This window comes from Haliaeetus leucocephalus, unplaced genomic scaffold, assembly GCF_000737465.1.
Source record: "Haliaeetus leucocephalus isolate CR32 unplaced genomic scaffold, Haliaeetus_leucocephalus-4.0 Scaffold273, whole genome shotgun sequence".
Lineage (NCBI taxonomy): Eukaryota > Metazoa > Chordata > Aves > Accipitriformes > Accipitridae > Haliaeetus > Haliaeetus leucocephalus.
In genome coordinates this window covers 5,125,344-5,186,540 of record NW_010972709.1, presented here as the reverse complement: position 1 = coordinate 5,186,540, position 61,197 = coordinate 5,125,344, and the positions used below count along the sequence as shown (strand labels likewise).

At 37.4% G+C, this 61,197-nt stretch overlaps 4 protein-coding genes across 4 annotated transcripts in view; 2 read left to right on the top strand and 2 right to left on the bottom strand.

The window, feature by feature from the left end:
• Positions 1 to 1,267: 1,267 nt before the first annotated feature.
• Positions 1,268 to 29,796, bottom strand: SYCP2 (synaptonemal complex protein 2). The gene is given in 44 exon segments (XM_010569774.1): positions 1,268 to 1,342; positions 1,710 to 1,766; positions 2,209 to 2,287; positions 2,630 to 2,688; positions 3,453 to 3,552; positions 3,634 to 3,728; positions 4,396 to 4,523; positions 4,848 to 5,006; positions 5,510 to 5,600; positions 6,396 to 6,561; positions 6,671 to 6,935; positions 7,376 to 7,559; positions 8,363 to 8,542; positions 10,189 to 10,253; positions 10,651 to 10,825; positions 12,278 to 12,335; positions 12,443 to 12,507; positions 13,124 to 13,154; positions 13,939 to 14,057; positions 14,571 to 14,754; positions 14,756 to 14,807; positions 14,810 to 14,863; positions 14,866 to 14,894; positions 14,980 to 15,120; positions 15,857 to 15,914; positions 16,015 to 16,087; positions 16,219 to 16,314; positions 17,091 to 17,209; positions 18,434 to 18,533; positions 19,640 to 19,795; positions 20,818 to 20,966; positions 21,510 to 21,570; positions 22,057 to 22,152; positions 22,372 to 22,417; positions 23,425 to 23,477; positions 23,556 to 23,698; positions 24,334 to 24,368; positions 24,918 to 25,006; positions 25,752 to 25,837; positions 26,797 to 26,821; positions 27,491 to 27,595; positions 28,571 to 28,699; positions 28,943 to 29,083; positions 29,773 to 29,796. Coding segments are annotated over 44 exon segments (4,395 nt in total).
• An 8,866-nt stretch (positions 29,797 to 38,662) lies between these two features.
• PPP1R3D (protein phosphatase 1, regulatory subunit 3D) lies at positions 38,663 to 40,176 on the bottom strand. Its single transcript, XM_010569567.1, has one exon. It carries the CDS (start codon positions 40,159 to 40,161, stop codon positions 39,238 to 39,240), a length of 924 nt encoding a protein of 307 aa, XP_010567869.1. The 5' UTR covers positions 40,162 to 40,176; the 3' UTR covers positions 38,663 to 39,237.
• A 1,758-nt stretch (positions 40,177 to 41,934) lies between these two features.
• On the top strand, positions 41,935 to 45,999 carry FAM217B (family with sequence similarity 217, member B). Its single transcript, XM_010569565.1, has 5 exons — positions 41,935 to 42,120; positions 42,624 to 42,832; positions 43,986 to 44,097; positions 44,188 to 44,273; positions 44,670 to 45,999. The coding sequence occupies exons 2-5, from the start codon at positions 42,738 to 42,740 to the stop codon at positions 45,859 to 45,861; spliced, it is 1,485 nt and encodes a 494-aa protein (XP_010567867.1). The 5' UTR covers positions 41,935 to 42,120; positions 42,624 to 42,737; the 3' UTR covers positions 45,862 to 45,999.
• Positions 46,000 to 51,994: 5,995 nt separating this feature from the next.
• The window catches only part of CDH26 (cadherin 26), a 9,733-nt gene continuing 530 nt past the window's right edge, over positions 51,995 to 61,197 (top strand). The window contains exons 1-11 of the mRNA XM_010569773.1: positions 51,995 to 52,196; positions 53,852 to 53,970; positions 54,446 to 54,607; positions 55,788 to 55,935; positions 56,602 to 56,768; positions 56,940 to 57,068; positions 58,703 to 58,888; positions 59,078 to 59,346; positions 59,963 to 60,105; positions 60,354 to 60,587; positions 61,125 to 61,197. The exon at positions 61,125 to 61,197 is cut by the window's right edge and continues 3 nt beyond it. Coding sequence (XP_010568075.1) covers positions 51,995 to 52,196; positions 53,852 to 53,970; positions 54,446 to 54,607; positions 55,788 to 55,935; positions 56,602 to 56,768; positions 56,940 to 57,068; positions 58,703 to 58,888; positions 59,078 to 59,346; positions 59,963 to 60,105; positions 60,354 to 60,587; positions 61,125 to 61,197 — 1,832 coding nt within the window. The remainder of the gene's footprint in view (positions 52,197 to 53,851; positions 53,971 to 54,445; positions 54,608 to 55,787; positions 55,936 to 56,601; positions 56,769 to 56,939; positions 57,069 to 58,702; positions 58,889 to 59,077; positions 59,347 to 59,962; positions 60,106 to 60,353; positions 60,588 to 61,124) is intronic.

The window sequence follows — 61,197 nt, the reverse complement described above, 5'->3', positions numbered from 1 at the left end:
CATAACATCAGCTACAGACAAGCATGTACCCTCTTCAGCCTTGCTCCAGAGCTGTAAAGTTGTGTTAGTGCAGTGCTGAGTGAGCTCAGGCTCCTGAGATGCTGGGAGTGTTAATCTGGAGTCAGTTCCATGGTAAAGAGGCAGCTCTGCATGTGGTAATGTAGACAAGCTCCAAGACATGCACATTCTAGGAGTTACTCTCCACAACTGCTACTTCTTGATCAGCTGTAAGTTTTTAATCCCCATTTTTTACGAGAACTTAAATGAAAGATATTATTTTTCTGAGCCTGAAAAGTTTACAGTATATACATGCAGGATTGCAAGTTACAAAAGATTAAAAGGTTGCTAAGGAACTAGAAAATGCAAGGTAGTTTTTTGTTCAATTTAAAAGCAAATTTAAGAGAAATACTAGCTTAGAAGTTGCACATCATAAATATTCAGAAGAAACCTTCTAGTTGATACATGGCAACAAAGGAGAAGTGTAAATTATAACTCACTGGTCATTTTCTTAGGCAATCTTCTGAAATCTAAGTATACGGAATAGATTGTATTAGTATGTAGAATGTATTTCTGAGCTGCAGATAGCAGACCCTCTTGCTATCTGTTGTCTTACACAAAATATTTGCGCAGCAGTAAGTTTTATTTGACTGACGTGCAAATACGTATTACCAATTTAAAGCAAAATAGTAATGACATCATCTTGTAAAAAAAAACAAACCCAGACAATACATATTTTTTCTTGAAATATTTAATACAACTATTTGCAACGTAGTTCAACCACAAGTGTTTATAGAGTTTTGTTTTCTCTTAGAAACTCCTATTGAAGTCTAACACCACAGACAAATAGGACTGAGATCAAAACAGGCGATTTGATCCCTAAATAATTTCTCGCTGTATTCTGGATAAGACAAAAGGGGTATTCTGTACCCACAGACCCAAAACATAGATTCAAAGTGAAATTCAAGGTGATTTCTCTGAAAGTCAGTTAAATAACCTATAAAAATTGTTAAAGACTTCTTAAAAAATAGCATGTGCTAAAAATCAAAAAATTTACATATTGCATTTTAGCAGATTCAGTAAAGTAATTCCAAATATCACCTATAAAAGGAGAAGTCTTATCCACAAAGATTTTAATATTATTAATGAAAATATGCTTTCATTACACTAGTTTTCTTGAGTGTAAAAAAAAAAAAAAGTCGTTGTCAAATTTTATGTTATAAAAGAGTGTTTATATTCACCTTGAATTTCAGGAAGGTATCTGAAAATATTACTTCAGAATTCTATCTTCTGATTGAAACAATGTCTGCAGTCCTCTGCGAACATTATACAGTTCCTCTTCTTGCTGTGCAAAAAGCATTACATTTATCACATACTTTAAATATAATTTTCTTTTTTTTTTTTTTTTTTTTTTAAGTTTTATAATTCTGGTGCATAGTGTATGCTGCTTTTAACATATCGAATATGATACTTTTCTTTTCCATGTCAATATTCAACATATTAAGACTCAGAACTAAAACAGTAAATCCGTATCTACCTGCTGCTTTTATCAACCAGATAAGGTTTAAAGTAAAACATGTCAGTGATAACTTGGATTCTGACTCATTTTTATTTTTGATAGGGGACTAGAAATTAGAATTTTTAGTAATTTAGTGTTCAAACAGCTATACTTACACAATAAATAGAAATGAGGACAAGATAACTTCATTTACCATTTCTTTAAGAAGTTTCTCTTGGAGACCTTTTAAGTCTTCTCTCATCAGGTGCATCTATAAAAAGATACGGAATGCATCTTCTCTGCTCACAATTGGTAACCCATTTTCAAGAAGACAATTACATCCCTAAATGGTTTATAACTGAGACACAGGTGCACATGCATCCACCTGCCTAAGGAAAGGGACACGTGTTTTAAATTTGTTCTTTCTTGGATGATTAACACTGGTAAACAAAGCCACAGAATACAGAACAAATCTTGCAGCAGTTTTCCCCATAATTGCACACACCTTCTAATGGGTGAAATCTAGGCCTATAACACTGAGTATTGTTACATTATAGGACATTTTATGACAATGAAAAACTATAAAAACACTTATGTGGCATTAATACAATGCTGAGGATAACTACTTTCTTTGGAAAAAAAGTCAATACTGATATCTGTTGGTAAAATTGAAAAATTATTAAAAACAAGAAAGAAACAGAAGTTCATCATACCTCTGAAGTAAAAATATGTTCTTCATAGTCAACAGTATGGTAGATGTTGTTTTCAAATGAAGTTTTAAGAATCTGAATTCTAAAGAAATAAAAGGCAGTTCAAATGGTTTTGCTACATATGAACTTTCCACACACATCATTAATATATCCTATTATTTGTACTCTATTTGTACTTAAAAGCATGGATAAATATTACCATCATTGTTACTACTGGAATAGTCCCTCAGGTATGTGGAGAAATTTAGATGGAGAATAATTACATTTTTCCTCTAATGTAACATTTTAATCTCATTTTCTCATCTCATTTACTATCTCTATTTTATGGAAGACAGAAATTGCATAGAGAATATTAGTTGGCCTAACTTATACCTCAAATGAACAGAACACAAATCTCACCCCGGGATTAATGAAGCCTACTAACCTCTGTTGCTCATTTTTCATGTATGTACTAAAAGTATGTGTATGTTTTTTCCAAAAGGTCTGGAAAGAAAAATATTAATAGGTGATAATCAGTAGGAAGTAATATTTTCTGAACTAAAACTGACTAATATCTAATATGAACAAAATAACCTACAATGACAGACTCAGCACAGAATGCGTAGGAGTTACACAGTCACCACAGAAACTTGAAAGAAAATGATAAGCTTAGCTGGCAGGATGAGGCACTTAAGGAATTCTGTTATCATGGAACCAGTTTCATCAAAAGCCTGCTCTGCATAACAGTTTCAAAACAATGAAAAAGAATACCCATAGCATTTTAACCAGACTTTCCATATAATTTAAGCCATACCTTCAGTGTAAAAGAAAAATGGTGAATATAGTCTTGTGTTTACATGAATATTTGTTTATTGATTTTTACATTACAGCAAGTAGAAGACCCATAATGTCAACTGGCTCATCGTAGAACACACAGCAAATAAGGTTAAATACCTACATGCTGTTCTTGAAATACAGGCCAGCTGAAAAAAAGGCGCATGAAGTGGGGTAAACAGCCCATTAAAAGCAGTAATAGTAGTTTATTCTAGGAAGAAAAACATACGGCAGTGAGCTAGAAATTCTAAGAGCATAGCATTAGCCAATCCTAACACCTCAAATTCATTATTTGAAATTTGACCCAACTTTAAGCAAAATGATAAAGGCTTTTAAAATCAGAATTAATGATCTAAAGTTAAAGATTATATGAATAATCTATGGGTTCCATAAGAATTCACTTTTCTCCATGGTCAAGCAATTAAAATACAAACCGAGAATTCTTTTTCCACGTTTTTCAGGGACTGAGAATCTTTTTCAAAATTCTCAAGTTCCTCAAGAAGAGCAAAATGAAATTTGTCCAGCTGCCTGATCCTACCAAAACAAAATGAGTTACTTTTAGAAGGTATTAATTGCATTTTAAGGGTGTTTTAAAAGAAATCTTTCATTACAGACCTGCATTCATGAAGCTGGTAAGTCATTGTTGTCAAATGCTCATGGGCAGCTCTTAATGATTGCTTAGTAAAATGATCCATTTTCCGTGAGCGGCTCTATAAGGTTGTTTTAACATTAAACTCGGATTACTTTCACTTTAGGGAAAAAAAACACCCTGTACTATGTTTAGTACTGTAATTGCTTAGTATCACAGATCATACTGAGCAAACCCCCTTTTTTTTTTTAATTATCTCTCTATCCTTTAACAATAAGCTTTCTGCTAATGTAATGTAAATAAACATGGGTTTATGTTTTTGATAAAATTCTACCTAACTTAATTAGAAGTATATTATTTGAAAAATATATTTCCTCAAAACAGAGAAAGTACACATGTAATGAATGATGTGTGCTTACAGCTGTCTTAGATGAACAAATGCATTATTCAGGCTCAAGTTTTCCTTTTTGCAAATAAATTTCACTCATGGGTTTGATAATTTGAAAAAATCAAAATGCTGTACACTCTTTAGATACATAAGCTTGTTTTGAAAAAACTGACAGGATAAAAAATAAAACAGACCTGGGAAAGAAAATCATTGGAGAGTTAAGTACATAAAGGAATTGAAAAAGGCATAAAAGGAAACTTGAATTCCGTCATTTCTTGAAGTTCTATGCACATAGCTATTTTCATGTCCTTTTAAGCAAATTCTGTGGTGTAAGACAAGCTATCATTCTTATGCACATGTACCCACACAGACAACTAATATTGTATATGAAATGTCTTGCCTCAATTTTCTTAGTAAATTCTTTTTGGAGATTCTGACATATACTGATAGTTGAACAACCAGGATCCCAGATTTCCCCATCGAAACCAGACAGATCATTTACAGATACAGTAGATACGCTTTCAGACACTGAAGAGACGTAGAAAAAGATAATGTCACAATTCAGTATGAAAAAATATCCCATTTGGAGTTGGAACAGGGCCTAGAACAGCTTTTGTTATATATAGATTAATTTCACCTATTAGATGGCTGAGACCAGGTTCTATTTTCATATAAATTACCTGACTTTTTAAATGGATATAGTCTCTAAAGATTTAGCATTTCTTTTTATTTCTTTTTTTAAACATGTAAAATGCTTTTTAGTCTATATTATATTTTCTTGTTAAAACTTTAATTCGTTATGTTATTTCAAACTTTCACACAGCTATAGTCAACTTTCACTCTATAACTAACCTCTGTAAGTAACAGCATCATCTGTTTTAAATAATTTTCTAGGCTGTAACTTTGTTCTGTTTCCTTTTTTTCCCTCCTCTTTGCTTGTTTCTACTTCATCAGAATTGCTTTCTGTATCACTGTGGTACCTTCGTTTGAGAAATGTCTGTGTATTTGGCCCTTTAATTAACATGAAAGCAATGGTTAATTTTAGGATTATTTAGAATAATGACATGGGAGGATAAAGAAGAGTATGAGAACTTGATGTAAATGAACAACAGGATTTCAACAGAACACAGAACTCTGACCCATGCAAGACTCAGTCATTAAAGAGATTCATCGTAAGCCCTCTTTTCCCCGATAATACTGTCATCCCCACTTTTTTCCAGTGTCAGTGGGAATGCTGCTCTTTCTTAAGAGTGGAACTAACTCTTTACAGTAACTGCATTTTGAAGCCCATTTTTTGTTGTTTTTCTGTTATTGGTTTTTGTTTGTTTGTTTTAGGGGGTAATTAGAACAGCAGAGAAAAATGAGAAAAACAGTAAAAATGGAATAATACTGAAAATATATAAAAGAAAACAAGATTTAAAAACTTGGGCCATATTTTTATGCCAAATAAACATTTTTCTTAACCTTTACAGAGACACAATGAAAGTCTTTTGCTTTACATTAAATGTTTATACCTGACTCATGTGTGGGGCCATTAGGTTCCTCACTCCAAGACTGTACTTTACTTCCACTGGAAACAGACGTTGGAGATGGTGGTACACAATCCTAAAAGAAAAGTCACTGATTTATTAGCTTCCAAATTAAAGCACTTTTAGAAGTCTTCATCTGAAATCCACAATTATGTTGCTTTTCATTTAACTAGGGACGTGAACACAACTACAGTTAGGGAAAAAAAAAATAATTAAAAAAAATCACTGCATGAATTACTACTAGGTCTTACTAAATGAAAGAATAAACAAATTCTTCAAATTAATAATTATTGATAGCAATAAGTCAAATGACCAATAAGGTCTAACTGTTTCTTGCAATAGGACACAAACAAAATTTTTTCTTAAAGGAGTCACTAGTGCTTTTTTCCACTAGAAAAAGTACTTACGAGAAGTGGTTTGAAGGTATACAGCACTTTTTATTTATTTGCCAATGTTACAATAGTTGTTATATTGAGTAGTACATTAATGCTAAAACTATAAGAGCACTTTTTCACCTCAAGAATTTTTCCATGCAGATGTTGCAATTCTTTAATTTGTAAACAATCATTTATTTTTTACTGAAAGTCAGGAAGAAAATATTTACTCCCTGTTATTTTTTAAGGTATTAATTATAACTGATCTGGGATACAGTTCTTTCATTGTACCCATATGATAAACAATTTACTAATTTCTCTCAAATATTTAAAAATTAACTAGTAGGATTTTCCAAGCAGGTCACAAGTACACATTATATCTACTGTTTAACATTAAGAAAGATGCATTTCCCTTAAACCTCACCATCTGTAAAGTAGATAAAATAGATCCAAAGCTGCAGCTCTCTTCTGAAGAGCAAAAGGATTTAGGAACATACCTCTTCGTTACTTTTGGTGATAGATTTAGTGATATCTTGTAGTTTCCCATTAATAGAAATTGTGTCTGAAAAGTAATGTCTGAAACTTGAATCTTCATTATTATCACGTGTTTCAGATACAGATCCCTTTGCATGTTTTCCACTGACAGTTTTGTATGTCTTTAAGCTGAGCTACACATTAACAAAAAAAATCATTATTGAAAGGAGATGTACAAAAGCATAAAACAGTTGGCAGCTGAATGGAACGATTTCAGTTAAAATAACTGTAGAGTAACTTTAATATTCTTACCAAAGATGCTTCAGTTAAAACTGGTGAGAAACTTTTACTTCCAAATGTTAACTTTTTAACAGTCATCTCAGGGGACTGATTTAGACATATACTTTCAATATTCTTTTTTTGTGGAGAGAAATTATTGGGAGAGATTCCTTTCTCAAAGTTTAACATTTCCCTTTTTTCTGGTGTTGACTCCTGAAGCCCAGGTGACCTTTCACTGTAAGTATGCTCTTGAGTAACATCTCCTTCTGATATTCTTTCAGCACCTAGAAAACAGTTACTTAACTGTCAGCATGAGGAATGAAAGTTAAAAAAGGTAAGTTAAAGCCCCATATTGATGAAGTCTTCCAACTCTAGGTATTTGCAAGTCTCAGATGTATGGAATTTTACTTTAAGTGTTGGCATATGACTTGCCACACTTGCACTTTTTGCACTCTCCACACTATTTTAGCGGTTACCAGATTCATTCTAACACTTATGTATTTCACTTCTGTATCATGCTGATGTCAAATAACTGCACCAGCCTATAAAACTGTTAGCAATGTATTAATACACTTCCTTAAATTATGTGGTACACACTGAATTAGGGGATATCTCTTATTTTAAAAGCATAAAATAAATGTAAAACTGTACTACTGTGATAATCCTCATTTAACCTCTGACTTTTGATACAGTATTGCTATAAGTTAAAAGTCAAAATACCTACATCTCATTGTCTCAAGAGATGCAGGACTCTCGGATGAAGATATTTCAACTTCCTGTTCTGCAGAATTCTTTGATTCAATAAATGCTTTAAGTGCACAGTTAGCTACTCTCTGTGGCTCCATAGATAAAATATTCTGGAGTTCCTTTTGCTGATTATCATCCTTGTTTTCCCCATTCATACGTTTCTATTAAAATACAAAGTTTATATAAACATAATTTGTAAATATAGAGAAGTGTATATATATATACAGGTAAAGAGCATATTATCTATATGTACCGTTGAACAAGCAGAAGATCCAAAAAGGAACACCATTGGAAGTACTTAAATTCATAAGGATATCAGGTGTTCTATTATCAATAAGCATTGAATTTAATTCAGCACCCAAACGTCTGTTCTTATGAACTTAACTATTGGAGGCAATTACCGATGCTTCAGGATTTAATCAATGAAGTTTACAGACCTATCCATATACATTGAAATGTTATGCTGAAAGAATGAAAACATTTTAGCACCCAATGTGATTGCTTAATTTACTAAAAATCCTATTTGGATATTCAGCAAATGTATTGACATACCCTCTATCAAGTCACCATTTTGTAGTGTACACAAAATAGGCATAGCATTCTCAAAATCACATTACCTAAAAGAACAAAATTTGGCTCACTAAAACCTCCCATCTAACAGACATTTTCAAAATATCATTAAGTTTTTAAAATAAAGGACACAGTAGTTCTTTGCAGCAGAATAATTTTCATAAATAGAAACTGAAATACTATTATGACCGAGAAGATTATTTGGGACTGATTTTCTTAGCAGCTAAATACTCATATTAAAAAAGGGCACTACTATAAATAATAAATAAAATTAATTTCAACTTGCTTATGTTGGGCACTTAAAATTCAGGAGTATTAAGTACAAAGCAGACAAGAGTTTATTTTGAAAAATATGGCAGAAGTGGATTTTTAAGAATAAAATGCAACTGTATACCTGTATTTTTGATTTCTCCTCCTTAGAGTTGCATGCTGAAGATTTCCTTTCACTCTCCGACTCTGAACTGGAAGGCTCTCTGTAATTTTTTGCTAATGCTGCCCTTCGAGGTAGTTTTTGCCTGGTGGTTTGTTCTATCATTTCATCAGTTCTTGAACTCTGTTTTTTACATTTGTTTATCTTTGGAAGAATAAAAACATCTTCAGTATATATCAGACTGATTAATAAATAAATACATTAAATGGCAAGCAACTTGGTTTAATTACTTGAAATCCATTATTTCAAAACAACTAAAAGAGTTTAACTTTACCAAAGCTCAGAGAGTCCAACCATCAGTCTACTAAGCATTTTGGGAAGATAATTTTCACTGTAGATAGGGCACAGTGCAATCAGGAATGTAAGAGTCAAAAAAGTAAAGAGGCAAAATAAATACCATTTTTGAACTACAGCAAAGGTGAAGTGGGTTTCCAAAGCTTGCTCTCTGAAATATGTGCACATTTAAATTAGACTGTAAGTGGTCTGAAATGGAACAAAACCAGAAGCCTGCATAGTGAGCAGGAACCAGCATCCTTGATCATCACCTCTGAACTGGTTACCTTAACCACTAGACTAGAATCTACCTTCCTTTCTATTTGTCCTCCTTCTGCATCATAACTACTGCCACTTTCTCTACACAGCAGTCAACGTTCAGAAATAGAGCAAAGCATGTTCTCACTGAAAGTACCCCAGGGACCTGACATTAGAAGGGATGTAACATTCAAGTGCAATGACCCTCAGACTAGGAGAGATTAGCATTCTTGTCTCCTACTGTCTTGAAAAGTGATCTATGCAAAATGCATGCTTTCCTAGCTTTGTCATCTCCAGGGTCAAGTCTATTAGTGACTTCTTGGGCTTCAGATGCTCTCCATCTAAGTCTATGCAGTAGTGGAACCCTACCTCCTCAAAGCAGGCACTTTGAACTTGCTTGGGTAGATCTAGGGAATTTCACTACTAAAAAAGGACACATTTTAGTAAGTAGACAGATTCAAAATTGGGCAATTGAAGCCCTCTTCAGTTTGGATTTACATGGGCTAGATATCACCATCAATACCTACATGTGGTGATCATATTTTCATATGCATGATTTACATTGAATGCACGCATGTAGCTTTAAGCTACTAACATTAAATAGATTTGAATAATTATGGTACAGTCTAAGAGACCAAAGAGTAGTCTGGAGGGGACAGGGGAAGGTTTGGGGATTTTTTGGCAGTTTGTTTTTTAAACTGTGGCTTACAAACATCTACAAGCATCTGCCATTAACATGTTCATAATCACTTATTATGTATTATACTCCCAACGTTAATACATTTACAATATTTTGCAATTATTATTCTTTCTGAACATCTATAACATTTTTTGTTTTGCAGTTTCACTATGTTATATATATTCATTTAAAGAAATTATAACCTCAAAGGTATTAAAATTAAATTAAGCACATTAGACACATGAAAACTTGTTGAAAAGCTAATGGCATATTCAATGGAGTAGATGGCTATTAAGTAGTAAATAGACATAATCAATTATTTTAAGTAATAAAACTAACAAAAGCATCAATGTATAATAATCACTCTAACTCATAGCTAGTATTATGACTGAAATACTAGCTAAATACTACGTAAAAAGAATATAGTACCTGAAAAGAACAAACCATATTTAACAAATGTTCTTGAAATAAGCATGGAGAAATGGCACGTATTTATAAAAAAATATTTAAAAATAGTTTCTGTAGTGAGTTAAGATATTTTGAATATGTATTACAAGTCTAGTTGCAAATTTACATTTACCTTTTTCTTATTTGCATTTTTGCCTTTAGGTTTATCCACTTGGCAAGCAGGTTCAGAGAATTTATCTGCTGTTATAATACACAAAGTTATAAAAATCAGCAAAATATTCAAATGTTTTACGTTTAGAGTTTTAGCTGTAAAATCATACAATCACTTTTATGCCCGCCAACTTACTGCTTCAGTAAACTGCTTTCAGCACATCATTTTAAAAAGCCAAAGGTTTTTTGGTTGACAACAACCTCTGTCTGTCCCATCCTCCAATACTTTTACACATTAAAATACAGACTTTTTGGAAATTAACCTTTATAAATGATTAGAACTAATCTGAAAATTCCTTATGCTTGGAAATAAGACAACAAAAACATATTGTATCTCCAACACAGAACATTACATGCTGTGCAGTTAATATCTATGGACAAACTTATTGTAGCATTCTTAAGGAATATGAAAAATGTTTCTTACTTTTGTTTGTGCTTATTGGTTTCCCTATTTTTTTATTTTTACTGTAATCAATTAACAGGGCTTTAGATTTTCTATTCGATTCCTGTAGCCAACTAATGTCTGTCTTGCTGTCATCACCTCTGTATTCTGTGTCTGTGTCACTAAAGAGATGCTTCTTGTTCTGATTGTTTCTAGTCTACAAAAACCAAAAAATTCCTTAAGTTACTGATTTACTTTTAATACCCTTCAGTTACATAATTGGTATTTAAAGGTAGGAAGACAAGATACACTGATCCACAAAAATCTGAGCCTTACTTTTTTTCTTCCTTTCACTTCAGTGCTAGTTTTACTGTCAACTGTGTTCCTTAATTAGAAAAGAAAAAAACACCTTTAAATGATACATTTAAAAATACCTGTTCTAAATCTTCCTACTGTTCATGCGATATGTGGATTAAGGATTCGAACAAATGTACCTACTTTTGTTTTCACATCCATTTTTGATATACCCGTTTACCTTAAACTCTAGTGGATGTGCTTATTTGCTAACAATCAATAAGAACACAGAGTAACAATATGTCCCTTTGCAGGCTGATCATTAACAAAGAACTATCCCCCTCTATTGAGGAATTTATATCCCCATAGCATTCCATGAAGAGAACTAAAGCTGTTTTCTTCATGAAACACATTCTTTCCTTTTCTGTAAGCTTCCCAAAGGAAAATAATCAAACAGCCTAGGAGACCACTGCAGCTATGTTTATTGCTTGAAAAAACAACACAGTCAAGATATTATTGTCGTGCATACATTCCCTGGATTTTCATAATGGAATGCTGGAGAATGCAGACAGTACTATTCTTGATAATCAGCAGACTAGGACACAATGTAACATCCCTACCCTTTTTTGTTTGGATCTGTATGAACACTCAGTTCAGTAACATGCAGTTCTTGGATCTAAAAATGTAAATAAATAAGAAACAAATGAAGGTTTTAATTTGTTATACAATTTGAACAAAGTTAAACAGGCCACCAGACAGTAACAGCTAAAGGCTCTTCTGCTCAGTTTTTATACTCAGCAATTAACTTACAATGATTAATTTCTATCTTAGAAATTATTTAAGAACAGAGCTGATAGTTAAAACCAACTGGAACCGACTGAAGCTTTCAGTATCTCAAACTAATACATTACTTTCCATCCACATACTTGACTACCTTCACTAATTCAGCAGGCTCCTCTGAGCCATAAGAAGCAAAACTCTCTTTTGTTGTCTTTTGCTCTTATCTTAGCCAGATCTTCTTTTTACTCAAACAGCTGGGCAAAGATGTCTTTACAATGGGGACTGGAAGGATGGCAATAACACTTTCAGGATAATAGGATAATTTAACAATAATGATACTCCTAACAAACTGGTTTATTCTTAATTCAGGAAAACATCGTAATAGCTTTAAGTGGCCAGAACCTTAGGATAGTGTGTATCATTATACATTTGAAAGTGATGGAGGTATTTACATGGCAAACTTTTTTTCCCCACTTAGTTCAGTGATGTCATTTGAATTTTTAGATGTTAACTATACTTTCAGGAGACATAATTTAACTTGACTGAGCTCCTTTATATTCTATTCATAACATATCAATTTCAGTTATATTCTTACTCCAAGCTTTATTGTAGGCTCATCAAACCCACTGATGTTAAAGTTGTAGACATCATCCCTGTCAAACAGAGAAAGAGATCAATTTTGTGACTGAATTAATGAACATTTCACAGAGTTAGGTATGGGCAATTAGAAATTTTGTTTGAAAGTGTTTTAACTACTTACATAATATGACCAGCAGATGTATTAAGAAAAGTAGTGGTTTTCAGGTTTCTATCCTGAACTTCTTCCTACACATAAATAAAAAGTTAACTCATATGTCAAATTTGGACTATGCATTTATACATAATGTCATCACAAAAAGCAAGTTCTTCATCATGAACATATGAAAAAACCTAGCAGCTGCTCAGACTTCCACTTGATTAGCAACAGTACAATATGGCAAAAGGGGACAAGAGCTAGCAGAAACCAAATCTTTTAGAATTTATCCTTAAAGGATATCAACAAAACCTCAGAATTTTTTTTCCCCCAAACATTAAGACTAATTCCTGTGTCCTGGCTATATCCCATTTAAGGATTCTATAATCTCATTTACTATAATATTTTTATTCTAAATATTTAGCATTGCCACATTCAAAAGGAACAGATTCAATTATATAATATGTAAACAGAAATTAATTTGGGTTTCACTGGCAGATAGTTGCCTGTAAAAATATTATTCCACATAAGTAAATATATAAAAAGTGTTTTAAGTATATATAGTCAATGCATAATTAATATTAATGTCTACAGATATTTAACATTCAGCGATATTTCTGAACTTTGGCTTTACATCTACTCGCTACCACCATATATGTATATATATCTGTTCTGAAAAAATTTCCAATAAAAGCAATAATATGTTACCTTAGAGACACAGGATTTATTTAAATGCGGCCTAAAACATAAGGATACATTTTGTTAAATGCTAATTAGAATATATGCATTAGAATACTGCTTATATAAATAAAGGCCTTCTCAAACACAACAAATTTATTCAGGCATTTAAATACAAAACCAAGTGGATTAAAAGAGATCAGGCCCTTTCATTTTTGCACTCTAGAAAAATTCATTCCACATGACACAGCTAGGTATACTGCAGGTTCTGCATGTTTTCCAAATCCCTCTCCAAAAGGTTTAGAAGGTGATGTAGCCTAACTATTCCAGTCCTTTGTCACCCAGTTACAATCAAACATGGAGAGCATGTAATTACATGTAAAGTGTATCTCCAAGCATCAGTTCCAGAAAGGTGAGACTAATTTTCTTATTTAAGAATTTGTTAAATTTAAACTGTCTAACAGTCAACTCTTTCAGGAAGAGAGAACTAGGAACTTTAGATGATCAGAAAATTGATAACTGAATCCAAGTTTGACCCCCAAACTATGACGATAGGATGGTGCAGTGCCCATGAACTGTCCCAGTTAATTTCTCTCCACAAAACATGTTGTGAGTGAATGAGTGAAAGACCACTGAATGGAGTTTCTAACAGCCTTTGTAGTTATTTCAACTACTAGAACCATTCAACTACTAGTCTCCTACTCCTCAGTACAATAGGGTTTATCAGAAGTGAACAAATGATTCAGATTAAAGCAGTGTATGAAATAATTGTAGACAGAGTAGATCACAGACAAAGCCACATGCACAAAAAGAATAAGCACAAAAGTAAATTGTTCACATCATACCTGTTAAAACCCAAGGAGTCTCTTGCTTTGCCTTTTTCATCAGTCTTTACTTTGTATCTGTCACTGATTTTACTAATTAGGGATTTTGTTGCATCTGTCATTTCTTTAGGCTTTGTTTTCTATAAAAATAGAGTTTAAGACTCAACTTTGAACCTGTTCAACAGAAAGACAAAGCTGCAAACAGAACTACAGGTTCCCAACAATCACCTAAACTTCATTAGATGTCTTCTAGATGTACTAAATCACATTCCTTTGAAAACCATTTTCCCTTGCATTGCTCAAACAGTGAGCAATAAAACATCAGTTTAGCAGATATTTTAAGTGTTGTGGTTTTGTGTACTATAACATTCAAAAGTGAATGAAGAAGTGCATGGAAAGCACAAGTTGGTGCTTATTTAGGGACTTTTTTAAAAAGATGACTTTTAAAAAGAAATACAGAGTAAACTAATCTTAAACAGGTCACACAGAGTAAACAGTGAAGCTGACATTAGTTAATTCACTTGGGTCTTAATGAAAAGTCAATTAAAAATAAGTTTGTGCCTAAATGAAAGTAAAACACAAATTTTGAGACACTGAAAATTTGTCAGTTCTCTTAATTGCAAGTCAAAGAAATGAAGGTAAGAAACTCTCACCATCTTTGGTTGTTTTGGATTTGCAGTCTCTTTTCTAAAGAGAACATCAGGTTCCTCTTTTGTAAAATCAGAATGCAAAGATGTTTTTGACGCTTTAGCTGAAATAAATGTTTTAAATGATGTTTCAGTAGTAGTTTAAATATTTTTCCCTTCTGTACTTAACAGTTTCTGTTCCAAATCATTAACACTCTGACTGTCCACTAAGTATTTTGCAGTTCTCTTCCCTCATGGTATCAATTTAATTTTCTTCTCTTTTCTAATTTGTTTATCTGGAGATATACTTCAAAAAATTCAGTAAATGCTTTTTGTTTCACAGCTCTTTCACTAACAACAGAAACTAATACAGGAAAAAAAAGCACAACTGTAGGTTAAAAATTCATCTTAAACTTTTTTAACACTAACAGTTAACAAAGTGTGAACATAACCTGGATAGGACGTTGGATTTAGCTTTTGTTTGTCACCAGTTGTTATATTCTTCTCAGGAACAGAACATGCTCTTTTTTTCCATGTTTTGGTTTTATCAAAAGAACTCTCCAAAAGACCAGACAGCCTAACAAAAATAATACCATCTCATTACCAGTGAATTGCAGAAAGTGAGCCTTAATTATAATAAACATGCACCACAAAATAGGAAAATAATAATATCTTGTAGGTATCAATGCCTTTTACATTGGTACCTAAGCCTGCTACCATTGTTCAATTAACCAACACATTATAAAATGGCAAAGCTTCAGAAACAACATTTTTAAGTCAACTTCGAAAAGGCAACAATATCCTATGGCCACCATTAAACCTTGAACCTAGATAACTCTGTGGTGTGTCAAATCTACTTTTTATGGCACAGTTCACTTATGTAAACCCATATGTCATCTGTATTTTACCTTCTGATGTCATCTGAAAGAATTACTCTCCCTGTTACTACTAAAGCTAACTTAAACTCCTACTCTGAACTTGTTCATGAGTACTATTTTCATAAACAGATTCACCAATTTGAAGTCTTTAAGACAACAGAATACTATTGTTCATGAAGTAGTCTTAGCAAATACATATAAGACTGCTGGTTTGGTGCCATGAATTTCAGAATAAAAGAATAAGACGACATAATAAAAGTGACCTGACTTACATAGCCAACAGTTCTTAATGCAACTCTCGGGGAAGACAAGACAATTAAATTCTGGCATTTTCCAAAACTATGCAACAGAATTTCAATTCTGGCAATACTTGAAAATACTCCCTTCAAAGTGAGTGACAACAACAGTGACTTGGTATCCTTTCCCAATACTTACAAAGGTTTGTGGCTTCTCCCTACTGGCTGAGAATCAGGAACAATATCTAATGCTTCATCTAAATGAGAGATTAATTTGGTATCAATTACTATTACAAAAGAAATGGATAAAATTAAAATAATTTTAAAAGGACTATCAACACTTGTAAAATTACTTGCCTAACATTTGCTTTTGTGTGCCTTCATTTTCTGCCTCTTGTATCCTTTCTAAAACTTCTTCAGCATACATTCGCTATAGTGGGATAACATCCAAAAGGAAATACTAGTGTAAGACTATAAACAGTATAACCTCATAACCTTGTACTTTCCCTAATAAAATATGAAATTATTTTTTCATTTCATGGAAGTGCTGATTCCAGTTACCTTTTCAGGTAGTTTTATCTCATTTCTAATATCTGACTTCCTCATCTTCTGTTCTGTTTCACAAAATTCATTGTCCAGTGTACATCTTTGCCTACTCTAAAAAGCACAGTAAGTAACACTGACAATTGGGGGGGGGGAGAAAGCAAAAGAAGTAAAATTCTCCCAGAAAGTAATACTTGAAATATTCTTAACTACACATTCTATATGTTAAAGCCTTTTTCTAAAGCATGGCTACATAAAAAAATGCTTCAGAATCCCATAGTCCAGGATTTGACCTGAATCTGACCCAGAAAGACACCTAGAACCAGAAATAAAATAAAAATGTTACTTTGAAGTCTTTGTTCAGCTGGAACAGAAGCAAAAATACATATACTCAAACTGCAGTTCAGTGACACCTATGTAGTTTTGTTTGATTTTAGTGAATGCCTAATCAAAAATGCACTAAAACCAATGCAATAAATGCTATAACCTGAAGACATTAACATTTCATAATTACAGCTGAACTTATTATATGTTTTTAAGAGTATTTCAACACTGCGTAATTAATTTGAGACTCTGTATATACACCGTTCTCATATTACACACAAAGGAAGAATTGTGGTTCTAGTAAAAGCAAGTTAACTCTGGGGTCAGAATTGATGAGTGAATACAAATTTTAGCTAATTTGTGAGAATTCAGTCTGACTTCAGACATAATAAACCTGAAACGCAGAGGACAAGAAAACATTATGCAATAAAGTAACACACACTATTTTCTAGAAGTGAGGTGCTGACTACAAAATTCTAGCTCTTTAAAATATGAATTAGGAACAAATTAGAATATAAATTAATGTTATTCTAAGTAAAAGACTTAGCTACAGATGACATGCATACTCCAGTAGGTTCTTGATAGAAATTCTTTTTTCTGGTCTCATTTATTGCATTATTGTTAGACCTTTCAGCAGAGCTCATCATTTCCAAAGGTAATTTAAATCGTCCTTTACAAGGAGTGGCTGAAAACAAACCAGAGACATGTTAGAATTCTACCATTTCTTCTGTTATAATTACTACGCTGTCTGTGACATCAATATGAAGAGTTCTGCCCATGATGACATCTATTCCATAAACTTTAAAAAAAGTTGGCTAGTATTTATATAAACTCATCATGCACCTTTTATAATTCCATTGATTTCAGTTATGTTACATGGAGGTTAATGAGCCCATAGACACTGGATGTCTGGAGGCAAGCAATGCTTTTTACAGCCTGGCTCTGGTAGAAAATTAGTCACCTATTTAAAGATTTTACTGTAATATATTTTTGCTGGAATAGACTGTGTGCTTGAGTTCCAAATAAAAAAGTTACAGAAGTTCTCTGTCTTCTTCCATCCTAATCTGAAAATGCCATCTTTTCTAGCCTCTGTTACTCTTAATTTGTATGTGATACATGGATATATATAACTAAGGATACTGATGCACTTGAGACAGTTAAAGCAAGAAAATTAAGTTTGTTAGTCATGCTGTTCTGCCACTAGTTGCACCTCCAGCCTCTACTGGTCTTTGTCTTACAAATCTCTCCCTTGTAAAACATATTAAATATCTGTTACAGTAAGACTATTAGTAGGAAAGTGATGACTCCTCTTCCTGATAAAGTCTCTTCCTTATCCTTTCCTCTGTAAGAAGCACTTCTGACGTAAGGATCAGTAGCACTGGACCTGTGACTCAACCTTGCACCGGATCCCACCTTGCTCACTAGCCATATAATCAACTGCCCCTTGAAGAAACACATGCAGTTTCTAGAGAAGAGTAAAATGCAAGTGACGTGTACACATTGGAGAATGCTATTTTCCACCACAACTGCTATAAAAGCACTAACTGCTGAGACTTCTTTAAACCAAGAGCATATGAGGAGAGAGATGAAAAAACACCCATGTTTTAGGTCTTCTAATTGATAGCTGACTTGTCAGCTTGCTCCAGCACAAACAGCTGACTGACAGCAGCAGTAAAAACGATAGGTGGCTTTCAGCTGCTCGGAATGCATGTGCAGCTACTATCCTGCATCATGTCTATGGACCAGTAGCAAGTGGCCTAGCTTAAAAATTTCAAGTTTAAAGCACTTGCTAGGGAGATTCCATAAGGTCTACTTTTCATTTCCAGTTCTGCAAAGGATCACAGTTCATGCTTGTATTTCAAAGACAATTTATAGCATATTTTTACCCTGAAAGTACTTGTAAACTTACATGTGCTAACAAATACCAGTGGACTCCTTGTGGAAAATCTTGTAGTTCCAGGAATAAGCACAGATGCTTCAGATACTTTCCTTTTACAAGATGTAGGTATCTTGAGGAATGGAAAAAACTTGACCGTAATACACAGATTTAAGGATGGCAACACAAGATTTTAGAAAAAAAAACAAACAAAAAACCAAACTAAACATCTATTTCCATGAGTCTTTTGACACTTTCTATTATTGGAATATCAGTTGCTGTTGCTGCACACATCAAAGTAATGTGATTTTTATGCAGTTCCCTTTTTAGAGAAAGTTCACCAAAATACTTGATTTATATAATACTTAAAACCTAATGTTTTTAAACTGAGATCAGCGATTGTTGTTTTCTAAATTAATTCAATAAAGTATGGACAAATCCTGTCCCTTGTTAACAATCAAAGTAACCAAGATGATTCGCAGGAGTTCCTGCAAAGCTATCACATAAGCTGTAAACCAGCAGAACCTCAGGAACAGGTTTACTAGACCACCCCTAGCAACACATGCACTGCACGTCTATTGCGCAGTTAAGACACGGTAACACTGCTTCATCTTTTCCACCATCCCTAGCATAACTGTAGTTAGTCCTAGCATAACCATAACGTTTATAACTTTAGAGTGATTGTGGGGCAAAAGAAACACCAGGCTCAATCTCAGTTTAAACCAGAGAATCAGCTATGCATAGGAGCAGTCCCATGAAATTGATTTGATTAACCACGATATAGGATTCGTCTTGACAACCATGTGCTTTTTTGTAATCATCAGCCTTTGTGAATGCCAAGCCTATAGGACTTGTCTCTAATTACAGCTATTACTGATCATTAGTAAGTCTCCAGAGGCTATATGAGATTTTCATACATTGTAAGAGATCTCAGCATGGCATGTCTTGAAAACACTTCTTTTTACAGAGAATTCTCAGAGTATAATGGTCTAAAGAAGGTTAACAATTGTTTTTTATTTTTCTCACATTGTTATAGTTTCAAAATACATAATAATGAGAAATTTTTTTGCAAAGGGATTTATATAGCTTAGGGTCAAGTTGTAAGAAAAACAATCAAACCCTATATTAATTATATTCCAACTGTAAAATAATAGGGTTTTTATATTACAAAATATGATAAATATTTAAATTGACTTGTATTATTTATGTACTCTTTTCTGTTTTGATAATCCTACTTACCTTGGAGGAACCACTTCTACATTTTTCTTGATGGTTATTTTTATTCAGAGTCCTCAAAGTTCCAGGAAGTTGCTGGGTTTTGCAGGTACTGAGTTTCTCCTCTTCTTCAGATTTTTCTTCCAAACATGGTGATAACTGACTTTCTGGTACCAGAACCTATATAACATTTTGGATTTTTTAAACTTTTATACAATATTTGTATTTTATTATGTTTTATATTTATAAAACACGCAGAGAGCAACTTCTTTACCCTAAGTAACACATTCCTCAATGTAGATTTTGATAAAGTTCAGAGCTTATATACTTTATAGTTTGAAAAGCATCCAACCTAACTATTATTTTCGCTAACAAGGATGGGTTACTAAATCACAATTCACATAAAAGAACTTCCCCCATGTATATTTGTCTGAAGTATTCTATGATTTGGATATTAATATTATTATCTCCCCAAATATACAATACATACTTACCAGAAATCACTTAACTAGTTTTACAGTTATCTTTACTTATTGGCATTTTAAAAGTCCTTGTTTTTATGGTGAATGATCATAAAATAGCTAATAATCAGACTAAATATAAAAAAAACAAGAAAACAACCAGCACAGCATACTGAAGTAAAATACCTGTGATCCACTTTCATCAAAGACGACATGTACAGTCGTTTTGGCAACTGATGCGGACTGCTTCTTACTAAAGCCCTACAAAGTGAGTAACCATCCATGTAAAATATACACTTTGCTCACTTTTTTAAACAAGAAACAAAGAAAATACTTAATTCAGAGATCACAAGTGTCTGAAATCAGGTTATAGGGGAAAGCAGATTCTACAAGCTCATTCCAGTTCCATTCCTCACAAGTTTCTCAGTCAGTCAGTGTTCAGGGTGAACAAGTTTGTTACAAGCAGTAAGGAATAAGCTATGGCTTGCTAAAATTTTTTTACTAAATGAGTAAATTTGTAAGAGTGGTAAGCGTACTGCAAAATGGGCTAGCTAATGAATAATTTCTGAAAGACTTCCGAAGCTTAACATACTATGGGAGAAATGCTGTTCTGTAGTGGTGATGTTAATTAGAAACTCTTGGTATAAATAGATACCAATAATCACAGCTATGACAACATTTATATGGCAATGAGACATTTGAATCAATTAAAAACTATTTGAAAAGGTGTTTAAATCTTACCTTACATTTACTAAATCCATAAATCTTTCTGGTTACATCTTTGATTTCCAAGATAGAATCAAAATATAAAAAAAATTTCTCTCCTTCTTGATTACCCACATTCATTGGGCTTTTTAGATCTATTGTTAGTAATTTCTTTGAATCTTTTTCTGGACAAAAACAACATTTGAAAAGTAGCTTCACTACAATTTAACATCTCGTATAATGTTTGTAAATACATGAAACTTGTATTCTTTAGTTCAGCTATTAAGATGTATATTTTTTTTAAATTCACTCTAACCTACAATAAATTTTATTAGTGAAACAATTCAAGATTCAATCTTTTAGAAGTACTTATTCTGTATATTATCCTGTAGAATTTTCTTTAAAGGTTATTTACTATAGCTGCAGAGAAATTATAGATACTTACAAGACTACTCCAACTAGTTTAAAAGAAACATTATTAAACATCATTGTCTTATGCCTTATTTTGCATTGAAATAACTATAAGACATTATTTTAACAAAATCACACCCGCATGCCTAAAATGCAAATGTGACTGCAATGCAATTTTATCCCTGATAAAAACAGTACCTATAATATTTTAAGTGGGAATTTTGCTTTGCTGAGAATTGAGTCAGTACTTTAGGATTAATCCATTTGAAAATCCAAGTTACTGTGTAACAAAAGGTCACATTTTTGAGTGCCAGTACCTTCAAGGCTGTACAGGTCTACCTCTTCTTCTGGTATAATGACAGTTTCCCACTGATGATCCTTATATGAAAAATACATATTTTTAAAGCTAGAAACCATTATATTACAATTAAATGAAGTGCAGTTATCAGAAAGTTATTCAGTGAGGACAAATCTTCCACTTTTTAAATCCTCTGTTACAAGGAATGACAATGAACATATGCTTCATTGGCAACAGTGAACAATGTTTCAGAAGAGCTTTGGTAGAGACATTAATCTAAACAGTCGAGCCTTATCTACAAAAATTATAACTGCAATTTTGTACATGGCTTCTTATTCACGTGTGCATATGTTAAACTGTTCACAAACAGTATTAGAAAGTCATTACTTTGAAATTATTTGATCTAAATATGTACACCAAATCTAGATTTTTTTTTCCCCCTTCACACTACAGTTGCACACATGACTTCCACATGTTGATGTGGGGAAACAAATTTGATACACATTTTTTTCAAGTGTATCTACTGCCTCAGAACAATCTAGTATGACAGACAAAAATTAGCTTACTGCATCATCTGCTGCCACATAGAAAGATATACTTCTGCTACCAACATTGAAATCTACCCAAAATGCTTCAAGATTTTCATCCAATGGTATCTGTAGCTAAAAGAAAAAAATTAAGATAAAAGAGTAAGAGCTGAGAGCAATGATTTATACCAGCTAACAGGCTTTATGTTACAGTGTGACAAACTTTAAATACATGCACATCTGTACACTCCTGAAAAAAAAAAAAATCACTTGATCCTTTTTCTTAGAAGGCAAAGAAATTATTCAGTTGCACAAATGAATATCTGCGGATATATGATTAAGTCTGTAACTTACCTCATATTTATCAAGAGCTGCTGATAAACACGGATATGTAAAAACCCTGTAAGAAAACAGTATTTTGTCAAGTATCCTAAAATGCTGTAAATAAATTTTGCATATCTGAACACAGCAACTGGATTGTGTTTTCAGCACAAAACTTGTGTGCTTTAGAGACTAAGAGATCACAGCAATCAAAAGAGCAGTCACTTGCCTGCACTTCTTTCCCAAAGGAGATAACATGAAATTTTATATATCCTCACAATTAAAGCAGTGATCTCAGACCTCTTGTCACTACGTTCACACTTCTAGCTTATCTGCTGGTATTTTAAGAATGGTATTCAAACTGAATATACACCTGATATAAAGACATACCAGACAATCTCTTTGCTGTCATGACATATAAAAGTAACATGCAGAGTATGTAATCATATAGATAAGAAAAATCTCCAATTTTCTCTTCCTTTTCATGTCCTATTTCTCTAGCAGATATACTCATTGATCATTATCTCAATGTAAATATCCTAAATCAATAAAGGAATATATACCAACAGATTACTAGCTATTGTTAGATTACATGTTTATTGAATTAACAAGCATCTCAGGATTTTGCAACAGAGCTAAATAGAATACGAAAACTAGCTCCTTATAAACATTTATTAAAGGAAGTGTAGCATACGCTTTACATTATTTAAGAATCTTTTCAAATGAATGTTCTTTATTTAGCAAAGTTTCTTCCAGCTGTTATCTAATAATCTGAAACATACGTTATATTTGTCTTTTTTCCAAATATGGGAATTACATAAAATTAACATCTTGATAGAGAAGGCAGTATCAGTGACAATGTGCCAAAAGATGGTATTATTAAATAGTAAAGAAATTGAGTATTTAAAAAATATCTTAACTCTGCATGGTTCCCTGACTTTATACCACAGCAAAATTAGTCTTATTTGTTTGTATTATCTTTGTTTCCTAAAACCAGGGGGTTTTTTTGATACAAAGGTTACTCCCAATGAATGGCCATAAAATCCAAAAAAGACAATATATTAGCTTTAAAAAATTCAGTTTTACCTTCTTTTGTCTCCAAGCATGCCATTCACTTGGTTAAGAAATTTTCTGCAATCCTATTAAAACACAGAAATTTCTTAAAGAATTGTAAAATGAAAGTTTACGTCCCTGGAAATATTTTTCATATGACTTACTGTTTCAAACTCAGAATCTTTAATTCCTTTAAATGCATTGGACACAAACTCCATGGAAAACCACTGGCATGCCAGTTGTCCTCTTTGTTTCTCTGATATCATTCTGCATAAAGCTTCTGTAATGGCTACTTGCAGGTCATAATCTACAGAACAATATATTTTACAGGAGTAGTAGTTTTAAAGATACTACTAATATGAAAAAAACATTATTACACAGGAAATTGGTATAAGCAGTGCTGAACATTTCATATTACGTATCACATTATATCCAAATATGTAACCCATAAAGGACATACAGATAAAGAACTAAGGGAGTAAGGATGACTAAACAACTTACGTTTCAAAATGAAATTTCAACCAAACTTTCAAGGAATGTCAGAGCAACACTAGGTATATAAGCAAGAGATAAGAATTTTTCAGCTTTCACCTGTCTGAACTGGGAAATTGTTGGATGCCAAACTGATCCCTGAGAGAAGTTACAGTACTACTATATATGGCTAGCAATTCACTACCCTCAAAGACACTTCATTATGAGCTTTTGCTATTTTAAAACTTATATTCTAGAGAAGGACTGAAAACTTCAAGGAGTTAGCCATGCACTGCATACATCAGAAACATTCCAATTTGCAGATTGTTTTCACGCAGCATTTGTATTTTTTCAGAGGACTGTAATCGCAACATTGTACAGCTTCTAAATGTCTTCTCTGGATTTTTAACTGGTCTGCATGTAATTTTTAAGAAGCTCAATACTAAATTGTTTATTAAGTCCCATGCTCACCTCCAGCATCCAAAATTCTCCTCCCCATGTCACTCCTGCCAAACAAAGTAATGTTTCATCAAAATATGACAGGAACACAAAGCATAGAAGAAAAGTTTCTTTAATTACAAGCTTTCAATGTATGAGACAAAACCCTGATTCAGCTAAACTTAGACTTCAAAGGGTTATGTCTGTTATGCTAAGGATATACATCTGAAAGTACTACTGGGGAAGTGAATCACCTGATATATATAATTTTAATTATATTTATTTTTTGAAAAGCTGTAAAAAAATTTCCCAACATGAACAGCTTATCCTTCAGGTGAATGATTCACTGTGCTTTACACACGTTCTTATAAATACCAGTTTAATTATTTTAAGACAACTGGGATAAGAAGAAGCCTAACCCATAATCGGGAAAGAGGTAAATTTAGGCTTGTTATGGAGAATAACCCATGAGAATACCTGCCACTGGCAACACAATAGAGAATGCAAAAGTGAGTTAAAGAGGGACCAATCTGCGTTATAAACAGTCTTAGTAAAAACCGCCTTCCCAGCTATGCAAATGATGTAACGATATAAAAATTATACTGAAGATTATTTACATGACAAGCAACATTTCCTTTGTAGAAAATATCTTTTTCCTGGCACCTCGAGGTATGTTGTCAAGCATTAAATTAAGTTTTCTTACTACCTAAGAAGAATGGAAAAAAGGGAATAAGATTAAATATAAAATAAGTTAAGGTTTAAGTTCTTATTTTGGGCCCTTGTAATGTATTTTGTACCACTGAAGAAAATAACATGCTTAAACAATTGCAAAACAAGAAAAGACAATGAGTTCTATCTTAACTTTAAAGGCATTTACCGTAATATAACTACCTCAATTTAAATGAATTACATTAGCTTTAATGTGAACATCAGTTGTTAAAGGGTTGTGTTTCTTATTTGCAGGTTTAGATATAGAAAAAAAACTTTCAAAGCTAGAGTTCTGTCTGCAGTTGATTGCTGAGCTAAAATGTACCTTAAATTTGCATTAAAAAGCCTTTCCTTCGGGGATGTAGCCTTTACAGAAGACTTTTTGGTAACTTTACCTTTCTTTAGAGAGGAAAAAAAAAAACCTGACAGCTTGAGGCTACTAAAATAAATAGGAGAAATTTGGAGTATACTAGAAGGTATACAAATTTCCTGCAAGTACCTAAAGAATTTACAACAAACAAACTTAATCCTATTTATAGCAGTTGTAATAGAGCATATTATTTCCTATGCTTTTATACAGCTATCTCAGCAGAAGCTTAATACCACTATTTTGTATCATTCTTCTGATACTACAGCACTACGGTATTATCTTTTTCTTTTTTTTTTTTTTTTAGCATCTATACAGTTAAACTACTATCTCCACAAAGTCTGTTAAATTGTTGCTTAGAAAGAAGAATGTTTACCTCCTGCTGAACATAAATACTAATTCTTACATCGGCGATGAGGGTACATGTTCTCAGAACAAAATTTTCTAGTATTCGCATTTTACCTAATGAACAGGAAAACACTAAATTAAAGAGTTATCAAGAGCGTATTAGGGTGCCCCCTCACCAGCATTTGAAAAAAGATTAATTTTCATTTAGAAATAAAATATAGTATGCCTTCCTTTCCATACAGGATTACTGATATTTAAAAATAAGCATCTTAAGCTTCATGGTTAAATGCAAGACAGAATAGCTACTTCAATTTATAGTAAATATGATTCTTTATGATGTTTCTATTCCTGTGCATCACTGCATAAGTCCCTTGGGCTTGAGATCATTATTTTAAAAATCTAATCAGATCAATTCTATAACTTAGCTCTCTGAGATATAATTCAGACCCTGGAATTTATCTTCCCAGGGACAAGGAAATGAATCTTTCATTTTGACTGTGACAGCATAATGGTCTGTAGTGACTTTCTACCTAGTGCTATACTGAAAGGTAAGAGCAGCATGATATTCATGATAACAAGGTCAATAAAGAAGGACTCTTGTGCTATGCTAAGCTATGACAGTAGCTTAGAAACAATGTTCTTTTTAGGAAAAACTCAGTTCAGTTGCCATCTCTGAGGAGACTAGACTATCCTGCTTTTTTATTCCTGACATCAGCAAGTTACAAGGAAATCTGTCAGTAGGGAAACCTCAAATTAAACAATCAAAGTTACAGTTGACATTCAAGCTTTTTTCACATGAATGAGAAATGTAGTCCTTTGTGCGCAGAACAGCCCTCTTGAGGATAAGCTCTTTTCTGTTACGGTTTATTAGCTGAAGCATATAGATCTGGTGGTATATTTACATTAGATCAAGAAACTTTGTACCACCCTCATTATATGTGTTCTTCTCAGAACTACTTTGCCTCAAGGTAGCTCCACAAGTAGTAAGAGTTATTTTAACACAGATAACTTCAAAATGTCTCTTTCAGAGCACTTTAACTATCATATCTAGTGTACACTTTTTTTAAGCTCACCTTCAGGTCTGCTATCACATATAGCCTACAATAAAAAACAAAACACATAATTTTGATACTGTAAATATTACAGCATAAAAATCAGGTAACATGTACCTAAAGCAAGTAATCGAAAAGCATTTAAGATTTTAAAATTATTTCATCCTTAATGAAGAATGTAAGAGAGTACTTCTAATACCAAGTGTGGTTTCCCAAAATTATATTTCAGTTAAATTTATCGAAATTATTTCCCCAATGACAAAAGAAAACTCACAGATCTTATAAACCTGGGGTCCCGGGATTAGCATACCAATAATTTATGTATTCAAAATTAGCGCAAGATGAAATTTTTTTGTTCATTGAACACTTACGTTGTTGTTTTTTAAATTTTATTTCATGACACTAATCATGAACAGAAAACAAGTATGAATACAGGCAAACTATTTATCCAGAAAGACTCATAATCTGTTTCAGAAATCATTCTAACATTAACTTCAGAAGGATATTAAATAGAAACACATTTGAAAGTGAAAAGCTCTTCTTTTATGTTACAAATTGTCTTTATTGATAACCAGTATTGAGAACGCTAATTTTGGTGCATAGCGTAGACAGGAGTTACTGAGCTTGAGTTTTCTAAACACATTTTTATTGCTAAACTAGTAATAATTATATTGACAAATACACACAATGTATTTTATTATCAATATATTTTTACCAGCAACACGTTGAAGAAATCTTCAGCCAGACTTGTAAGCATTTCATTCTTTTCATTTCCTCTGAGGATCAAAATTCCTTTTATCTTTTCAAACCAATTAACCATGTAAAGGGAAAATAAAAGTAAATCTATTTTAATAGCATGAAAAAGGACAATAGTTTGTATTATAGTTCAGTAAAATTATACAAACTATATAAAAATTAAAACAGCAACAACATTACCAGTCTGCTAAGCATACTTTAGCCCCAGACTAAAACTTTTCACTCACACTAAACAAATGTAGGTGATTTCAAACTAGTGTAAGTAATTTCTGTAGCTGACTTTCCAACACAAAAACTAGAGATCTACTTTTACATCTCCCATCACAGACAAAAGAGCTGAAAATGGATAATGGCTGAATGAAAAAGTGTGTTAGTAGGTGTGAATATAAGCATGAAGTTACCACCACCTTTTTTTTTTTTTAATTAAAGCAGTTGAGAAGGCAATTGAGTAACACTCATCTGACATTGCCATTAATTTTCTTCAGTGAAATCTCTGGTGAAAGCAATAAGGAAGTGGTGTCTATTTTTCAGTATGTTTATTATGTTGAGTTACAAATTATTAATGCATTTAACATGCAGGTTGCAATAACACAAAATAATAGCACTATAGTGTTGAAATAGCACTATAATCTGTTGAAAGAATGGGTATGTTGCAAGTATTAACACAAAAATTATTAAATTGCACCAGGAACCTCCAATTCCCAACTCAAAAGCAGTATAGCAAGCTCATATAAAAGGTATCATCTTGTTGTAATTGCCGTAAGCATATCTAATTAATTATATTTTGCATAATTTGCAAAACCTTCACTGTGATGGAGCAGTATCACTTTATAAGGAGCTACTTGTCAAAGAACATTTAAATCTGAATAATGTTTGTTGCAAAGTTATGGGAAATTTTTAATTCAAAAACAATCAGGGACCAAATTGAATACTAAGCTGTTCAGCACTGAAGCATTACTTATGCATGCTTTATTAATTTTTATATATATATATATTATTTTTTTTTAGAAGTTCACATATGCTTTATGGTTTTACTTATCCTTCCAATAAGACCGTATTTTATCATTGCTGGGAGCCCATCTTCTCCTGCTATGCTGATTTTTTTCCCACATTTCTGAATAGAATTTAGTAAAGTGGAAATGCTTTTGACTTCTTGTTTGTCAAGTTCCTGAAATTGAAATTATAACATAAACTTTAGTGTACAGTTCTAGAAGAACCTGTATTTAATTAACCAGATGCCTTTTTGTTCTCAAAACCCACTTTAATTGCAGCTTGAAGTAGAGATGTCATTCTTAAATTTTATTTCAGTTTTTCAAATCAACTGCTGGTATAAACCAAGCCAAATGAAAAAAGTATTTTTCAGACTATTACAATGACAGTAAGGATGATTCTGATGTTACAATTACATTACCCGACACAGAAGCTTGTCTAATTTGTTGACAAACTGTTGGCTGCATTTGTGAGAGATGTTTTCACAGTCTTCTGCTGCCAGAAATTGTTCTAATAATTGGAAATCTTTTTTTCTTGTAGCTTCATCAATTAACTTTTCAAACTGTCAACAATCAAAGAAAACAGAGTAACTGTATTACTGTATGCTTAACACCGATACTGATTTAACAAGATTTAACTTAGGTTTTACGCAATCATCTGTTGCACTCTAAGCAAATATTCTGAATCACAAAATCATTAAATGTAAAACCTAAAGTACAGAACACCGTATCTAATACATTAATCATGCAAATACTTAACTCACTGAGCTTTTAATTATTTGCCTGTTTTCCTTAACTGATTTTTCTTTCCTCATACTAGAAACAAATGCTTACATAAGTGCTCATTGTGTTAATACCCCTTCCTTAGTACATTTAATATTTCGCATTTCTAAGTTATAGATTAGTGACATTACAAGATATTAATGTATTCGAGGACTACTGCGCCTTCCTCAACTATTTTGCCACTCTATTCTAAATCAATTATAACCAGATTTCAACATTTTGATCTTAAGTATCATCCCAACTGATTCACCTATGTCAAATGCATACGATTTATTTTAATCAATAACAATTTCCAATTCCTCTTGCTTTCTACCCAGCTACTTCGCACTAACCTACGTCAAAGGAAAATTTCTTCCTACCACATTCTTTGCCACGCTGCAAATTTTACTTGTAATTAAACACCAGAAGGAGTGCTTTAAGCTAGTAATTAAAACAATCAATACTTATATTCTGGTCTATAAGCACATACCTGCATCTCATTCCTGGCTGCCATTTTTGCAATTCATCTACTCAGCTGCATAAGCAGGGAACAATCCTCTCTTGACCAAAACACAATTCACTGACATAGACTTCAAAAAGATTTTGCAAACACATCAGTAATCAGTCAAAATACATTACAAATTCCAAAATTTGTCTAGTATAAATACTATTTAAGAAATTAAACTAAATGAGGACATAAGGAAACATCCTTACATGGATAAACAATTGCTTAAAATAAGAGTGAAAGGAATAATCAACTAGTCCTGCAGCAGTCTCTCATTATTTCTCAACGAGAAAAGAGCATGAAGGCGGCCAATTATACTGTCAACACCAGGTTATTCAGAATAGATAAGTGAACTGCAGAACTCCAGAAGGGCCTCATTAAAAAATGGTAGCTTAAATCATTTAAGAAAAATGTGATAAATGCATGCAGGGAAAAAGCCTTCTTAATTATACAGTGATGGGCTCCAAGATGACCATTGCCACCAAAACCCAAGATCTCAAAATTATAGTTTTCTCAAAACATTAATACTCAAGAGCAGACAAAGTATTTTCTTTGTTTTGAGAGTTTACATGTAAAAAAACAACCACCTTTTCATGCTTTGCATGAATTAATCTACATCGACCAATCTACCATCTGCAGTTTTGGTCTCCCAATGCCAGAAATTACATAGAATTAGACAAAGGAAAGCAAAGGGAAATAATGATTAAAAATAGTGAACGACTTCTGTAGAATGAGCAACTGGGAACACACACTAGTCATTTCTGTACTCCTAAGTAATACAGAAATAACAAATACAGAGGGTTTTTTAAATTATTTTTTTCCAATACAAGAACGCAACAGCCTACGTTGAAGCCTTTGCTATCACCTCACAGATCTCTCGTCTCCTGCCTAGTCAGACAAGCCAGAGAAGAAAATATAAACCCCCTTCCAGGTGCCTCCTTCTCGACGAGGGTGCGAGACCTCCGCCCTCGAAACACACGCAGTCGCTGGCATCTCCCCCAAGAGATCTGTTACTGAGAGGAAAACTCCCCGAAGTGCCCCCTGCCACCTCAGCAGCGGGGCAGACACCACCGGGAGAGCAGCTGGCCGCGGGGCGGCAGAGAAGCCCCCCACAGCCTGGCGACCCTCACCTCACCGCCCGAGCAGGAAAAAAAAAAGCGCCATTTCCCGCCGGCCAATCACTCCCAGCGGCGGTAGTCTCCATCCAATCACCGCCCGGGAGGGCGGCACGCGGACCAATCGCCGTCGGAGGCGCGGCGCAGAAGGAGGGGTTTTTCCTTACCGTGAGGCAGCCTCTCCCAGAGGTTACAGTTCAATCCGCCGCGGAGGAGGCGGGGAGCGGGGCGGAGCGGGCGGTGCCTCCGGCAGCCTCAGGCCGCCCCGCGCTGCCTCAGGCCGCCCCGCGCTGCCTCAGGCCCGGCGGGCGCCCGCCGCCTGCCCGGTTGCTGGCGCCGGTCGGGAGCGGGGGTGCGGACTGGGGCCGCAGCCGCCCCAGCGGCTATAAAAAAACCCCGGTGGGGCGCCTGCCCTTCTCACCCGAGCGAGGCTGGCGGCCTGCTGGCCCGGCGCCCCTGGCTCCCGCCCCGGCTGGCCCGTCGTGAGGGAGGGCACGAAGCGTTTGCCGAGTGATGCCGGCAGCGGGAGCCGGTGACGGCCCCGGGGCGACGAGACAGCGGGAGGAAAGGGAAGGCCCTTCCTGCGGGGGGAAGGAGAGGTCTGCGGGGTGGTTTCGCTGGTGGGCGATGCAGTCCCCTTCTCAAAGCAGCGCAGCTGCCTACGCAAGACCCTCTCTGTTCTTTTATGTTTACAGATTGTCTTTATTGATAACCAGTACTGAGAGCGCTAATTTCGGTGCACAGCGTAGACAGAAGTTACTGAGTGTGAGTTTGCTAAACCAGTGTAATTCATTCATACGCTAAATCGGAAACATTTTCACTCCCATCAAGTGCCCGAGTAGGTGGGATGGATACAGAGGCTCAGGGACAGACCTGTTGTTGAGGATAAAGGGCTTCTGCTGACATTTGCGCTCTTTGTTATACAGAGGGAACTGGGTAACACGTTTAAATGAAACCCAACAGTTCCAGAGTGGGACTTTACCTGTACTGGTGCGATAGTGGATCTATCACCTGTGTCACAGGTGACCTATCACAAATACAACAAAACTTAGCATGAATCTTACATGATCCAGTGGAGTATCAGGAAGCATCTCCCTTCATACCTAGAATAAGCACCAACAGTGGAGTGTCTAGGAGAAGAATCGCCTTTCACAGCAGATAAACCTGCAGCAATTGTAAATAAAATAACATCACCGTCTCTCTAAAATAAGAAAGAAAACAAATCAATGCTATAAAAGGCAAAAAAACCTATACAGAAAGCATTTCAAATACCACCAGATGTCACTGTAATTCAAGAAAATGAAAAGTGGTATGAGAATTGGAGTATCTCCACTGAGGAGCTGATCCCATAGGAGTGAGTAGTGCTGAGCATTTTGCAAGGAGGCATGGTCGGCTAAAGGGATTAGCTGCAGCATTAGCTGCTGACATACTTGCTGTTGGGAGACTTTATTAGAAAGCAGTGGGTGATCTGAAGTAGATTTGTAGAAGTACAGCTTTACTGAGAAACCTACTAGGAACAAAACTTTGCATGAGGAACTTCAAGCATCAGAATTTTTCTATAAAAATGGAACTCTGAATTCTACTTTCATCATATGAAGCAGAAGTAATAAAAGCCAATTTGCATTCGATGCTTTCCCTTACCAGTCACATTAGTATACACACAGGCTTAGACTATCCACAGACTTTCAAGTTTTGTAAAGAAAACAGCCTTACTCATTCCATAGGAAAAGAAAAGCAAGTCATAAAGTACAGAAGTGAGTGGATCATACCCTTTTCCTCCTGCACTAGGTACACTGATGTGACTGAGAGACTACTGTATGTTCATTTCTCATTCTCTAATGTCTATTTTGTTTGGTTTAGCAGGAAGGAGGTCAACAGAAAGCAGAATTTTCATGGTTATGCATTAAACAGATGGGAACAAAGAGTGAAATTATTTGGGCCACAGATACAACAACTACACTTAAAAAATTCAGAGAAAATGGAAGCAAAACTGTCTTTAGGGTAGGGTAGCACTATGTACAGTGACCACTCTTCACTACAGCAGCAGAAATATCTACCTTCATTACAGGTACTGGAAAACATTGTACTGGTCAATATAATCAATCTTTGGCACAGCTGCTGTTGTATGTAGAACTGAGAAGGGTCAGAAGCATTGATGCCAACAGTTTTAATATCAAGCGTCAGCTGAAATAGTTGCAGATCTGAGATCATAAGGAGAAAGCCAAATCAGGAAAGAAGTCAGTACTAACATTAGACTCATGTTGACAAATGACTAATCACTTAGACTTGCCGTTCTGTGTCTTTACCAGGCAATGCTGTAAAGTACATGTAACATTTTATTGAGCACTGATGATACACTAAATTAAGTACTGTAGTTACAACTGACTGTTAGCATATTACTATTACTACAAGCTGGAATTTATTTTTTTTTCTTTGTAAGATAAATACAAAGAAACTATGAATTTGAAACTAAATGGAAAAATAAGACCTATGTTAAAAAATAACACTAACTACCTGTAAAATAAACCTGATGGTTGGATGTTCATAGAAAAAGCCAGTCCTTCTCTTAAATCATAGAATGGTTTGCGTTGGAAGGGACCTTGAAGATCATCTGGTTCCAACCCCCCTGCCCTGGGCAGGGACACCTTCCACTAGACCAGGTTGCTCAAAGCCCCATCCAGCCTGGCCTTGAACAATTCCAGGGATGGGGCAGCCACAGCCTCTCTGGGCAACCTCTTCCAATGTCTCACCACCCTCACAGTGAAGCACTTCTTCCTTACATCTAATCTAAATCTACCCTCTTTCAGTTTAAAGCCATTACCCCTTGCCCTATCACTACATGCTCTTGTAAAAAGTCCCCCTCCGGCTTTCCTGCAGGCCCCCTTTAGGTACTGGCAGGCTGCTAGAAGGGCTCCCCGGAGCCTTCTCTTCTGCAGGCTGAACAACCCCAACTCTCTCAGCCTGCCTTCACAGCAGAGGTGCTCCAGCCCTCTGATCATCCTGGTGTGCCTCCTCTGGACTCGCTCCAACAGGTCCATGTCCTTCTCGTGGTGGGGGCCCCAGAGCTGAACGTGGTACTCCAACGAGAGTGGAGGAGAGGGGGAGAATCACCTCCCTTGACCTGGGGAGGAAGCAAAGGATAGTGGTCTTTGGTTTTAACAAATCACCTGAAAATAATGTGAATTTGTTTTTGCCTCAGGGGTGGTGGTGAGGATGTGCGTAAGAGTATATAATATGATTCTTTTGATGCAGCCCAGGATACGGTTGGCTTTCTGGGCTGCAAACACACATTGCTGGGTCATGAGCTTCTCATCAACCAACACCCCCAAGTCCTTCTCCTCAGGGCTGCTCTCAATCCACTCATTGCCCAGCCTGTATTTGTATTAAATATTCTTACATGCATCCCAACCCCCACACCCGAGGCTAAAACAAATTCACATTGTTTTCAAGTGAGTTATTAAAATCAAATACCACTATCTTTATCCTTTGCGGTCTCCTGGCTAGCTTACACTGTGGTTGCCGTATTTATTTCGGGGTGATGCTTAATACTCTATTTTAGTGGGTAAACTTATGACAATTAAGGTGGTACTGCTAGTTCTGATTCAGATCAGTAGTATAGGAAAATGGAAAAACAAGAGTTGTAAAGACAGGATATTATAAGACCATGCTTTCTAAAAGCACCCTCCTTTATGCAGCTACATGCATATAACACATAATCTGTATGCTTTGTAATAAAAAGTGACACTGACATTCTTAAACAACTTAGCATAATATAGACATTTTCCTGTACTTAAACTGTGATTTGCAACAGTCATCTTTCCCCCAAGCAACTTTGACAATGCAGTGTTGGAAGTTTTTAACACTGATTAAAAAGTAACTGGTAATATATGTCTTCATTAATGTCTCCATTTTGCTTTAGAAGAAACCTGGCAACAGATTATTCATATCTTGAAGTGTATCAAGTAAATGCTTGACACTGATGGAGATGCATTTCATATAAAGGATAAATCAGTTACTGCAGAGAGGGACACTCTCTTAACATACCACATGTAGATATATTTTCAAGAAACCTGAGTGAAAAGAACGCGGTTTGAGAGGAAAGACTGCAGCAATGAAAACTGAAACAACAAAAGGAAGAAAGAATAACACAACTGTGACACTCAGAAATTAATGTGTTAAGTACAGTCTAGCACACCTTTGGAAAGTGCTATTAGAAGAAAACCCCTCTCTCTTCTTTTCCATGAAACCATATTAGAATGAACTGGCAGTGTGCCTTTTTTCAACATTAGATCTTAATCCTGCAGGTGCTGGATGCACAGAACTCTGAGGTGAAATAACAGCAAATTCCACATAAGAAGTGGCAGCCTGGTCATTTTTGCAGCTATATAGACTAATCACTGTATTTTTATCAAGTGCTGTTCATTTTTTAGCAACTCCATCCCACTTTACTTTCGTGAGTATGTTGCTCTGTAAGTGACAACTCAGCATTAAGTTGCCTCATGAGTTTTCTTAACTGTTAACAGGAGTACCATTGACAAAAACATTAAAATGTGAAAAGCTTTTATTACAATCTTTTGTATTACAATAGCCATAGTTTTATTATTGTTTTTAAAATTAATTAAGCACTTTGCAATTGTACAACTCTCCACTAAAACAAAACGACCTTTTGTCTAGCACATGTGCTTTATTGATACACTGTGTAATGTACTTTATTCTGGACAAGATGTTTAATCAGGAAAGACAACCCCTTTTCATTTACATGGATTCCATGTTTCTTTAAAAAACACACCTGAAAGAACCTTGAAACTGTGGACTACTAGATATTAAGTTATTGTATGACTATAATACAGGTTTTTAAAAGTGCATGATATGGCAATAACCCTTGTGAAGAATTCACTTTTACCAAATCCTCATTATAAGGGAAGTGCTCAGTTTGAACACAGTGCAAGCAGTCAAGTTTTCCTGAGAATTTATAAAGGTGGTCATAAGTTTACCTTCACGACAGGTGCGTATTACCGCTACTTAATGGCTTAATCCCTTTTTTATCAACTAGAATCCTTTTGATGTTCAGTACTGAATGTGACAGGAAAACATAAGTGCAAATTTCATCTTTCATGTGACAGGTGCCAGTACTCGTGTGAATGTTTAACAGCTTAACCCAGAGATCACTCTCAGTTCCATTATAAGGTTGGCCTGCTCAACTCTCCATCAGCACAGACAGCTAACTGGTTTAGTAACAGCTACTGTTAATTCTTCTCCAGCAGTGCAAGACAAGCAGAGAGAAAAGGCAAACTTGGAATAATACTTTAGTGTTCAAGATTTTGCACAGGTAAATACCCTGAGAGGTTGCAGAAGGAAGACAATACAAGCCAAACTCATATTGCCGAGACATTAATTTCTCACCTGTCTCCAACACTGTGGTATACATGACATTAACCTTTAAATTGACAGCCTCAGCTTTACATAATCTGTCCCTGCCTGCAGTAACACTCATATTTGACATTTGCTAGAACATGAAAGAGTCTCTCCCAGGAGATGGCAACAGCATCTTTCTGCCAGTAAGCCAAGTATTGCATTGGGCTCCAGCAACATCCATTGTAAACTGGTGTCAAATACCAGTCTCACAAGAGATGGAATTTTTATGGTGTGCTGAGAGGCAATTCAGTGGTTTTGCTGATGGAAGAAATACAGTAATTTGGGAGGGGGAAAGAGTGAGGGGAAACAATACTTTAAAATAGTGCCTTTTATTCAGCACAGTGCTTCTGTGTGTGTGTGTTCGTTTTCTTCTTACTTTGCTGACAAGTACATAAAACTTTGCTTCTATGGACTTTTAACAATACTGGATAAACTTTAATGGAATTCCTTAAGTGAGAAAGTTTCACCAAAGTAAGGATATGCAATTTCAATTCATACCAAGAAAGATTCTTCTGCAGTCACTGAAGGTGTGTTTCAGCTCATCTAACTTGACATCTACAGACTCTGGCAGAATTTGGCACAATCTGCACTAATGCTGAGAATTTCAGTATGGCAGAACTAGTCCTGCAGTGTTCTCTCTGCACTCAGCAGAGATGATACAGTTTGTCACACCACAGGTAGTCTGCTAACGATAGCGAAAACATCTCCATTGACTATGAAGAGTATAGGTTGAGTAGTTCAGATATATTATGTCCTATAATGTCATTTAGTCATATGAAGCCCACCATAGGAGGCAAAAAACCTTGCAGTTAGGTAGCACCCCTTCTCACAGAGCTCTCATTTTTTGTGCCACCTGAGGACAACTAGACTTCCAGTTCCCTGCACTAATTTTTCTAGGAGACAAGAGTTGCTGCTGGATTGGTCATGGTCACTCCTCTAACCCAGATACAGACAATAACGCAGGTGGATTGAAAGCAGGCAGCACTCTTTCCTCTCCGTAGTTGGCAATCACACCTCAGCCTCACCTACTCCTTCAAAACAATTTCAACTTATTCAGCTTCACAGTGCTCCAGTACAAAGTTAAAGCAGACAACACAGTCAATTCTCAATGGTTTCTAATAGGATTGAGTTTTCTCAGTACTCTGCAAGAGTTGCTCAGCAGCTCATAGAATCCTCATTCATGACTTCAGTCCCTTTGAAAGCCAAAGACTAATGGAACCAGGCAGCTTCTTCACTTGAAATCCTAGCTTTGCTAATTGGGTATCACAACTAAGAAGTAACATTAAGTTTCCAGACACATGAATTTTCTTGGGGTTTCTGCACTTCCAGAATTACTCAGTAGACTTTTTGGACTAATATATACTTGGCTGTGGGTTGCTTACAACAGTGATTTTAAAAACTTGTGATTTTCATGAATAAGCAGCAATCCAAAATAAGATGCCCGAATAAGTGGCCTGATTTTCATACTACAGTCCTAAAAAAGCAGCTCTTCTAATACCTCCAGCCAGCCAGTCAGTTTTGAAAATTCATGCTACACATATAAAGCTAAACTTTCCATGCAGTTATGAATATGTATGAAAAAAATCATGGACAATCTTTTACTTACTAGATTTCAGCCTGTTGCCAATCTTAAATCACGCGAAAACTACAGAATGAAAGTAAGTAGAGCAAGAAACATGGGAAGACCGCATCTTAACGGTGTTACTGTGCTCTCCCTGCTGCAGAAGGGATTCTGTTTATGGGTCTATGCAAGTATCAGTTTACGAGTAAAATCAACATTTCGCTTTGAAGTTCCCGCTTTGTGCTGCAAAGGAGTTCAACTTGTTTATAATGAGAAGTAGTTGATTAAAGAATTCAAAAGTACTACTGCAGTAGTACTGGGATGCTGGGGAACAGAGAGCCAGGATTCAGGGTTCTGGCATGCTATTCTAAGGCTCTGTAACCAGCCCCATGTATTGTCTGTATTTTATTCCTTTTTTATATATCTTATATCTGTTTCTTGATTTATAAATTTACCAGTAATAGTGATAAGATCATTAGCATTCATACAGTGCTTTGAGATCTTCAACTGCAATTGCAACCCAAGTGCAAAATTGCTCTAGTTTCCCTTAGTAAAAACAGGTGCACAAAGAAAGGACAATTCCTGCACCACCACCTAATGAAAAAACCTTGTGCCTCACCTGAAAAAGATGAGAACTTACACACACTTTGGTAACAATCATTCCTGCTGCTTACTGCAAACACTGGAGATAAAAAAAAAAAAATTAAAAAAAAAAGGTGCCTTTTCTTAAGGGAAACAGAGGGGCTGATGGCACGTTTTCACGTATGTTCTGCTCATAATAACATTTAATTTCCAGCCCAAATATTAATGGAAATATTTAACATGGTTACAGTCTTAATAATATATATATATAAGTACTCCCCACAGTGTCTGCCATCCAAATTATGCATAAACGGAATAGTGCCCAGACTTGGTGAGATAATATAAACAAAATTAGAAACAAAACCAGTAAAGCCACACTGTCCATTTAGAAAACAAACAGTATAAAATGCTAAAATAGATCAGTTAGAAATATTCTATGTAACCTAGAATATTACTAGCAACGTGAAATGCCTTGTTTTGCTTGCTGGTAGTCTGACAGCATGCCCTGGAACCATTCTGCAATGACTCCTAAGCTACAAGAAATGATCACACAGGCTTTCAACGGATGTAACTCAATACACATTTTGGCCCTTTTTACTTTCTGAGAGGTGTAGAACAGTTTGTACGGGTCATTGGCTACTTCCCTGCCCTGGAGCACTTTGCCAGGTTTGGCAGGTTTCAAAAAGGAGACTGTTACCATAGGAGCAGAGAGCCGGGCCAAGGAAAAGAGTGCCACCGAGACTACTGACAAGCTGCTCTTGCATCCACTTCCTTTTTTCAGATGAAGTGGATCCAGCTCTCCTCACATTCTCTAGGCATCTTAAGGGGGTGAGACCGGCAGGTGAGACTGTAGTTTTTGCCTCTGTTGTTATCCCAGTACTCCTGGCCATTGACTTGGTACCTTGCTGCAAACTGGACTACAGAGGACAGCTGAAGGAGGAAAGGAGGCACAGGGAGAAAGAAAGTGAAAACATCGACCTGATCCTGCCCGTTTTTCTCAGGGATGCTACTGTGCCAATGAGCACACACTTCGTGCAGGCTCTTCCACTGGTTGAAGGTGTATCGCACAGATACGTGCTTCTCAAAAGCAACATTGCGAACCTGGATGGTGCCATTGAGCCCCAGATCTGAGCTGGTCACTCGTTCAAGACACACCTGCTGCTCCTGAAGTCGGGATGAGAAATCCATACAGTCTGCAGGCTGCTGGAAGTCAGGGACCAAGCACTGCATAGTAAACTCCAAGTCTGAGCTGCTGTACCACAGGTCTGAGTTTATGGAGAGCCTGGAAAGGACATGCAAGGGGATCGATGGATCCTCCCCAGTCTGGAAGACTTTCACTTCAGTGAGCTCCAAGCCCAAAGCATCAGCAAATCTCACCCTGTTCATACGACTCTGGCATCCAGGAACTTGACACTGCACTGCTGCAAGCTTCCTTCTTTCGGTCGATGCAGGCAAAGATCTTGCTCGGCGGCGTATGATAGGCCGTAATGCTGGATCACAGCTGGAGGAAGTGCTGCTCTGAAGCTTATTTGGCTGAGGGCCCCCCTTGGCCGGGGTACTGCTCCGAAGAGTCAGGCTGCTACTTGTATGGACTGCTGGGGGCTGCTGCTGCCCTCGTCCCGGTGCTTCTTCAGCCCGTAACATGTTCTGATAGAGATCAGAGAGGTAGCTGGGATTCCTCCGAGGACCACGTACCTCCATTCTTAACCGATGACAAAAAATCAGTGTTAACACTGCAGGTAATAATGAGCAGTGCCTCTCCGAAGCACGTAACTTGGGAACGGCGGCCACGGACAGCAAGTATTTGAGTTTATTGCACTGGACGCAGCAAGAATCAACTGGAACAACGTAGCCTCCTGAATGAAGGGCAGAAACCTGGAAGCTCTCACAGTAGCTGGAAGCGAACCAGAGGCTAGCACGTTGTATGGGGCGACGAAGGCGGTCTCACTGGCTGGTAAACTCGAGGCCGCTGTGCTGGCTGGTGGACCCGTTGCTCAGGCTGGAAAGGGATTCAAGGCTATCACCGTTGATGCTGGAAGACCTGAAGCTCTCACGCAGGCTGGAGACCGACTGGAGGCTGTCGTGCTGGACACCGAAGGACTCCAGGCTGTCGGAGAGGTCGCCGGATGCCCGGGGGTTGCCGTGGTGTGCCCCGAAACACCCTCGCCCGTTACACAAGGCCTGAGGGGCCTGCAGGCTGTCCTCGCAGACGCCGACCGAGCCCGCGCTCCTGCAGCAGCAGCAGCAGCAGGGACACTCCAGGCTGTCACACTGGATGCTGGGCGACTCGCGAGGGCTGCCGAGGCTGGGGAAGGCTTGGAGGCTGTCGAGCGGGAGGGAGCCGGAGCCGAGGCCGGGGCTGCTGCAGAGGCTGGAGGGAGCTCGGGGGCTGTCGCGGCGGAGGCTGTCGGGCGGGGCCGCGGAGGCGGGCTCGGTACCGTGGCCGGAGGGGGAGGGATCCACGTCTGGGGACTTTGCAGCCCACATCAGCTGCACGGTCCTCCCTCCGCCCCGCGGCGAGGCGAGGCGATGCCCGGCCTGCCCCTGGGCCGGCGGCGGGCAGAGCGGCGGCGGCAGCCCCGGCCCGGGACGGGACGGGACGAGACACCCGCCCCGCGGCACAGACCGCCACCGCGTCCTCTCCCCTCACGGACGGCGCATGCGCAGAGTCTCTCCCCTCCCGGCCGCCCTGTCGAAGCGAACGGCCTGTGCGCGCCGCCGCCGCGCGCCTGCGCACTGCGCGCCGGACGCCGCTGCCCTCGACCTGCCCTTAGTTGCCGGTGGCGGCTGAGGCGAAGGCAGGTACCGGGCGGGCGAGTGGCGGGGGGCTCGGAGGGCTGGAGGGGAAGGGAAGGAGAGAAAAGGGAAGAAAGATAGGAAGGCAGAAGGTGCGCGGAGGCGGTCCGTTAACGAACGAGCTGCCCTGCGGTCGTTGGCGTTAGGGAGCGCGGCCGCAGTTGGCGGCGGGAACGGCTGGTGCCTCCCCGGAGGGAGCGGAGCCTGCGGCCGCTCCCGCCTTCCACCGGCCCTTCTTTGCTGGTGGGCTGCCCCGGTCCCGAAACCGCCGGGCCCCGGTCCGTCGGGATCCGGTAGGTGCTGGGGACAAACCCCCGCCCTGTCCTGCGCTCCCTCCTCGGCCGTGGCGGGGAGGCGAGCGGGAGGGAGGCACCGAGGAAATAGGACAGGATCAGGTGTAAATACATGGAGACAGGAATATAAGTACGTGGATAGCGCTGCAACCGAACCAACGGTGGGTCGGGAGAGGTATTTCGGTGCGGGGCATCTGTCGCCTTTTGCAGATCGTGTCTCTGCCCCCCTGGTAGGGGGATGCGGTTTCTGGAAAGTAAAAGAACGCTACGAATTCTGCTCTTTGAGTATTTTTAGTAGGAGCTTGTGAGTGCTGAGAGATTTGTTGTGGAAAAAAGAAAAAAATTAAGTATTTGATACAAAATTTGCATATATGAATACAGGAAGAGCGCATTTTCTGATACAAAAAGGACAACTCAACATGCACGGAACGCAGGTGGTTGATCATCTGTTCTTGTTAAATTAAGAGCAGAAACACCCACCACCATTTGACTGTGATACTCGGCTCCAGTCAATACATGTAATGCTGCGCAGGAGGAACAAAATGATGATGAGCACGTTACACAATGAAAAGTAGGTCTTCTAACGCTGCTGTACCTCCAGATATTTTCCTGTGTTTTACCAACAATCTTTCAGGGACAGGCTTGTAAACCTCCTGGCAAGAGCTCGGTGCTTTGCGGGGCAGCTGGCCCAGCCTCCCTCGGTACTGATGCGGTACCGGGACTGACGGACGGGCTGTGCCCGGTGGCTGCGGCAGCAGCAAGGGCTTCCCACAGCAAAGCCTGCGCCTGTCTCCCTTGGCTGGCTTTGGCCGCTGTGCTCTGCAGCTTTAGTGGCCAACCTGTGCCCCTGGGAGGGGGAGCAGGGCTGCCCTCGCCCCTCGGCTCTCCTCCCAGGGTGATGGCAGCTCGGCGTGGATCGACAATAGTTAAGGCGAATGATGCTGGTTCTCATTAAGCGAGCGCTGGGGGAGGGGACAGTGTTTTCCAGTACCGTTTGGTAGCTGATTATCTTATTGCTTTATAAATAAATCACGTTGGGAGGAATTGCATGGTGTTTGTTTACTGCATCTCTAGGACGTGGTGATGATGTTTGCATTTGATACGCTGTGTCTTACAAACCCAAAAGACTGGAGTCATTTGAAGATTATGTAAAAATAAAGGAGCAGATACCCTTTAAAAAGAATAATAATGGGACCAGGCATTCAAGAATATCCCTTATTACTGCACAGAGAGACACAGAAAAAGGAAAGCCAAATCAATGAAAACCACAAAGGAATGGTAAAGTAAGGAAATTATTTTCTCTCTTTCTAGTTACAGAAACCTCTAAATACTGTAGATTAGTTAATAAGTGCATGGCTGTCCTGTTCAGATTGTCATCATCCTCTCCTCTGATCCCACAGCAACAGAAACGATTGTGCAGTATGATCATGCAGGTCGTAAAGTGACAGAGTTGACTGCATCAATGCTGGAGCCACAAGACTTATTTTCATTCTTTTACAAGCTCTTGACATGGTGAAATCATGTTTTTTAAAACAAAATCTGACTATACTGACATAAAAACTGTGAACAAGATGTACAGCCTGACAAATTAACTGAACTGCAGTCAAACTAGATGAGACCAGGAGGGCACAGTTTGCTTATTCCTGTTCTAAAATGACTTTTTAAAGCTTTCCTTTTTAAAATTAATAATATTTCTTGTTTGTTGAACAAACACTGTTTTCTGATTCTTAAGAAATACACTGATTTAATGGTTCTGTGTGCTTACACAGAAATGTATCTGATTTAATTGAGGAAATATGTATTTTAGTTTTAACCTGTCCAGATCAGTAATGCCATTCCTTTTGCTTGCATATGAGTTTTTCTCCTACTAATATTTCCACAACTCATCACAATATGAAATGGTGAATTTTGTTTATGCCTTTGTTGTGAAGTAGTTTATATTAATATCAGAATAGACTCTGTGCTCCCTGCTCACTTCCACTGCTAACTTCATAGGAATAATCCTTTAAATTTTGTTAAGAGTATGCAAATGAGAAAGGCAAGCAAGATTTGGTTTGCAGTGGCCTTCATATCATATTTTATAATTAATTTTGTTAAATTGCAGTAGGACCACGTACCAGGTACTATAGAAATCAGTAGTTAAACATGTAGTCTCTAATATTTACTATTTGTTATCCCCAAAGTAACTTTGGGATCCTCTGATAGAGGATTCTATATAAGGGCTAATTTCTATTATTATATCATCTGGTTGAATTATTCACTTTTGCATTAGTAGTATAAAAAATAAAAAGTGACCGTAGCATAGTTCTGATGAACTTTAAGTCTAAGAATAGTTGCAGTCAACTCTATCTCTTTTTAAAACTGAATTGCACTCTAAACTTTTATTGTATTTCTGTTCTGATGATTGTATATGTTGCTATTTTTAATCCTTCCTAGTTACAGTAATGGAAAAAGCCATCCAAGCACCAAAGGACTAAATAAACCAGTTTCTCATGTGAAATCTTCTCCTGGAAGATTAGGCAAAAATGTATCAAGTGCCACTGAAAAGGTATATCATTCCATTTTTTTGTTTACAGAAAAAGGGTACTTTGTTTATGTCAGCTTCTTAATAACATCACATAATTTCATATCTTTCCAGATTTCCCATGACACTCAACATGGTAACCAACCAAGTATTTTTAAGAAGGGAAGAAACCAGCTGGATGACAATTCTCAGTCAAAAAGGTAGTTTTATGTTAAGATTGTGTGTTTAGTTTGTAGTCATTTCAAACTGGTATATAAAATGCTTCTGATGAAGTCATGGCTTCTGTTTTGCTTTTGACTTCACTGGCCCCAGAATTCAGCATTTATGAGTACAACAAATTTATCAGTATGGAAACTTACTATCCTGCCTTAGTGAGTTCTCAGGCAAAATCAGAATAGAATAAAACAAAAAAACAGTACTAGGCGGTGTTATCTCTGCCAGCAAATACTAATTTTACCTCATTACCAAATTTCCATGCCAATTTTAGCTTCATTCATGTAGATCCATGTCCCTGAAGGGGGTAGCAAGACCTTTGTAAACTGATGTTCCAAAGACATTAATCATTCTAACAGGATGTGATCTTTCTTTTTATTTAGGATCACGAGTGTTTGCACATCGCTGCACAGAGTACAAGGACCAAAGAGGAGTCTCCCAGAAAGAAGGCAAAATGAATCTTTTCTGCACAGGATCCCTCCTAGCATAAAGGGCAGCACACAAGGTAGCTTCTGTAGGGTTAAAGATGTCCCAGTGCAACATTTTTATTGCAGTAAAAAAGAACAGTTGGAAAAGAATCACGAAGAACATGTTGCTCAAGCTGGTCCGTGCTCTTCTAAATGGCAAGAAGCATCTGTAGATGAAATGGTTCTTGATTTTGAATCAGTACAAATTATTAAAGAAGATGCTGAAGATGATAGTGCCAGTGATCTGTCTGATTCAGAAAGGATTCCCATTGCCCCGTCCCCCTGCACACCACCAGAACTCATTCTCAGAGCTGAAGAAATTGATCCAGTTTGTTTGGAACAAGTCTCTGATACGGGTTTTAAAGAATCAGAATATTACTACCCAGACTTCCTCCCACCCCCTTTCAACTCATGGAACTTGAAGCAATTAGCCATCTTTGTTAATGTAGAGGGTAAAACTGAATTTCGACCAAAGCCAACAGGATTTCTTGAGAAATACATTGATCGCCTTCTGCAGCTGGAATGGCTGCAAATGCAGACTGTACAGAACGAGAAAGGAAAGGCAGCCAAAGCCAGGCCACAGACTGCTCCCGGCTCCATCCGTACCCTAAAAAGTCCTGGCAAAGGCAAAGCATTGCTCAGCTCTTTGCCTAACAAGCAAGTGGTTCCCCAAGAAAGTGTTACAAAGCTGCCCAGAAGCTATGCAGGTCACAGGGGAGATTCATACTGTGAAGAAAGTCGCCAGTTAGATTCTCATCCACGTCACCTGAAATTTTCTGAGAGAGTGGGATGTGCAGTGTCTTCTCAGAGACAATCTGGTGAAGTAAGGAGTGAACAGATAAAAAAAACAGCTGCAAAGCAACAGCTTCTCAATATGCAGCCCCCTGAGAACAGTACTAAAATTCAAAGTGTTGGTAATATCAGACCCCCTAAGCAAACCCCAGTATTTCATGGTTCAGCTGCTCCCATCAAAGGCTTAAAAACATACGCATGTACAAATCCAAAGAAAAATGGCAACGCCAACAATTATGTTCCTTCTAAAAAACCAACAGGGGACAGGAAAATAAAAACAAATGGCACGAAACAAACATCATGCAAATTTAAATGAAGAAAAATTCATTAGTAAATTTTGATGGTTCTTGACTGCTAGAAAGCATTTGGCTAATGCAGAAGGGTCATGTTTTCTTCATAGGAAGATCCTGAGAAAATATGTTCTTGATGCATGCTTCTAAGTCAGCACTGTTCATTTCAATACATTTGATCTTAAGCCAGCAAGGCCAGCAGGAAATCTTTTCCCTGAAGGCAAGTGTCTTCCATTGGTCTTTCCTCAAAAATATTTACAATTGTTCAATGAAGATAACAATAGCAGAGTATGAAAGTTGAGAGAAATGTATAATTATAATGTGTCCTCCTATTTGCACCAGTTGAAGTCCATTGAAGTCTGTGGTGTTTCTTACACTTGGTGTATTTGAGAGAAAAGGATCCATGCTCTTTTTCTTGAACAGATGTGCTATTTTGTGAGACAGGTTTGATGGTGGTGTTTTCTGATGGAAAAGGGCTGAAGTGTTTTTGTAAAATAATGGAGTGTGCTTATCTATGCAAAGTCAAACTAATTCTTCACAGAAGATGATGAAATTTTTTGATGAATTAGATTATTTTTTTTTTATAAGAAGAAGAATGCAGATAATGTTTTGAAATATTTTAATGCAGAAAGGATTCTTTTTAAGACAAAAAATTATTAGGGAGCAGACAGCTTCCATAGAGACAGATTAGGAAAATGGAATGCATATTTTTATACCCAGAAATCTTCACTGTGTTTACAGACAACTTCCCTTGAAGTTAATTTTCTAAGCTTTGATGCTTTTTGTCATTTAGAGGAAATGACCAAATTTCAAATTGCACATGGATATATATGACTAATGCAAAATGAAGGTATTACTAGAGACTCTTGGGCCTAATTTGCAGAACTGGTAGCTTCTCAAAACCTAAAAAATAGACTCTTGGGGGATGAATTTAAAGGCTATTGTAAGTTCAAGTAAAGATATATTTTGATACAAAAGATACTTGTTTCCAGTCACCCGAGATGACTGTTATTTATCCCATGGTCCAGTCTACTTCAGTTAGCTTGGGTTCTTGTTTCAAGGTTTAGTGAAGTGACATGGGAAAATACCCTACAGAAGGAAATTGTACAACCAGGATCGGGTCCTGTCCTCGGACTCTCTGTTTTCTCTCGTGTCTGTGAGATACAAGAGAATATGAAGGATAGTTCAGTGAGTATTCAAGTGTCAGTTCATCTGTTACAATTTCAAATCAATCACAGCAGCTGGGGACATGATCTTGTTAAAGATGAAATTCTAGAGGATGTTTTGTACCTTCATTTTAAAATTAAATACTGAGCAGCATTAACTTCATCCTTGGCCACCAGTCACAGGGAACTGTTTATGAGAAGTGAGCTGAGGTCTGATGGACCAGATTTTACAAGTAGATCCTTCACATTGTGATAGAAAATGAAAAAGTAGCAAATACTAAAAAGTACATTATGTATATAGTTAAATTGCACTTCTCTTGTTGATCTCATCTTGGTTTTAAGATGCTTAGCTGTTTCTATTCTTTCATTGTGCCTACCAGATCTTCAGCTTTGTAAAATTTCAAAGCATGGATTTATATGTAGTTTAAAATGTGAGAATATTAATAAATGTAGTAATAAACTAGAGTATTTTACAGTACATAAAAACGTTGCTCAGGAATAGTCTAAGAAATATTTTTAGTGTTTTTTTCGTAGTCTACTGGAGACCAAATGTGAAATTTTAAATTGATAAAGGAAGCGAATGTAATATACAGTATTATATTTCCAAATTCAGTATTTGTGAAGTTACAGTTAAAATGATTTGTAGTTGCATGTACATTCAGCTCTATGCAATTAAAGTGAAACTTAATCTGACATGCTCAAAAATCAAATAAATTGGCTGTGTCAGAGGTGTGGTGAAACTTAGAAGATGGCATTCAACACCAGCAACTGCAGAGGACCAGCATATTCTATTGTTGCTATTTCATCCTTTTGTTTTGTTCCAGACTCATGTATTTCAGCTTTTTTGTTAGACGAAAGGTTCTTGCATCCAGTGCTAGAATTTCAAGTGCTGGCTGAATTCTGCAAGCCTTCATTAGTCAAGTTTTCCTGACTCACATTAACAGTAGTGAAAGTCAGTAGGACTGCTCTTGCCAATAAGCACTACTATAGTGCGCAATTTTAGTACACTGTTTTAGTGCAGTATTACAAGCACCAGAAGCAAGGTGAGCAGGATCAAATCAATAGTCAGAATAGCAGTTTTTTTAAACAAATTCTGTTAGATGCAGTAATTAATTTAGCATGTTATTGTAGCACTGAATGTTAGTGTCTGCTAAATTTTCCTCTGAAATGTTATTCTATATCGATGCTTTCCTAGGTTATAAGGAGGGCACGTGCATACAGGCACATTTTGCATGATCACTTCTTAAAGAATAAATAAATAGTGCTTCAGTTAGCTTTGACCAGAGCAAAGGTGATTGGCACTGAGAAGTTTTTTCTCACAGACCTAGGAAAGTTTTGTTTTAATGTAGCCCTTGTGATCTGATGGACATCAATCTGTTGTTGGAGACTAAACAGTTACGCAGGTGGAGATGGTGATGCCACTTAAAATAAGTCTGAGTACTTGTTCATCATTAAGCTCTGGCTGCAATCTGGCCAAGTAAGTTTGTCTCACATGATAATCACACAAGTCTAATTTTTGTTCATTGATTTCATACTTCTTACACAGTTGTCTTTGTTCACATACAGAAATAGAAATTCTGTGTTTGCCTCAACAAACAGCTCTTAGGGTGGCAGACCTCCAAGGGGTTGGGTTTTATCCTGCAGCACTTTTGCTTCCATTTTAACTTGACTGTGTTCTGGGCCTATAGATAAAAAGAGCTGCTTTTATGAAGAGGACTATGGTTTCTGTTTCCTTCATTTTGTGTTGATGGATATTGTCTTTAGAAGCACTTCTGAATACAGCAGAAAAGTTTATTCCATCAAATACATTCAGTTTGGAATTAAAATACTTCCACAGCACAGTGTTTGTGTAGCTATTTATATTTTTTCACTATGTTTAGTGATATGGTCATATGCCTGTCTAAGCCTAGCATTGATGACGGTTCTTGAAGAACAAGTTTACTGTGATGTGAGATATTTAAACAGCGATTTATTTATTTTTTTTCTAAATAATTTAAAGGTTTAATGTTCTGCAGTACTACCTGCAGAACAAATACGCTCAGGTTGCATTTTAAATAAATAGCCAGATTCTACTTCAGTTATGCTAGTATAAAGTTTGAACTCTGTTGTTTTCAATGAAATTACCCTGTTACAAAGATGTGAAGAAACAGAATTTTACTCTAATATGTATAAGCAGTTTTCCTCAGTAATGCTAAACTGTATTTTTAATGCATAACATGAAGAATTTTAAAACAATATTGTTTTTCTCTTGATGTGTTTCTTTTTTTTTTTTTTTCCATTACTTGCCCCTCTGCAGTGAAATACTGTGGTCAGTTAAAGTTTTACCTCCCCCACACCCCTTCACACCTTGGGGTAGCTTTCAGTTATATACAGCAGTTCTGAAGTTTCTGCACAATGCCTCCAGATCCTTATTCTGTTAGCAGCACAGCTTCTGCATTTACTCAGAATTTATGCTCCAAAGAGGGGTTATCATTGTGTGAGCAATGCATACCATTCTGGGAAGAGGGGCTTCACATCTTCCTCAAGTGAAGAGCCTTGCAAGGAAGACTTGATCCCTACTGCTGGTTCAGTATCCTAAATCATGGGGTGTTTCCTTGTTAAGGCTGATAAGATGGACTGTAATTTTCTTTCCAAATGAGAGATTACGTTTGCTGGTACAAATTCAGGGTAGTGGGGTGACAGTGCTTCTCACAGAGGCAAAAAGGCTCAGCAGTATTTGTTCTGAGAAAGTTAAGTTTAGAGCAAATGGGTTGCCAGAAGTAGGGAGCTCTCGCCTCCCACCGATGCCCCTCTCCCTGGATGCTGTGCCCGTAGCTCCCAGCTCTGCCGCCTGTGTGCTGCCGGTGCCCCTCTGCTTTTTGCTGCTGCCTTGTGCCCAAGGTGATGGCAGAGGGGTATAATGCTGCACAGGATGGTTCTGCTTATTTCATGGGACTAAACTGTCTTGTTTGACTCCAGACTGCTTAATTATGCTGTAATCCCATTATTGCTTGTGTCCTTTCTGTGTTTCATTTATTGTTGTTTGAGGTAACTTTAATCTTGCATATGTTATTTAAAGGATCTTGTTAGAAGTTTGAGAGTATTATGCCAGAGTTTTTTCAGTCCGTATGTGATACTTTTTTTGGAGCTGATATTATTGTTGAAATTTCTACAGTATGAAATTGCCTATAAAGGACTATGTTTTTGCCTTGTTTTAAAGGTATTGAGCCTTTGTTGCTCCCATTGGCATTAGTGGGTTTTCTTCTGAAAAATAATTAAACAGACCACTCTATCTGGAAAGACTGGAACTCTATTAACTGAGAATTTGCAGCCCAGCTTTTGATGTTGGTCATCATGTGTTCTTATTTATTTGAACTTTTGTGGATATTTTTGCTAGTAATTTCATTGGAAAGTGATCTTGTAATTCAAAGCTACTGTATATTTACTATATTAAAAGTGAGATACTGCCTATTTGTTACTTAGTTGTATTTTTTTCATTATCCACAAGGTGGCACCTCTGAATTTTTCTTCTAGAGAATTTCTTTACTGCAGTGTAGGATAGAGCTTGTAGCTCAGCGCATCGCAGCTATGTTGATGCTGATGGCCGAGCTAGGCTGTATGATTATTTCTGCTCCATGTGGCAGTCAATTCTGTAATGGCTGTGTTAAGGCATCATAATAGGTGAAAGTAACAGGAAAAACTTACTTCATCATATTTATACCTTTCTTTTTTTTAAATGCACTAAGCAACGAGTTTTACATTCTCTGTTATAATCTCCAGGACACTTAGAACATGATCCAAAGAACAGCAAAGACATGTGGCTAGATGCTTGCAGAGAACCGCATTCTCCTGTTGCTAGTATACATGAATAAGTATGTTTAGTTTAATTTCACACAGCATGTTCGTATGTTCAGCTGAGACTGATCAGGAGGAAAATGAAGGGAGAGAGATTCAAAGGGGAAAAAATAGCATTTCCTATTGCTGAAAATCTTTATATTTGTAATCTTTATATTAAGCATTACACAACTCTGTGAGATACCACACAAGAATTTTGCAATCAGAATGTTCTGGCAATTTGAGGTTTTCCTGATGTCTAAACCATCCTATCCTGTGCTGCTATGTAAGCCTGTTACTGTTGTTTTGTCCTGTTAATAGTGAATCTCAGAAGATCATCTGCCTGCCTTCCTCCCCACACTCACTGTTACTTAAAACATTGTGGCCTATTTGATGTGATGTATTGCTTTTCTTCTCCCCTGAACAGAAGATCAGGTCTTCCCCAAGTCTTCCTTTTGCAACTTTCAGAACACTAAATTAATTATTTTCCAGTTCTAAAAAAGAATAAACCTCCTTATCCCAGTAAAAGCAATACAGGAGAATGGAAAATGCTGTAAAAGTTGTTTTCATAGAAGCCAGGACCTTCCCCATACTCTCTGCCACTCAGTCTTCCATTTACACGGTTTTACAAGACTTAATTTTTTATTTCCTGCTTCTTTGTGTAGTTTTATTTAAAGTATTTCTCACAAGCTGGGTGGGAAGTTCAGCTTCAGGTATACAAGTTCACGCTCGATGGCTTTTGGGTTGAACAGGACAATCTAAGTGTTGTTTATATCAGCTTTCAAGTAAGCTTTTACAGGACTTGTTCTTGGTTCATAGGCTGAAGTAATATAAAAGCAGCACTCTTGGGCACGGCAGATAAAAATAGTTCCCATGAAGTATGAAGTTGCGTGTTTGCATTTTTGCAAACAACCGTGAAGTGATAAGGAAATGGCACTTCCAAGTAACTGTCAAGGAAAGCCGCATGTTTTATTCTAGCTGTATAATGGTCATAAACCTGCAGTAATGGCACCCTTCTTTTGCGCAATACCGGATGTGGCGGTTGCCAACCGACTGAGAAAACCACTAAAGGAGGACTGAGCTTTGCTCAGTCATTTCAGTATTACAGAATCAACAGTTCATTTTTTTTAATTTTGTGTGACGAGGCAGAAATACTTGCTTGTCTTCTGGGACAGCTCAAATGCCAGTGAAACCACAGGTAAGTAAGTACTTCGTGAAAAAAACTGGGCCAGCAATAAGCCGCCGTACAAACTCCCAGGGAAAAAGCTCAGCTGCAACTGAGTGCGGGGACTGCTGCCACTGCCCCGAGCTCCTGGTGGGACCTTCCCAGGCTCCACGTCCCACATCCCATGGAGCTACTGGCCGTGCTGTTTCTCCTGCAGGTAAGTGGGCTGCGGGGGCTGCGGGCATGGAGCTCCCCTCCCGGCTCCAGCCGTACGGAGTGGGCATCGTTTGTCTTCTCATCTCCAAGGAGGGATGGCTCCTCCGTCCCTGGATACCGGGCTCAGGTCTCCGGGAAGGGGTTTTCCTCCGCTCCTCCTGCTAGGGATAGCAGGGCGTTCACGCCTGGCAGAGCACACTAGTGCCTAGTGTTGACCTTGCTGGATTAATGACGCCCCACAGTAATTCAGGGGCATTTCCACGAATGTTTCTGGGGGGGTTCGTGGTCCTGAACTGGGTTCAGCAGTGCCCATGGCTGGAATGGGTGCAGCAATAGCCTGAGCCGTTGCTGTGCACCTGGTGCACATGGAGGAGTGTGGAAGCCATAAAATACACAAAGCTTCCAATATAATGAAAAGGGGCTACCCATACACAAACGGGAAAGCAGCTTGTTCAGGAGGTCCAGCAGAGCTGAACATGGAACAAAGCTAATAAATACTACGTACAAATGCCAGGTTAAAGCCTTGCTTGCTGTTTTTACATCACAGAGGTTTTTCCTTGGGTTATGCAACAGCTTTACAGAGTAGCTCCAAGGCATTACTGGTGAACAACGATTGCTTCACAAGTTTATAACCTTGGCAACTTTATTTTCTTTCTTCAGAAAAAGGTCATAGGGTAAAGTCCCGACCTTTGCCCAAGCAGGAGGAGCTCTGTTTCATAGTTTAAATGCCACTGGAAACATTTGATGGAATGGGTCATAAAACCTCAAGCTTTCCAACAAAAGCGGTGAGAACTAGGAGGAATGTGTACAAGTTACCTGTGAGCTAACAGCAATAGTGTAATTTGAGTACTCTCATACTCCTTTGCGGTGAAAGATTTCAAGTAAAAAGCAGTGTTGGAAGCTAGTGCAGGAAGCCTGTACTCATAAAAGGGCAAATCCTGCCAATTAGGGTGCAGTTACCATTCTCAACAATTTATTTTACGCATCGGGATTAGAGACTTTGGGCCAGTGTTCATCTTCTGGTAAATCAGCTATGTTTGGAACACTTAAGAGGCACATAACAGAGTCTCTGAGAACCTGAAATATTCCCCATACTTAACTTTTTTCCAGTAGTACGTTTATGTCCTGTCAATACGAGACAACTTCTAAAGAAGCACTAGACACAGAGAGACAGAGGTGAATGTTTTAAAAATTGGAGATACTTGGTTTGAGAAAAGCCATAGAGATAATACCAGGGACTGTTAGATGCAGTGTCTGCATGTTTCTGGGACTGGCATCACCTGACCAGGGAAACCAGTATCCAAGCTCTCATGCAAATTCATTTGGAATAAGATGGATGATATTTGTGGAGTTTCCAGGGTTAGATACAATTTAATGCAATGCTGTCAGAACTGGATCAATATGTTTCTGTGAAGACAAATTGCTCCTAGACAGCATATGAATGGTTTCCAGTTAACCACACTTCCAATAATCATCTTTTTTTTTTTCCACAAGATTACTGCTGCCAACAGTTTTTCTCATGAAATTGAAAATTTCAGTTTAAGACAAGCCATCCGAAAGAAGAGTATTCAGGTTTGTTGTCAATATTATGTAATAACAGATATACAACTGTTAATATGTAAACTGTGACACTAAATACACTTCTTTATCCAATAGTGGATAGATTCTTATCAGACAGTCTACGTCCTCTACAGCGTACAAAAAGGACCTGGGTTATCACCACCATTGACGTTCAAGAGGAGGACAAAGGACCATTCCCAAAATATGCTGGACAGGTACAAACAACCTTTTACTAAAAATTCTTCCTGAAACTCAGTAAAATACTCATCACAACAGATTGTAAAATAAAATACCAAAGGTAGGAGAGGTCAAGAATTGTGCATCAAACAGCAACTTTTTAAAAAACTTACTTGTTCAAAGTTGTCTTATTTACACAGAGTTGGGTAGAATTTTGTGGTGTGGGGGATATACTGCTCCTTTCTATGGGCAGCTGTAGGCACACTCAGGGGAAAGAAGACTATAGAGTAGGAGAGGTGAGAGAGTCATTGCACAGAGCTGTGTACCTGCACATTGTGCAGAGAGTTGTGATGCTGCAACCCAGAAAGCTGTTGAGTTGGCTGAGACCAAGCCTGCAAGCAAGGCCCCATCTGCAAAAAGAAGGTGGGCAGGAAGAGAATTGGTCTGAAGTCTTTTTATTTCTGTTTCGTCTTCCCTACTCACACTGCATTGTGCTACTTCTCTTTTCAAAAGCTGTTCAATAACAAATCATTTAATACATCAGTAAAATATTTAATCAGTGGACCTGGAGTAGATGAATCTCCAGAGCTTGGACTGTTTTCTATAGAAGATGATGCAAATGGACATGTGTATGTGCATCGTAGCATTGACAGAGAGAAGACCCCAACTTTTCAGGTAATGCACTTTAAAAAAATTCTTAAAACTGTTTGCAAATATTAATTGCTTTCTCATGGCTAAATGCTTCGCAAGAATGAGACACACCTATAAGAATTTTAAGTGTTTATTTTTATGATCTCCTTATTTTGAACCTCTAAGTAAATGCTAAGATGATTGTCTCAGCAGAGACCCATAGGTAACTTCCACATCACTATTCATTATAAATCTTTGTGGCATGTTTGGATTTCCACAAATATCTATACACTTTTTTTCTTTCGTCTTTTTGGTATTACCCTTGATCATAATCTAAAAAATGAAAAAACTCAAGAACTCCTATAATCAAGAGAATGGAAGCAAATAGTTATGCATTACAAAAAAATAGATAATACTGTATTACTGTAACTTTACGTAAGAGTAAGCATATGTTTCTCCTTAAGAAGCAGAAAAGTGCTCATAAGCAGTAAGTGTAATGAAAGAAATGTGATAACAAGTGTATGAATGAAATATGTGAGTGTGGGTTTGTTTTCCTCTTGCTAAAAATCTTCAGTTGTGGTCTCCTTGTGTTTATTCTGTGATGATTTCTATTTGTGTCTCTGTGGATTAACTGTACCCAATTGATAGTTACTGTTCCATGTGGCTTTCTGTGCAAGGTCTTGCCTTCCATAATGAAAAGATAAATTTTTGGGAGCTTTCTATTCCCCCTCACTGGGCACATGGCTCTTCTGTGGCAGGCACTCTGGGCTTGGTTTTAAAGCAGAAATAAGTGTAGCAAAGGAGAATTCAGCATTCAGAATTGAATCCCCTGCACATTCATGGATATGGAGCCAAAACATCAAAGAAATACAGCTAGAGAAAACTGAATGTACTACTTCAAAAAATACTTTAGAATTGGGAAGCATATGTGAAAGCATTCTTTTGTGTGGCCCCAAAGATATTTATGTATTTTATATTAGGCAGTCATTTCAAATAATCCAGATCCAGGTACTGATTTTTTCTAAAGTATTGTTTAATGCACAGGATGACCATTATCAATCTACTACCTTTGAAAGCTGAAATAATGACTTAGTGATGCAACTCAAAGCCAAATGATAGCCAAATATGACTGAAGAAGCATCAAAATTGAAACTTTTTTGTTCCATTCTGATGTCTAAATGATACCATTCATTCCATTCTGATATCTGTGTTGCTACTCATTTAGATACGTTTTGATATTGTGTATAGAAAAACTGGTGAACCATTGGACAACCCTTTATTTTTCAAGATAAAGGTTAAAGATATTAATGACAACGCACCTGAGTTTCTCAAGGAGGAATACAGCATTACAATAAGAGAGAACCACAATAAAGGTAAGTGCCATCCAAACAAGGGACACTACTGGTTTGTGTATGACCGCTCTCTTTTAATTCCATTGTCTTTCTTTTTCCTTCCTTACTACATTTGTTCTTCTCCCTGGCTTTTACTTAAACACTTATGGGTTTAGGGACTATTTCCTGTGAAGGACTGTTTCCTACCTCTTGACTTCTTGTCTGATTAACCTCAATGTACATTAGCATAATATTGGAGACATTCTGGAAAAACTCCTAAGATATTTCTTAACTACAAGCCAAGACTTTAGCAGACTAATCTGAACTGTGGATCTGGAACCTGCACATGCACACTGCTTCACAGAAGGTGGTCAGACACACTGTTTTAGAAATAAGACTTCATCTGGGTGTGCAGACACGTGGGCATGGTGCCCACTCCTCAGGAGCTGGCTGAGAGCTGTGGCATAAATAGTGAATGTTTTTGATAAAGTAAATTCAGAATTGTAGTAACACTATCGTCTAACGGTACTTTAGGCAGATTTGCCACCCAAATGAGGTGGTGGCCAGAGTCTTTGCAGGGATAACCATAGCCACAGGAGAAGCTAAAGATTTTCTTAGGACTTGTGTGTTCAAGAGCCTGCAGACAGGCCTGAGAAACTCCATGTTGAGACTAAACACTTCTGTTAATGTCTCAATTCTTCATCCTAGATGAGCCAGTTTTCCAAGTTACTGCCTTGGACAAAGATGAAGACGGCACTGTGAATTCTCAGGTGTCCTATTCTCTAAGTATGCGAATGCCCCTTCCAGACGGATTCATGTTTAATATTGATCCTACCACAGGATCAATACTTCTGTCAGGATGCCTGGATTATAAGGTGATGTACATATGGCAGCTTCTTATAATTTAATGCGTGATACATGTTCACTACACCTTAACTAGGTATAAGGGAAAGGACAGCCTCACATCCAGCTTTGTAGCTGCGACTGGCAAAATACAGGAACTGCTTCTGAACTGAGTTTGGAGCTTCCTTTCTTCTGTTTTTCAGAGTGCCAACTCTTTCAAATTTCTGATTAAAGCCAGTGACCATGGAACACCCCAGCTGTCATCTACTGCAACAGTGAATGTAGTGGTTGAAGATGCAAACAACCACCTCCCTGTATTTACTAGCGATAATGTAAGGAAAAACATTATAACTTTACTGAGCCTTTCTAAATATAGTTCAGTCCCTCAAACTGCTAAATACACTCAGCAGTGGAAATGGGAACCCTCAGATGCAGAATCAGGCCAAAACATGTGCAAATGAGCTTTATGTGTTAGAAGAAATATGTCTTAAAAATGTGGACAGTAAGAGAATGCTTGACTATTGACAGTGATAAACTTTTTCTGTGTACAGCACTAGAAGGTTTTCATCTCACTATTAGCGTAAGGATGCTGACAGACTAGCTTATTCTAACATCTGAGAAGCTAAGGTGCTGATTACAATCTACTCCTGAAAGATCCTAGTTTTGATCCGTGAAGACCTCAACGGCCCTAAACCTGCCTGCCTGCAAACTCAGTACATCTTAATGGGGCAGTCAGGTGTGGTAGCAATGCTTCTGCTGTCATATTCTGTGAGGCTGCTTGTAGAGCATTTGCTGTATGAATGGGAGCAATTGAGCTTGCTGGCAGGAAGAGGGCTCTGAGGAGTTAAAAACTGTGAATGGGTAGACAGCTACACTTAATTCAGATAAGAGCAATCCATTTTCAGGCCCTGGTCCCATTAATAGCTCAGGTCCCAGAAAGACTGTTTTTGTAATTTGCATGTTGACACACTGTTGTGGTTTAACCCTGACTGGCAGCTAAACACCACACAGCCGCTGGCTCACTCCCCTGCAGTGGGGCGTGGGAGAGAATTGGAAAGGTAAAGATGAGAAAACTGGTGGGTTGAGATAAAGACAATTTAATGGGTAAAGCAAAAGCCACAGATAATAGATAATCTGCCAAAACAGGTTTATACAGGAAATCTGTGCTTCATTATAATTAACTCCAGTCTAGTAAAATTCTGAGCCTTCTCACAGCTGTGATTTGTTCCCTCTGAGTACATGTATTATTCTTCACAGCATTTTTAAAAGCTGTGATGCAAGAACAGTATTGTTTACATATTAGAAGGCAAGAGTCTGAATTTTCGGATCTCAACCAGGGACCAACTTACATGAGGAAAATAAACACAAACAAATTGCATTTTATTACCATCTCATGTTTTAAGACATATTTCTGCCTTAGGTGATTTAATTGGCATTTCTTAGCCTGTCTTTGGAGTGCTGGTTAGGCATGCTGGTGGCTACATTGCACCATCAAAAACTTAAACCACTGTGAAGAAATTACCTAAAATCTCACACATACTTGCTTTATACAAAGTCAGGCATGTAAAATCCGCAGACTAGTTCTGGTCTAAGCCTGTATGCACCAATCTCTTCTACATGGCAGAAGACAATCCTGGATGAAAAGCCCTAGTGGCATTTATGGGCCTATTACTATAGTCAGTAGTAGGAGAGACAACTAGTCTCCTGGTTTTAGATGAAGATCAGGTTTAGTAATAAGTTCTTTATGAAGTCAGTGGGAATGTGTTGGAGGAAAGTTAGTTCTGTAACTCCCATAGGGGTTCTCTGTCAGTGAGTGGGGACGCATGAACCACTGCAGACAATGACAGTGTGTGCAGAACGCAGTTCCACATGGTCTGGTGGTGGAGGTCTGGCTCAGAACTGTCTAACAAGCTTCTTCCTCTTGGAGAATAGAAATAGTCCTTATTTCTTTCCTTTCCCCTCCCAGTACCAGCTACAGGTTTCAGCAGGTCAAGAACATCCAGCTGTATTACAGCTCCAAGTGGAAGATAAAGACTCTCCCAACACTCCAGCTTGGAGAGCAAAATACAGAGTAATGAAAGGCAATGAGAAGGAACAGTTCACCATTGAGACGGATCCAGACACAAATGAAGGCATTTTGAGTGTTATCAAGGTAAGGAGCAGTAACAGATGAGCTACAGCATGGCAATGTGTAGCATGGGCAGTCTGATTACAAGACTGATAGCTGAGCATCTTAGCTGAGTTCCATGAACTCAGCTCACCTCTGAGTTCCAGGTATATAGATGTGACTGCCAAACCAAAGGTTATAACTGCTAATCAGACTTTTGTCTGGGGTTTTCAGCCTCTCAGCTATGAAGATGACTCTGAGATGAGACTTGTCATTTCTGTATCAAATGAAGAACCTTTCTTTTTGTGTAAAAACGGCACTGTGATGATCTCAGGCCTAGAATCCACGAGTACAACTGTGAACATCAAGGTCTTAGAGTTACAACATGCTCCTAGGTTTCATCCTCCTACACTTATTGTCCAAAGAGAAGATTCAATGAAGCCTGGGAGAGTATTTAGAAGGTATCCTGCCACATATCCAGATGATGTGCCAAATAAGATAAAGTAAGTGGAGATGCTTCTAACTCTAAGAATAAGAAATAGGTTAGGAATATGAAGATGCTTTTGAGTTTAATTTGGTATATGTACATATATGAATACACATCCACATATATATTTACAGTTATATGAACATATACATTAGAGGTGCAGGTTTACTATTGATGATACTGCAGATCCCCATAACGGGCTCTGTAAGATACAATTTAAAGGTGCAGTCAGTTCTTGGTTGCTCAATATTTCTGCTGTTTTCAAAACAGTTTTGCCTAAAACGAGGTTGCATTATTTATATTTTACTTTTGATGACAAAATTTTGTTGCCATAGAAAGGACTAAGGTATGTTTGGCTGTAGGAATGATAATCTGTCGTGGAAATTAGATACTTTCTTAGCCCCTAGGAACAGTTTTGATGGGCCTGTTCAAGGTATGGGGACTTGTATGGGAAACTGTTGGCTGGCTGTGTTAAAACACACAGCTTGTCATAGAGTTAACAAAAGTAAGCATCACTAACAAGTAAAAATACCTACAGAGCTCAAAAGGACAAAGAAAGATGCAGTAGCAATTTTCTATTCTTCAAAATCCATTCAAGATTGTAACTTGTAACTTTTACCTTTCTTTTAAAGATATGAACTAGCCCATGACCCAGATGGTTGGCTGAGGGTGGATGAGAATTCTGGAGTTCTTACTGTGGCAAAAGAATTTGATCAAGAATCCCCTCATGTGAACAACAGCCTGTACACCATTATTGTTCATGCTATTGATCATGGTATGTAGCCAGTCAAAACATAGTCAAGCAGTATTTGGACTGTTTGAGATGAGGTGCATGTTAGATATAAAATGATAGCAAGACTAAGGATCTAAGTGGAGAGTAGTAATGCAGAACACTCTAAGGTTTAAAACTTGTTATGTGTGACTAGTAGGATAAACCTGAGATCCTGCCAGTGGACAGGCTTTGTGCCAATGGACTCACAACCCAGTTGTGAGTGTTTTTCTGTTTCTTTTGCTCCTGTCTAGGTATTCCACCACAGACTGGTACTGGCACCATCCTGCTTTACTTGTCTGACATTAATGATCATATGCCAACATTAGTGGCTCCTTCTTTAGATGTGTGTGACAAAAAAGAAGGGATGCCTCTCATTATGAAAGCTAAGTCTGCTCCAGTCCATTCACATTCTGGGCCATTTACATTTGAGCTGGCTGAGGACTCTGAAGATGTGAAGCATAACTGGAAATTAGGAAGGAACTTTGGTGAGCTCTTCCTTTCATGTCCTTCATGAGAAGTTTATTGTGAGTTGTGTGCCCTCTAGTTATTTCACTGTCTGTTACCTTCATGGTTTGTTACTGATTAGTCTCAATGAAACTGAAGGGAAGTGTAAGGACAGCTTTCAAAATATAAAGTTACTGCAATTTGAAAAAAAGTTACATTGTTCTTCACCTCTGCTGAGGGCAGGACCAGAAGTGATGTGCTCAGATTGCAGAAAGGGGGATAAGACAGCTGAGGAACCACTTCTGCATTTGATTAACTGCCTAATGAATTCTAGGTGTTTTCAGTGCGTCTGTGCCAGAATGCAGCAAGACTGGGACAGATCTCTTTGCCCAGAAGGCTCAGCAAGGTCATAAAGTGGGATGTCATTTTGTCCTATTTACTATGGTGCATTAAGGCTGGAGAAAGTATTTGTAATTGGGGTGCAAACGAGTTTCCCCTTGATTATCAATAGAAGGGACTGTAGAATATCACACTTCTTTCTATGAGTCTTGAAATAATTTGCTTGTCTTCTTTTTTAGGGGAGTCAGTTGAACTTTTAATGCTAAGAAGCATTCCACAAGGTAGCTACTTGGTGCCCGTCATTATTCAGGA

What these genes read in the sequence shown, in the direction of transcription:
- PPP1R3D (XM_010569567.1), bottom strand. Translation starts at nt 40,161, where the DNA reads ATGGAGGTACGTGGTCCTCGGAGGAATCCCAGCTACCTCTCTGATCTC.
- FAM217B (XM_010569565.1), top strand. Translation starts at nt 42,738, where the DNA reads ATGGGACCAGGCATTCAAGAATATCCCTTATTACTGCACAGAGAGACA. An exon ending in AACCACAAAGGAATGGTAAA is followed by an intron (nt 42,833 to 43,985) that starts GTAAGGAAATTA and finishes AATCCTTCCTAG; the next exon opens with TTACAGTAATGGAAAAAGCC. An exon ending in GACAATTCTCAGTCAAAAAG is followed by an intron (nt 44,274 to 44,669) that starts GTAGTTTTATGT and finishes CTTTTTATTTAG; the next exon opens with GATCACGAGTGTTTGCACAT.